This window comes from Barbus barbus, assembly GCF_936440315.1.
Source record: "Barbus barbus genome assembly, chromosome: 2".
Lineage (NCBI taxonomy): Eukaryota > Metazoa > Chordata > Actinopteri > Cypriniformes > Cyprinidae > Barbus > Barbus barbus.
In genome coordinates, this window is record NC_136730.1 from 42,741,771 (window position 1) to 42,813,859 (window position 72,089).

Below are 72,089 nucleotides of genomic sequence, written 5' to 3' on the forward strand. Positions count from 1 at the left end.
TAAATTTTAAAGGTAAAAAAGCAGATTTTGGAAGTTCACATACATTGGTAACTGTACATTTAACAGGATATTGTTATATTGGACCAGCACTTAATGAAGCATTTTCCTTTGTTTATGTATAATTTTGAATAATTTACGATTCATTTTGATAATTTTTTTTTTTTTTTTTTTTTTTTTTCGGCCATTTGTCATTTTTTTTCATTTTGATAATTTGATTTTGGATATGAAGCGCCCCTATAATGGCTTTTTGAAAATGACCTTTCATGCAGTGTGTAAGTAAATTAAATCATCCTGCAAAGTTTGAAATCTGAAAGTGCACCGTGTATAAAGTTATTGTCTCTCAAAAGAAAGACTCGACTCTGAATCATTGAAACAAGTTGTTTTCAAAACGAATCCCAAGCCGTTTCATGTTGACCTCAATATGAAAAATTAGCATATTGCCCGCCCACTTGTTGGTCTTTTTGCATTGGTCTGAATGAAAATGCAAATTGATTCTTCGCCACTAGGTGTCTCTTTTGGAGCCGTAAAATAGCTGTTTCTCCAGTAACGCTGTTCACAAAGCAGCACTGTGCTCACAAATGCTACTTTATCAGGCATTACAGGCATAATGAAATAAAAATGAGACCCAATCACTGCAGATTAGCATCACGCAAAGGAGGGGTTTGGAAAAATTAATCATTTAGCGAATCGTTTGGGAGTCGTTGAGCAAATAAGGTAAAAATAAATGCATATTATAAGACAATGAAAATGTTTTTTTGACCTTGCATGCATGTCCACCTGTTGTTGAGGGCTCCCCAAACCAAAATATGAACCTTTCATTACCCATAATAGGGGAACTTTAATACAAAGACATCCTGTAATATACATATTTTGCCATCCTGTATATCAGAAAACAGAGCAAATCAGTGTGCTAAAGACATACACATCCTATGCTTGTGTACTTAGAGACCAAATTATTTTTAAATCTTAATTACGTTTAGTGGAGTCAAATCTGAAGCAAATTAGCTTTCTAAACACAGCTGAAACAAAAGTGTTCAAATGGGGTTAATTGAATTTTAAGCTTTGTCACAGAAGATTACGAAGTCCATGAAACACCACTTTAATTATGCCATTAGCATGTGGATTAAGGTCACCGATATTTTAAACAAGCAATTACGGTCTCACTGTCTGTGCATTCACAGCGGTTTGCATCTATGGCTTTCTGGCTGCTGTTTTGCCATGCTAAACATTTAGCATAATGTAGAATAAGGCTTTTTTTTGGATGTTACTGATATCGTTCTAAAATCACTATGAAATGACACCTTATTGATTTAAAAAGCGTCCCGTGAAGTGGCTGAAACCTCATGTGCAGGCAGTAATATTTTCTCTCATCCTTGCATGTCAAATCATATTGACCGAAAGCTAAGGACATAACCATGTCAAAGAATTATTCATGTCCAACTGTTCAAGTTATGACAGCCTGGAAATATTCACATTTGTTTTTAAAGATCTTCAGCATGCTGTAGTGTTTCTGGATGGATGGATGCTCTCGGTTTGAAGCAAACTTTGAAGTCATTTGGCCTGTCATATCAAGCAACCCGACTCTCGGCTATTGCATTAATGAGTATTGATGACGCTTGATAATTACCAAATTAAACCAAATTACTGATGATGTGGAAAATAATTGCACATCATTACATTTGCATGTTTTATTCAACAGGAGTGGATCTGGCATGAGCATAAAACGTTACGTTGTCCCAGGGCTGCACGATTAATCAAAATAAAACCAGAATCATCATATGGCTTATTGCGATTATCAAATTGCAAAGGCTATGATTTCATCAAATAAATATGTGCATTGTGTGTTTCAGAGTGAAGCACAGCACTGTGTTCTTTTACACATGAGCAGCTCATAATCTGATGGGGTTTGGGCAAAGCACAGCAAACCTGGATTTTCTCTTTGAAATCACAATCAAATTTGTTCTCCAAATCGTGCTGCCCTACGTTTTCCATCATTGTCCGTCTTTAAATACTTGTAATGCGAAGCACTTATCAACAAAAGGCAATCTTTAAGGGCTCATATAATCATGCATTTTGGAGTCAAAGAGTCCCAAGAAACAAACACAGCAAACCTGGATTATTTTAAATCACAGCCACAATGCAATTCAAATCCCCCCCCCCCCCAAATCATGCCATACTAGACAGCTCTGTTCTGAGACACCATTGTGTGAATCTTTCCTTCCCGTCCCATCGTTCTCCCTCGCCCCGTCCATCCATCGGTCCCCCATCACCCCCCAAGGTAAAGCACTGACAGAAGAACATCCCATCCACCTCTCGGCGTGCTAACCCGCTCTGTCAGCGCTGCTCCCCTCGACCCATGACTTTCTGCTGATGTCCCGGAGACTTGCGTGCCGCAGCAATCTGAAAGGCCTGCGTTTGCCTCAGGGCATGATGGGACCTCCCTCAGATGAGCCTGCACAGCGTCCCTAAAACCCTTTTATTTAAAAAAAAAAAGTTAAAAATTATTTTTATTAATAAAGGCATCTTAAGCTCTCTCGAGGTAATTAGCGCTGTGTTGCGCCGGCGCTGCAGAACAGATGCTGATTGACAATAAAGGCAAGTTGCTCAATCAGCCGCCATTTGTCTGCTGTCATTAATTATCAAGCAAAGTTTACGTTTGGTCCCCAAAGTTGATAGTTTGGGAGAAGAGGAATACGTGCCTTCTGCCGCTCATCACTCTTTAAAGCGGAAGATGGCAGCGTGTGGATGGAGATGGAGGACGGCTGTTGTTGAGCAGCTGGCAGAAAGAGCCAGAAATCTCACACTCAGCTTTTTTTGCTCATTACTTGACTAATTGTTTGGTTTTGCATATCGCTTTATCGGCTTATTTAACACACTTGGTAAAATATTTGATGTAGACTTAAAAGCAGCATTATTTTAAGATTATTTATATAGGCCTACTATTATATATATGATTTGCAAAAACAGATAACTCCGTTTTCAACAATTTTCAAAAATCAAGGTTTTTCGCTGCATTCCAATTAATTTCAATCAAACTGCAGTTGGGTTATTTTGATTAGGTACAAAATTACTAAAAAATACTAGCTAACTACCGGAATAAAACATGAAAGCATAATAAAAAACATGATTTTTGAAGAAAAAAAACAAACAGAGTTATCTGTTTTTGCAAATAAACTCTTCATGTGCTTTTTATTTTCATTTTAGTTTAGGTTTTATTCAAGATTCTGTTATTTATTTATTTATTACAAATATTTCATTTCAGTTTTAGTAATTTTAGTACTATTACTAAAATATTTTGAATTAGATTTTATATTTATTTCTTCAGTTTTATTTTCATTTTAGTTTATTTTTAATGAAGCTTTGTCATTTTCTTTACATTTTTTATTTAGCTTTATTTCAGTTTTATTAATTTTAGTACTACTATAGTGTATTTACTGTATTAGTATATAAATATAAATACTGTATTATAGTATTATTTAATGTTTTAGTCAAGGTTTTCTCATTTTCATTGTTTAAGTTTAATATTTCTATTTAGCTTTATTATTTTATTTTTTATATATAATATCTGCTATCATATACTGCTATATTTTTCAGTATTTTGAATAAGACTTTTTGGCATTTATATTTTCAGTTTTAATTTTAGTTTACATTCTAATCAAGCTTTTGTAATTTTCTTTTTTTAACATTTGTTTTTTTATTTTAGTTAAAAAAAAGTTATTTTAGTGCTTTTATAGTATATACTGTACGTTTGTCATTTTTTACATTTTTTATTTATCTTTAATTTATTTCAGTGTGGGTTTTAGTAATTTTACTACTTCAACTTACCTATTTTACTTATTTCTTATTTCTATTTAATTTCTAATGTCAGTGTAAGTTTTTAACTAATTATTATAATTGTTTTTAGCGTCATATAGCTTTATTTAGCTTAAATGTATTTTTAGTTTTAATAATTTTAGTACTTCATCTTACCCATTTTATGTATTTTTCATTATTCTTTTTCCTATTTTAATTTAAATTTATAAGTTTTTTAATCCAGTTTTTATATTTTAATTTAATTTCAGCTTCATTTACATCAATGAAAATAATTATTAAGATTTATAAGATTTTTTTGTAATTTTTGCGTTAACAACAACACTATTGAATTGACAACACAAATTAATTGCAATGTCTGTGCTAAGCACCCAGTTAACTAAATGAATTATGCAAATAAGGTGGAAGTTCTATACACCAACCTTTAATCTTGAAAGCAGCAAATGTCAATCTCACAGGTTTGCCATCTATAGACACAGCCACTCTTTATTTATTCTATATTAAAACTTTGCCAGCTTTAACTTTAACTTCAAACGTAGTAAACAACTTGAATGTTTTTCCACTCCATATCAAACCCTTATAAAAGCGTTGACATTAATCTGGTCCCTTGCCCACCTTACTGTGGTTTATATCTCATGCATTAGACCGAATAACATCATATTTGCTATCCTCAGTGATATTTAAAAGTTTTCAAAGTTAATATTGAGTAAACATCCGACATGTTCCTCATATACTCATTTCTACAGGTGGCGATTGGCTGAAAGTCTGGGGAGCTGTTGTCCTACATGAGAAAGTAAATCTGATAGACCTCCAGACAATGGAATTGTGTGGCGCTCATAAAGCTCTCTAAAAATAACCAGAGAGAAGAAGATGGAGCATGAGGCTGGGATCGGTGTCGATGACGCCTCAAAATACCAGACTGGTGAGCTCAGGGATCCTGAGTATCAGCTCACTGTCCCTTTGATGTTATTTCATCATTATCAATAACAGCTTCTGAACTCCATCCTAATAAATCTCACAGTGAATTCATCCCATGTTGCTTTACTTCTGCTGCATTATTTGTTTTCAGTGCAGCTGAAACTAGAATATGTATTTTCAAAAGAACTCAGAAATGTTGGGGTCAGTAAGATATATTTTTGAAGAAATTAATTTATTCAATTTCTCTTTTAAAAAATATATAATTAAATAATAATAATAATAATACTTTTAAATAACTGCTGTTCTTTTAGAATTTCTACCGGTTGTTATTGTTAAATGGCTTCAAAATTATTTAAAGATTTTTCAACAATTGGAATTAAAATAAAAAAAAAATTACTAAAATTACAAAAAAATAAAAAATACAGTCATGGCCAAAAATATCGGCACCCTTGGTATATATGATCAAAGAAGGCTGTGACACAAACCTTGGCCACTTGTGGCCAATGTGTATTAGAGAAAAACATTTATTTCATAATGAGATTTCCCCCCATTTTAAATACTAATTACCCCATTATCCAATGAAAGTTTAGATTTTTTGTGATTTTTTTTAAATAAAATGTAACAATGCAGATAAATTTTAACAGGCTTCTTTGATCATATTTACCAAGGGTGCCGATATTTTTGGCCATGACTGTATATAAGAAAAATAGTATAAAATATTAAATATATAGAAATATAAAATATAAAATTACTAAAAATTCTAAATAAATAATAAAAAAATATAATTTATTTTCTAGTCATCAAAGAATACACAAAATCCAACAATGATCATAATAATATTTTTTAATCAGCAAATCATTAGATTGACTTGCTGAAGGATCCTGTTACTCTAGTTTTATATATACTTTGTTAAAATATTCCTGTATTATTACTTATTTTTCATGATTTTTTTTTTCAGAAATTTGCCTTGGGAACTAACTGAAATAAAATAAGCTGAATATTAAAATTACTAAAACTAAAACTGAAATATATATATAAAAAAAATGAAATAAAATGACAAACTTAAATAAGAAAACAGTCATCAAAGAATCCAAGTAATCAATTTTTATTGAACAGCAAATCATTATAATTTATATATAGTTGTATATATAAGGTGCTAAAATACTGCATATTTCTCTTACTGCAATATAAGACATTTGTGCAATTTCAGTTTGAACTGAATTTGAGTTGGTCAGTGACTGCAATTCAGACATTTAACTGTTATTTCAAATACAGTCATATTTTAGGATAGCAGGTAGAAATAGACACTCAAAAACTGCAGACATGGGCATTTTCAGCAATGGCTGTGTGAAATGAAATATGGACGGATTGCTGGAGTAAGTACCTGTATCACACAAAACGACAGAGGTGAAGTGAAGCTCAGCTTCATTGTGTGGAAAAGGGCAGACGCCGAGAGACCTCCTGCCTGCACGATTGTGACGGCAAAATGAAAGAAGTGCCTCTTTTCTCTGAGGCTAAACCCGAGCATTAATGAAAAAGATAAATAAATAAATAAAATCCACAATTGGATCCTCTTCTTTTAAACTTTAATGTCCACTCCTGCCACATCTCTCACAGAAGAGAAGAGGTTATTCACCTCCTCTACCATTTCACAGGCTGAATAATAATGATACAGTATTGCATTTCAGCTGGACAGATGTGCCATCAAACCCTCTCGGCCCCTTTACAGGCACGAATGCGCTTGCAAAAGCCGTCAGAAGAGGTTATGGGAATTAAGAAACAAGCTCCACGAGATTATCATCACTCATTTTCCAGGTTCGTGCGGAGCATCCGCCAAAAATAACCAAGTCTGCAAGTGAGTCATCCAAAACAGTGTGCACAAAACAGCTCGTATGATGTTCACATGCGTGCTTTAACGGCACAATGCAGTACTGGTCAAAAGTTTGGAAATGTTATGATTTTTCAGTGTTTAATGAAGTCTCTTCTGCTCACCAAGGCTGCATTTATTTGATCACAAATGTGGTAGAAACTGTTAAATGTGATCACAATTTTAAAACAGCTGTTTTCTGTTGGAATAGATTTTGAAATGTAATTTATTCCTGTGTTCAAAGCATCATTACTCCAGTCTTCAGCGTCACATGATCCTTCAGAAATCATTCTTATTTGCTGCTCAGTTACTTTTATTATTTTTTTTATGTTAAAACAGTTTTTTGTTTCTTAATATTTAATGAAAAAATCTTTTGTAACATTATACGTGTTTTTACTGTCACTTTTGATCAATTTAATGCATATTTGCTGAATAAAAGCATTCATTTCTATTAAAAACCCCTAAAGCACAAATATTTGAATGGTAGTATATCATGGTTGCTGCATAAATATGAAGCAGCACAACTGTTTTCAACATTAACAATAATAGGAAATGTTTCTTGAGCAGAAAATCAGCATATTCGAATGATTTCTGAAGGATCATGTGAGGCTGAAGACTGGAATATGATGCTGAAAATTCAGCTTTGAATCATGGGAATAAATTACATTTTAAAATATATTACAACAGAAACCAGTTATTTTAAATTGTAATAATATTTCACAATTTTACTGTACTTTTGAGCACATAAATGCAGCCTTGAGCATAATCATACTGTAGCTGAAACACTCATCCGAGCGACTACTTCAAATTGCATACAGTTTAGATGCACAAGAAAATGGAGGGAAAGAATAAATTAGACACAAATCCCTTTATTGGCATGGTGAGGCTGATGAAAACTACACATAGAAAAAAGAAAATTCACAACAAATATTGTACAATACGTACAACTACAAAGGCATTGGTTAGGACTCAGCAGAAGGCAACATGGATAGGAGACAAATAGAAGATAACAGCCAAACACAGTCCCCTTGACCCCCAGTACACACACACTATCAAATCCACACACAAAACCACACACAGCCTCATTTAGATAGATCTGCTTCTTCATGGAAACACCAAAAAATAAAATAAATCGTCCAAGCCAGTGGCAAATCCTTCAGTAGTTTTTACTATGGTAAAAAGTCTGCCACTCCAAAAGATACACCCCATCAGGTGTTGTAACATATTGCTACAGCAATTTACAAAGCAGATTTGCAACAGACACGTTGCAATGATTAAAGCCACACATATCGAACGCGACATGACGTCATACCCAAGCTCTGTGCAGAAAATAATGATGCCTCTTTAAGTGCAGAAACACAATGTGGGTTTCTCATTCAAAAACAGATCAGCACAACAAAACCTGTCCTTAATTGACAAAAAAGGTTACTTTGAGTGTCAGTGACAAGGGCCTGTTGTGTTTGGGCGATTTCAATTATTTACAGTTCCTCTGAGGTACCTTCAAACCACAGCCAAGACAAAAATAGCTCTCGCTTTTTAAAGAGACTCGATCTCACAGATGCAACTTTTGGCTTTTTAACCCTTTAAGTCATTGCTTGTATAACATTCTTACTTCTCTCACACACACACACACACACACAATCTGCATTCACAACCTACTCCTCTTTCCAGCAGTGGTCTTACCATCTGTGTCGAGGCACTGGAATGAACAGAGTCTGGGTAATTTGTCATGTCTAAAACCATACAACAACATGAGCTAAAATACAGCTTTGAAAAATAATTTATTGCTTTTTTATTTATTTTTTTAATTCACATTTTCATTATTACTTTTCATTATTTTGAGTTAGTGTGAGTAATGACAAGATTAGCATCATCATATATATATATATATTATTTTTCTTACATCAAATACATCTTTTTTTTTCTTTTTAAAAAATTCAGGAAAGAAAAATTGTAAACTTTAGTTTGGCATTCACATAATCAAAAGTGTGGAGCAAAGACACAGATTTTCTGTGGTACAACAAAATACCTGCAAAATCATTTTATTGCTTCATGCAATAAAAAAAAGAGATGAAAAATGGGGATGAAAGTGTTTCGGAGCTAGAAAAACGAATGAGTTTGGAGCAGCAAAGTTCATCGTGAGCCTAAAATGTGATCATACAATATGTTTTTGTTCTATTTCTGAAGGCATATATAAAAACAATATCTTAGAACTTTTAAATTTACATCCTTTCCAGTGATTGTTGAATAACAAATAATATAAATAGCAAAATTTGTAAGGCGCATCACGTGAGATGGCTGCCATAAATATTTTGATTACAATACTGAGATAAATACATAAATAAGCATGAGTAATTCTGTGTTAGAAGAGTAATCGTCTCTTTGTGAAAGTGTATTATCAAACAGGAACTATAACAATGATTCGTGTGCACAGAGAAATTAAATAAAAGCTCTCCGTTCCTTCAAGACGTAAAGGATAAAAAAATATCTCGGGGCTTTTTTTTTTTTTTTTTTTTTTTTTTTTTACACAATAGTGAACATAAACTCTATCTTACACGCTGCATGTATATACGGAAAACACTGAGATATTAAACTTCAAAATTGGATGAAAATGGAGAAAAAAAAAAAAAAACTAAAGAAGAAAAATCAAAAAGAAAAACTGCTGCATGCTCCCCCCAAAAAAAGAGCGATAAATCTCCATACATATTTTTACAATCAAATCACGTCATCTAAACGCCATGAAGGTTATACATCATCGTATTTACTACAGATCAACATTCTCGATTAAGAAAATTTCATCTTAAAAAGGCTGCATTTTACAGTGCATAGCTGTAACAAACAAAGAACGCTGATATGCACATCAAATAAAAATATTTGTTTTGTAAATAGGCGACTACATTTCCCCCCCCCCTCGGTAAATGTAGACAATGTTACCTTGAACATCCGAGAGATTTTTCAAACCCTTCTCAACAGTGTAACACCACGTCCAAACACCAGGTTAAAAAAAGAACTGAAAAAAGCCCACAAAAATAAACTCCAAACAATAAAAACAGACCGAACGAGCTGCACTCTTCACCTCTCAAAAGTGCCGAGGGTGATGCGGCGTGTGGAGCGAACACTGATGAAGTTTCGAGTCTCTTCCAGAGCCTCACGCGGCACACGGATCTGTGTAGTCCACTAAAGTAGTGTCCGCTACTTCACTGGCTATTCCACAGGTAAAGTTTATCCACAGCATTGCAGCAGCTAGGTTCATGTAAACTTTGCTTGCAGATATACGTATATGTATCCCTTCACATACGTAGAGCTTTTTCATCCACATATACTTTTTTCCACTTAGACAAAGTGTAAAACGTCTTGTAGTCTTGTATTCAAAAGAACAGAAACAACAGTGAGGTATTGCGAATCCCTCTCTTTGCAGCCAGCTGGTGCAGCTCATTACCTTCTCAGGCTATACTGGGCCTCTCGCAACAAGCTGTCAAAATCCATGGAGTCGTACTTGCTTTTAGTGGAGGCTGGATTAAAGTCGTCAGAATGGGAATCTGGAGGAAGAAAATGGCACATTTGAACATCTGTGGAAATCACAGACACTGGCCTCATTTTTAAAAAGGTGCTACTGTGTGTTACTCGCTTTGTACCACATGCATTAAAAACATGCTTTGGCTAAATCAATTATGAGATAAAAAGTCATAGACTCGTGTCACTCTTAATGTCACAGTTATGCATTCTCTCATAATTTTGGCTTTCATAAATCTTTTTAATCCTTTTTAAATGTATGTCAATTTCAACTTTTTTAATCTTTCAGTATGTCATAATCTTGTCTGATCTCATAATTTACATTTTGTCAGTTTAGACTGTTTAGCTCATAATTTGCTTGTCAATTAAAAATTTTCATAATTTACACTTTTTATGTCAGAAATGAATGAAATTTTAAATTTGATCTCATGATTTTTAATTTTAAACTTTTTAATCTCATTATTTTTTTTATTTCATAATCTTGATTTATCTCATAATCATGAAATTCTCATTCTCAAAAAAATCTAATTTTCTTTTTGCTAATTTTAACTTTTAATGTCAATTATGCATTTTTATCTCGTGTTTCTCTCATAATTTATACTGTCATAATTTCAAATTTTTTAGCTCGTAATTATGATTTTGTATTTCATAATCTTGATTTATCTCATAATTATGACATTTTGTACATTTAGACATTATCTCCTCATTTTCTTGTTTGTAAATTGATGAATTTTTACCATCAGAATCTTGACTTTATCTCATAATTGAAATGTCAGTTTCAACATTTTATTTCATAATTTTGTCTTAGTATTTTTTATATCATGATCTCTAGAAAATGCTTGTCCAAAACACAAAGAGCACATCTCTAAAAACCTCACACATATATTGTAAACCAGATTTTTAAATGATTTTGAAGATTAAAGAAGATTTTGTCACTGCAGGTCAGTATTATATATTAAAGGGCTGTGTATTGGCAAGAATCTGGCGATACGATACGTATCACGATACAGGGGTTGCGATACGATATATTCCGATACTGTAAGCAAGGAGATATATTGGGATATTTCTTATTTTAGGAATAGGATATATATTTTTTAGGAAAGCTGTCATTAAGAACACACCACCATATGCAAACCTTAGCAAAAAATAAATAAATAAAAATAGTTTAACCAGAACACACTGCAGTCCCTATAACATTCAACATTATTGAACCACTTTTTGTGCAGTACGAGTAAAGGGGGAAATATTCAAGTGCTTGCATGATTCTTTAGTTAAATGTATGTATTTTATAAAAAGATAAAAATATATATTTATAGACTCTACTTTAAAGTTTCACAGTTTAAGTTTACAATTGTGACATGCAATGTCATAACATTTGATCTGAACAAAAAATTACATCTGCTTAATATCAATGACAAATAAAGTGCAGGATTCCTAAAGAAAACGAAAGAATTGTAAAACAATCAAATAAATACAGATGTTAAACATTCTCAGAACTTTTCAACTTGGATTTCACAGGTTTTTCAGTTTGTATTTATGGTCCGTGTAGAATCGCCGAGATCGCGACGCGAGCACCGCCCCAACTGCAAAAAACGCCCCCGAATTACGAGAGAAAGCTGCAGCTGCGCGGCGACTCTACCGCCCGCCGCGCCCCACGCCCCGCGCAAAGGCTCTTCAACACGGGACGCGGCAAGCTGCAGAACCGAGGTTGCGCGAACTATATTAACGCTAACATTAGTGGAGTGCCCTGATGCTAGTATTTCCTGTCACTGTTTAAGTTCAGAGATGAAGACTAGCGGTCGGGATATGAACTCAAAACGAAACGACTGCCATGAATCTTGTATGATTTTTTATTTTTTAATATCGATATTCCGTTTTGGAGAATCGATACAGTATCGCCAAACAAAATATCGCGATACTCACGTGTATCCATATTTTCTTACACCCCTAATATATTACACTTTAAAATTCAGAGGTCAACCTTTAAAACCCAACAAATAAGTCTTCTAGGCCTCTGTCTCAACCTCTGCTGTAATATACTTCTCAACTGTCTTGAACCACCTAGTTTAATAATTAAACAGTCAGGAGCAACTTCCCGAAGATCAGAACCCAACGACCATTACACATACAGTTTGATTCGCATCCAGGATAACAAATATGGCTGTCTTATCTCTAGTGGCAGACAGCTTCACAAATGGTGCCCCACATGCACAGCGGGGCAGTCGGAGCGCCTGAGAAATGGGAATGACCGTGGCATGCAGGAGATGCCAGTCGTGATCTAATACTATGGCTAAGGGGAGAACGGTGTCATGCCGCGCACCTTGAAAGATGAAAAATGCCCCTGCGCTCTACTTAGAACTAATGGATGGTGTCACAGAAAACAAGGAGGAAGAGGAAGAGAAAGGCAGAAGATTGAGAGGAAGGTTCTGAGGCCGCATTATTCTAGTCACTTGCTTCTTTTTCCCGCCATACCCTCTTCATCTGAACCTGTCGTTGCGCTTCAGCCTACACTCACCGTAAAAACCCAGCGTCTAGCCAAAGGCCTCAAGAAAATGAAGGTCAAGCCATCCATCTGCCCCGAGGCGGGGCTAGATTCCCAAATACAATGATTCTGCTATATGGCCCTTAACCAAAGCTTCCGCGCTCACCTTTGGAGAGCGTATTATGTCCACAATCTGAATACCTTTGGCCTTAGTTTGAGCCTTTGAAATACATGCTAATGTCCTCATTATTTGAGGGAAAGTGCTCGTTCCTTTCCATTGACCTGCAGCACCATCAACGCCACTGAGACGGATAATCCCAGCATCCCGAGCATTACATGTCCCTGACCTCACATTTTGCAGAACATGTAAAGGTGCTGCCCTCAGGATTCAATTCCTTTGCCTCCTATCTCGTCCCTTCCCCCAAAAAGACACTTTTCCCCTTTGGGTGGAGATGATGATTGCCTATTACTGCCACAATCCTATCGCAGGCATCATGGGTAGAAAAAAAAAAGCCCCATAACATTTTACAGAGGAATTTGTCACTCAAAGACACATCGATCTGATCTAGATTGTCACCTTGGTAATCCTGGACAGAGGGCTTGGTGCATATGAAACGAAAGCATGGGCGTCTAAAAGCCTTTAGGGAAGAGGGTGATGGGATGAGTGTGAAAGATAGAAATGCATCATGATGGGACAGAGACAACCAGTGTTATTTTAGTAGTATTTTGTACTATAATAATATTTATTAATACTTTTAATCACCTTTTTTTTTTTTTTAATAGTCAGTTTTCATTTTTTATTTTTTTAATAGTCAGTTTTCATTTTTTATTTTTTTAATAGTCAGTTTTCATTTTAATTTTAGTAATTTTGTTATGTGTTTTTGTTGCTTATATTAGATTTTTTTCTTCTATTGAGCTTTGCAGGTAATGAAATAGTTTTAGCACTAATTATCAATGGCAACACTGGACACAACACAGCAAAATACATACATTTTTGCAATTTTGTTACATGCTATTGTTGATTTATTTGTTTTTTGATAGATAGAGAGATAGAGAGATGACCTTGCTCTCCAACCCATCCTTACTGTTTTCACAACTCGCATAAACCATCCAGAGCACCAATGCACATACATGGGTAAAGCAGAAGTACTTTATAGAGAATTCCCACAATGCATCATAACATCATAATCCTAGCAGTTTTTCATTCTGTATTAAGGTGTTGGGTTTTATCTGTCGTGTCTCTAATCAGTTGCGTAGAAATGCAGCCGGCCTGTATACTTACCTAAGTCTGTATAATTCGATTTACTGTACTGCTTTTGTCCACCAAGGCAGAGCTCAAAGTGAGGCTCATTCGACCTGCGCAAGGTGTGTCCATTCTCAAGGGCAGCGAGTGCATCACAAGTGTAGCGGTAGGTGATGAAGCCAAAGTTATCCCTGGGTTGACACATAGAAAATGAAGTGTCATTCGAAGAGAGTATAGGAACAATGTGTGATTCTATCAGCTGCCATATATAAATGCAAAATTGGAATCAGTAAGTGCCAGATTTACCAAGCAGGACAAATTAGTGTTATATTGCAGTCCCATAAAAGCACTGATGGGAGTGGAAAGTTTTCTGGGTGATCTACTGATCTACTGACAATCTGCAAATTAACTCTCTGATGCTTCTCATGTGGTGGTCAAAAATTATTATTATTATTTTTTTTTTTTCCAAAGTAATGAATGTACTACGTTTTAGTTTTTTTTTTTTCTTTCTTTCTTTTACATTTTGTATATTTAGATATGCATTTTTGTATATTTAATTATATTTATAGAAATGTATCCATTTATCACCTTCCAACTTAAACTGTCATAAACTGTCATAAAACATGCAAGACATGTTTTATTCTAAAACTGTGTGACAATAAAACCCATAAATCTAAATAATTTATGTTCCAAATTTGAGGTTGATATTTAAAAAAAAAAAAAAAAGATTTCAGTAAAATTTTGTTTGGGTGCAGTAACAAACATTTCCACTAGTTGAAAATTGCTTCCCATTAATTTCCAAATTCTTCATTTTTGACGACAAAGAGTACAAGTGTGACTTTTTTCAGGACCATTTAATCCTTTCTAATCGTGTCTATGATTTTTTTATTTTTTTAATTGCAAGTGCCAAATCCATTACCAAGTTTCGTACCATTCTGATGAAATAAAAAATTCTAAAAAAAACAAAATGTAAAATTTTTCAGTCAAAAACAACCAAACAGCACCAGAGAGTTAAAGAACACAGATGCTGTCAGTCCATTTCCATAATGACCAACGCAATCTACCAAGAGCAGTGCAGATTACTATAAGGTCACAAATAAGAGCTGATAATAATCAGATGCATGTAATCTACTAACAACAGAGGCGCAAAATGGGTAAAAACATGATTTTGGGGGCATTAAATTTCCATTAGAATGAATGCAAACCTTAGCAAATCACCAAAGACACAAAAATTTTGCATCTGAAATTAAAATTGCTACAAATGCATATGCAATAAGTTCAGCCGCAAAAATAACTGCATCCACGCCTTTCTATCACTAATGTTTCAGTGCGCATTTTTAGTAAATCCTGACAGTAGTTTTTTAATGCCAAGAAAGGGTTTGCACTGGCGAAGCTGTTAGTAAATGTGGCCCTAAATATGTGACTTCTCGCTTTCGCACTTGCATGTGCAATGAGAAGCAGTGAAGTCTGCTTTACTAATCACCGTCCAATGGCTACAAGTACATCATTAACTAGATTTAGACGATTCCTTTTATGCTGAAGGAAAATATTGACTCCCTTTAACCATTTGACACACACACTATCCAGAAAAACATACAGACGCAGGCCCACGGTCTTACCCATCATGTCTCAAGTTGACTGTGCACTCCTCAATCTCGCCGAAGACTTCAAAGCGGCGTTTGAGCTCTGTGCGTGTGCTGTCGGTGCGAAGACGTCCCACATACACCACTCGCCTCTCCTCCTGGTCATAAAGGGAAAGAGAGAGAAGGGATTAGTCTAACATAGTGCTTCTGCTGTTCTTTTTTTCCCACTTCCCTCTCTCCTTGACTTCTCTCAACCTCACCCCATGACTGTAATTAACATCCACCACTGTGGGAAAGCCAAGAACAGTTTGGAGGAAATGGCTGGAGGACTCTCATTTATCTTTTTCACTCTGTTTTGTGTGTGTGTGTGTGTGTGTGGACAAGAAGAAGCTAAACTGAAAGAGTCAGACTCTCTCTTAAATGTGGACTATCCATGGGATTGTGCAAACTGGACGAGGGAATCATATTATAGAGCTATGATACAATATAACTTTGGTCTCTGTTGATTTTATAGCAAATTTTTATCAGCTAAAAATGACTAGAGTTGTTTTGAGTTTTATAAATGCTGCAGACATCCACATCTTTTATACAGTATGTGCAGAATTTGTTATACTTGCAGGTTGATGACTTTCATCAATCTTTAACCGTCTACTGTGTTTACAACTACAGCTGGGCGATACAGCTAAAAAAATCATCCCAATATTTTACAGTCTTTTGACATAGCTGCACCACAAAACCAGTCATAAGGATCTTTTTTTTTTTTAAATTGTGATTTATACATTATTACATTATTTATACATCCTGAAAGCTGAATAAATAAACTTTTAATTGATGCATGGTTTGTTAGGATAGGACAATATTTGGCTGAAATAAATCTGAAAATCTGAAATCTGAGGGTGCAAAAAAATCTAAATATTGAGAAAATCACCTTTAAAGTTGTCCAAATGAAGTCCTTGGCAATGCATATTACTAATCAAAAATGAAGTTTGGTTATATTTACGGTAGGAAATTTACAAAATATCTTCATGGAACATCATCTTTACTTAATATCCATGATTTTTGGCATAAAATAAAAGTTGATAATTTAGATTTGTATTGCTACAAATATAGCCAATATATGTATACAAATATACTTAAGATTGGTTTTGTGGTCCAGGGTCACATATTCAATATAAATCTTGATATTTATGTTTTCATTGTGAAATGGTTTAAAGGATACCTTTTCAACCAAACGCCATCATTGCCAAGCAGATTCAATCAATCAATAAAAATAGTTAAAATAATAAAAGGTTGATAATGTTTTCCATATTTTATATATCACATGGTTTTTATTATCTTCAGGTGAACCAAATTCAATCTAACGGTTTTATTTTTAAATATAAATAAATTACTTAAAATATCAAAAAAATAAAAAAATAAAATAAATTATATATATATATATATATATATATATATAGATATATATATATATATATCAATCAATCTCATTTATGAAAAAATGCAGTGAACATTTTTGAGAGGTGACAAATCATGCAATCAGATTTTTGAATCGCTTAAAATGGATAGGATGAACTATAGCACATTACAAAGGATTGCAAAACTGCTTAATATAAAAATAATAATCAATTCTTTTTACCAAATATTAATTGTTCATATGTCTAAATGTAGGGCGCTTACACCAAGCATTAAAACAGAAATTAATTGATATGCAGTCACAGGTGTGCGTTTATCATCAATTTTAGCCACAGGCTAATATCACTTTGTTCCATTATTCAACGAAGCATAAGAGAGAACGCATAGATTGAGAAAACGTAAAGACCCCACCAGGCTGAATTCATAAAATGGAGGTATTTAATTCAGTTTGCTAATCTTGAGACAAAACACAAGCCTCAGGCCTTATTACGTGGCATTATTTATTCATATGCTCATGTACCTGCCATTATGTGTGACAAAATATACTTATGATCCTCAACAATATCCAGAGGTCTCTTGTAAGTCATACATAAAATTATGATACAAATCTATTGGCCCTCAACAGAGTCATAATTCACCCGTGTACATGATGTCACCGTGTCACAACAACAACAAAAAAAAAACTACAAATTAGCCAAAACACCTGGGAGGGCTGTTTCTTTTTTGTATCTCCTCTGAAGCTCCCCTCACGCTTCCATCATGTACAATAGGAGACAAAAGTGTTTGCTGAATTGGTGGTTTTGTTGCTGACAGCTGATAAATGCGGTGAGGTCTTAAAGATGACACCCTGAGACTAGCGCTTCATATGAAGCTCTCACATCCTTTGCCCCCCCAAAACCTCTTCTGACAGCTCAGCCGCCGCTGCTAGTAATTGTCTCGCTGCCGCAGAACACGGAGAAAAGAGAAAAAAAGGGGGAAAAAACGTACGCTGGGCCGAGTCATGCGTGCATTATTTGACGTGTGCATTTATCAGTGAACTGAGTTGGAAAGCCGTCTCATTTCACAGTCTGGTCAGGCACAGTGAGAGAGAACAAAACTGATATTCCATCTCAGAGAACTGCATTTCAAATATGTAAGTGTTCGAAATTAAACTGCTCCTTTTGAGTCCAAGTATTAACATACCTTTGATTTGGGGGGGAGGGGGGTCTTATTTAAACTTTTCCCTTGTCTGGTCGAAAGCATTTAGCCCATGGTGTGATTAATAGAATCCGGCACCGTTTGGAAACGCCACGGAGATGTTAAAAATACACAACTAGGAGATAAAGAGGAAACGCATGTAGCCTGAATGATTCAGAGCGCCGTCTTTGCATGAGTTCACTTTTTGAGCGAGAGAGAGAGAGCACTGGCTGTGCTTCGAGCTTTCTGTAGGCAAACACAGTGATGGAGGCAGAGAAAGCCTGAGAGAAGGATAACGTCTGTGCTAATCTACGATTTCTGCCAGCAGGAGCGAGACCACAACTGAAAAACACCTCCAAGCGTAATAGGGGTTTCTTCTACTATGGGCATGTTTGGCCCGGTGGACTTTTAGAAAATCAACAGCTTTAAAACACACTCTCACTAGTTTGCTTAAATTGTCTACTAATAAATGTTCAACAGTGGAAAGACTTTTAAAAAAAAAAAATCTGTCATTTTATCTGAAACATTTTCAACCCAGTGTAATTTCCTTTTGTGTTTAATATCATTCTGGGATGGAAATAACATTTTCTTTTTTTTTTTTTTTTTTGAAATTGCACAACATATATTTTAATTAGTTATTATTTTACTGCTGTTCAGAATACCATGTTTTAATTTAAAAATAAATAAATCTTATCAATGTTTTTAAATGAACATTGGGTAACACTTTAGATTACGGAACATTCTCTATTAATAGTTGCTAATTAACATGCATTTTAGTAGCATGTTGGCTGTTTATTAGTACTTAATGTCTCATTATGCAAGACAATATTCTAGATCCATTAAAGAGATAGTTCACCCAAAATTAAAATTCTGTCATCATTTACTCACCCTCAAGTTGTTCCAAACCGGTATAAATCTTCTGTTGAACACTTAAGATATTTTGAAGAATGCCGGTAGCCAAACAGTCAATGACTACCAGCAACTTTTTGGTTACCAACATTCATACCAACAATAGAAACTTTTTGGGTGGAACACGTGGATTTGGAACAACTTGATAATAAGTAAATGATGACAAAATGTAAATTTTTGTGTGAACTATCCCTTTAACCTTAACCTGTACCTAAACATAACAACTACCTTACTTGCAATATGCAGCAAATTAGGAGTTTATTGAGGGAAAACTCTTAATAGTGAATATGTGCTGCCTTATCTAAAGTGTTACTGAACATTTTTTTTTAGATTGAAAATCTGAGTTTTATATGGGCTTTATATAACAAACCAGCGGCTTTTATTCATATTTGAAGCCTGTAAGTTTTAATAAAAAACAACCCATGGATATAAATGTGTACATAGTTGAAGAAACATTTAATAACTAAATAAAGTACTTAGGTGGGTGCACTTACAATTGCTTTTTGCCGTTGTCTCTCTCTCTGTTCAGCCCTCTCACATTCCCGTTTCTCATAGTCACGTCGGTACTCTTCCCGCTTCAGACACTCATGCTGGTATTCCTCATAGCTGTCATACCTGCAGTTGAAAAAAAAAAAAATTGTATCAAGTTCTAAACGCACAACTATAAAAAAAAAATTATTATCTTTAGTATCTGAATTGTTTCTCCAAGATGAGAGCAGATGGAGATACTTGTTTAGGTCTCCTGCTTCTCAGATACTTTTTCTGAGAAAAAAAGTCCCCAGTAATATCAAGTGTCTCCTATAGAGTTTCAAAAAATATCTCAAAAATGTCAATTCTGCAAATAAAAAGGATTCAGTGGGAAGTCTTGTCAAATCTTTCAAGAACTAAATCTCAGCTACGAGTTCCAAAAAAATTGTTTTTAGGTCTTCGGTTTTTATTTTTTCCAAAAAGGAACTGTAGAAGAAACATAATTGAGAACTCCATTATGTCTTCTGAGCTGTGAAAGAGCAACCACTGAGCATTAAAACTTTTCTCTCTGAGTACATAGATGTATTGTTTGCTGTTTTGCTCAAGTGGCCTTGGGAATCAGCTCGCTCAGAGCAGACTGCTTTCCATTCTTCTTAGCGTGGAAGACAAACAAACACATTAATAAGATGTCTCATTACATCGCAAAAGGTTACAGCTCCCAATGGCGGGACTCTTAAGGGAATATGGCAGAAATTTGGCAGCTGTGTCTGTCAGCACAACTTCACATGCCATTACTTTTTGCTTAGTTTGAACTTCACATCCAAAAAGTGCAACTTTTTCTACAGCCATTTGCAACAGAGGCAACATGGTGTAAAAGCACAATATGAGTGGACTAAAGCACCATCAGGGAAAAGGTGTAGCTGGGAGGTAGCGAGTCCCTAATGCAAGCTACTCTTGCCAATGAAAGCTTTATTGTAAAAGTTTGAAAAGTTAAGATCTTGAAATGATGTATCATCATAACTCATCATATCAATTAGACGGAGTCAGCAAATGACTTGCTTCCTTTGCATAAGGACAGCCTCTGAAAGTATTGCAGACACAGTACATTATCTTGCAGCACTTATTTAAGTCTGTCTCATGAACAGGTCTTTATCAGCATATATGAATTTTTCTAGCGCAAATGTCACATAATACATGCACAGTATATTAAAGAGTAACAAATGGAAAAGTATTTGCTATGCACAGCACTTACCTGGGTCTCCGCCCAAAAATAGAATGAGCCTGGGACTGAGGGCTTCTATAAATCCTGGGAATAAAAGTGCTATCATCCAAATTGTGAGGAGACCTGCATACAAGCAGAAAGATAACACAATTCTTAGAAAAATGCAAAACCAAGCCTGAACACTTGAACATTGTCTTTACTTCTAAAGGACCACAGGCAATTGAAATGTATGTATAACTTTAAACAACAGGCATAAGCTAAAAAAGATAAATGAAGGCTAAAACTAGATTAAAAAAGGGGGAAAACAATGCTGATGTGACTAAAATCAGACGTATAGTTATATATTTTTACAATGACAATGTCACTTGATATCAAGTTGGGGTATAAAATTGGAGAAATCTTCTGTATTTCGGTTTTAGGGTCTGCTTCATCAGTACAATTGCTATGTATCTCAAAAGGAGGCACTGTAAATATTGTCTTTCTGGCATGCTGTCTGGATGTAACCCACTTTAAAATGTTCAGGACTTCACTCGCTGGGCGTTTCTTTCATCTCGCGGGGATGGAGCGGGCAACGCTGTCGAGCAAAACAACAGCTGCTACTAAAAACAACAGAGCCCCATCAAAGAGCGCTGGAGAGAAATTAATCTAAAATTCAAGCTAAAAGAATGAAGGTCCGTTGAGGAAACAATGCGAGACTTCCATAAGTCTCTCAAGTTTCTCAAGTGACACAAACTTGTTTGCCCAATAAATGACTCTGCAGGACTCTATTTGTCATCTGCGCTGTTTGCGAATCATAAGAGATGAAAAACTTCTAAATTAAACTCCAAAATGCCTCTGAAGGTGTTTCTGCAATTTATAAAAAGTACCGCTATAATGGCAAGCGAATGTCTGAACTCAGGTTTGGAATGGCTCATTTGGTGTAACAGCAAGTGTGTAGATGAGCAATTTACCACCTAAGATACTGTTTATCTTCCAAGCTCATTTTATCTTGTGTCTCTCAAAACCAACGCTTACTGTCTATTGTATGTAATTTTTCTCTGCTTGTGCAAAATCAGCCGTAACGACTTCAGTGGCCATGCTGTGAGACCCAGACTTGCGCTTCATCGCAATGACAGCCACAGAAAGATGTTTACCTTCTTTAAAGCCCCTCCTGCTGAGAGGATTCATGTCCAAAAAGATTGCTAGGTAAACGTGTTTCTGAGACAGGCAGAAGGCTCACGCCGGAACTTACCAAGAGGGAGAATGGCTGTCGGGAGACTCGGGATGGGAGTACGGAGACCTGGAGAGGGATCTGCATCTGTGGTGAGATGAGGAACGGGAGCGGGAGCGTGGCCAGCGGAGGTGCTGAGTGGAAGGAGGAGAGACGGAGCTCCATGAGAATGAACTGCTGGAAGGGGAGCTGGAGGGTGACCCTTCGAGGAGTAGCTTGAGTGGAGAACCTTCCCCCAAGTAGAGCAGGCGCTCCCGGCCTACCTCCAGGTCCTCAAAGTCAGGCAGACCCGGGTGTATGTAGTCATTGAGAAGACCGGGGTACTCATCCCCAGAGTCACTGTCCTCGAGAGGCCGGATGCTCCTCTGCTCTCCCACTACCCCACTATAGAAGGCTTGTTGAGGCTTTCCAAAGTGCTTGTTGAGCTCTTCGCGGATCTCCTGGTCCCTAAGTAGTTTTCTGCCAGCAGAACTGCCGTCCACTGACATTTTGGAGCCCAAAGTGGAGTCACGGTCCTGTCCGTGAGCATCCGTGTCCGGACAAGCCTCCTGAGCTTTGGAGGAAAGGCCCTGAAGCTGCCTGGCCAGGGAGGAAGACGAAGGGGAGGCGGAAGACAAAGATGATGTAGAAGTAGAGGAGGTCGGCATGTTTGAGTCTTTACATTCCACATGCCGGCCCTCCATTGGCCCAGTTACCGCTGCAGCTATGGTGGTGCTGTCTTGTTTTGTGCTTGTAGACTGGCAATAGTCGTGATCGCCAAAGACACGGGGCATGGGCCGCTTGCCCCGACGCTCCTCCAAGCCCCCTAGGGGCATTGTGGAGGAGGCCTTGCTCAACTGGGCATAGAGCTCAGTTTGCTCTGGGCCCTTCCGAATAGAGCCACTGGTTGGCTGAGGGCAAGAGCCCCCATTGCTCAGCCTGGGCCTTTTGCTTGTCAGGGCCGAGGGAGAGCATGAAGACAGCTTGTTTTTGAGTGATACTTTGAAAGGGTTCTCTTGACTGGCTTTGTGAGGAGGCGTGGTAGGTGGTGTCAGACCTGGAGGGAAGAAGAGACAACAGATTTACCAAACGAGATCCCTCTCGTTCCTCGTCTGTCTCTAAGTGATTGAACAAGCACGCTCTTGAGCCTGATTAAAACATTGCCTTTCATTTAGACCTAATCCTTATCCGCATTTTATTGCAACCCTGACGGATTTATGTGACCTCAGATTGCACCATGATACAGACAGAGCTACTCAATTAAACTTCCTCCAGTCCTAATTCATTAGAAAGTAAACAGTCAGATCTTATAATAATACTGGTGCTTTAGACAGATGCATGAATGGCGTTCTCTTGGGACTGCTATGAAAGCACGGTGATGCGGGAGCTGTTATCATTCTCTTCATCTTTGCCACCTTTTCTCCTCATGAACCCCCAGCTATCTTGATAGATTTATGTGCCAACAGATGGCATTTATATGGGAAGTCTTGAGATGTGCTGCTTTATGGCATGGTTAATGCACTTGCACAAACAACCGGAGGTAGTTCCTCTTTATTTTCCTCTACTTCTCCCTCTTGCTTTCTATTTTGACATCTCTCAGATTTCTGTTTTCCTGATCCAATCACACATTACGACAACAACCTGTCAGTAAATTATTTTTCTTTTCAAACTACAGTCATTTTTGGAATATTTTTCAGGACCACTTCCTTTTACGATCATATACTGAAACTGATATTTCAGTAGTCTGAAAGAACATTCCCCTTACTGTTTCTCTCTTTTTCTTTCTTAATCTGTCTACGTCAATCACGAAATTAAATGGATACAGTACTGCAGCAGGCACAAGCCTGATTCGGCATACAAAACAACAGTGGCCATGACTAAATTTATCATTATGCCAATGCAATGAGCTATGAAAAGAAAGCATGCACTGCCAAAGGAACTTCTGCTGCACCAATCAAACACCATCTGGACATACAATGCACGCAGGGTCATAAACCAAGGACCATTATCGCCTTTACATTACATTACATAAATTTCATTACATAAATATGTGCTGTTCAGTCAAAGGCAGCCACGATGAATGCACACGGATACAAACACTAATCATATACTGGTGGGTTCTCTTGTCTGTTTCTGGAACGGTGTGAATTACGCAGGGACCTCTGAACGAATTATTACTTAAAGCTTACAGAACTGATCCCCATGGTAATCTTAAAACGCCATGCAAGGAGCGTAACACAGAATGACCTGGGTGTCATATGATACCATAATTAAAGGAACCCCTGCTCAAGTTAATCTATTAGAGGGATGGGGATTAGGGAATGGTATTAAATATGGCACTTTCATAGCGCTGGCTATTCCGCAGGTGTCAAGGTGTTTTGCTCTGCAGTGAAACGCCTGGGCATTTTCTAATTGAACAGTACCGTAAAAATGGCTTCTCGTACTGCTGTCATGATGGCACAAACCCCAATGGAAATTTATTTTATGACTTCAGAGTCCTATCTGGCTTTACAGTGACTTGTAATCATTTAATCTGGTATGATCGTAAGTAAAGACATATGAGTAAGAAGGGTTTAAGGTAGTATATAGGACAGCAGACACATTATAGGAGAATGTAAACTAATGCTCCTTAAAGAGCTTCAGCAAAGCACTTCCCCTCAGCATTGAATCCCAAATCTGAAAAGAGGGTCTCAGCTAAAAAAAAAAAAATTGTGTAGCTTTCCTGAGTTTTGCATTAAACAGTGCTGGATTTTGCTTCAGGTTAGTAGGCACAAACTCATGCATTAAATACAAAGATAAATTAACTGCAAAGAGCCTGTAAAGGTGACTTCACATGACTCCTAAATCTTTAATATAGGGAATCAAGAACTCGAATAGCTTGTAGAAGTCATAAAATTCCTCAAAACGCGCAGCTTCACTAAACTGCTATGACATAATCCACATTTGAGCAAAAACACCAAACACAGAGTTACATTGTACCTTCGGGCTAGGTCAAATCTGTATACTGAGGGCTATTACCTTGTAGTAAGTGAATACCAAATGGCCCATTCACCAAGACACATTGTGAGAGGGAAAGGGCAGCCATTTTGTTTTTATTGACCTGGAATGATTCATCTCTGCACAGGGGATACAGAAATAATTACCTGCATGATTTATGCTGAGAGAAAGAAAGTGAGAAAGGGAAGAACTGCTGAAGAGCTGTGTTTCAGCCCCAGCTGACATACACTTCGTCAGGGTTTAATTACTTTGGGTCAACACCAATGTGTTATTCCCCTTTAAATTACATAAAAATGCTTTGGCTCAATTTCACAAATAGGCCCTTCTCATAAATAGCAGAATTAACATAGGAAATTACCTTAATGTCTCTAATCAAATTGCCAGACAGTCTGAAAAACAAGGATCCAGATAATATCGGCAAAACCAAATTGCACGGCAAAGCCCATTAAAACGATAATAATGCCACAACAATTTATCTCTGATGTATTGAAGCAGCGAGCTGCCCAGTCAAAAAGCATTAGAGTCTAAATGAGCAAGAGAGAATATTAACTCTTCAAAGGGGAAGAGTGAAACTTTCCAATAAATCAGCCAAAGAATTAAAAAAATAATCAATGAAGGACTCTGTAAAATTCTGACCATGTTCCATCAGTTCACCTTGAACCTTTCACTTTAATTAATCTATCAAAGTAGGCTTGTAGAAGACTTTTACCTTTGCCAAAGAAATGTTATCTTTACTAGTGAATGATAAAAAGACACCTAGTAAGACATTTCAGATTAACAGCCAGACAAATGGCTTTTGCACCATTCATCTGTCTGTTTTAAGTACAATTTTCATTTTCATTTCTTGGTTATGAGCGGAAACTCTGTGTTTGTTTACCTGGGGTTCCACAGATCTCCACACTCAATGTGCGTTCAATGGTTTTGTTCTCAAACGGAGATCCCTTGTGGTCACTGTAACACAAAATAGAAAAAGAAATATATGAGAACAGAGATGTGCTGAAAGTGTTTGTGTGAGCTTACAAATGGAAATGAAATTAACAAAATGCCTCATCGTTGTTGTTGTTGTTTTTTTTTTTCAGTTCAGATTTTGTCTGCTCTACAAAAGTTGTGTAAAAACTCTCTCACTTACTTTGGAGACTCTGGGGTCAAAGGAAGTGGCAAGATGGTTGGTTTGGCTGCAGAACACAAAGGAGCATGGGTAATTAATTGACTAGTTCACATTGTACCCAAGATATTTCAGGTCCATATCTACAACTAATATCTTAGACTTAATCAGTGACAGCAATGATGTTGCAAATCCAACCCTGCGCTGAAAGGCCAGATGACTCTCCAGCCAGACAGAAATTTTGTGAAAAACCAATAGTTGGACTAACTTGACCCCATAGTTTTTGTCTTTATCTGACTGCATACTTTGTGAGGCAGGATGGAGTGATGGCATGTGTTCAGTTTCCCAGCCCATCATACAAGATCCAACACATTCCAACAGTAAGAATGAGTAGAAAACGTAAAAAAAACAAAAAAAAAAAAACAAAATACCCCCCAAAAAACAGACCATGACATGAAAAAGAACGGCACAAATGTTTCATACTGGTACTAAAATTAACTCTAACAAGATGTTTTGCATGCAATTGAAACCAAAGCAGAGGAAGAAAGAAGAGTCAAGGAAGCGTGTGCAGTTGCCTGAGGCTGCGACCATCTCCAACTGCAGCTAGGGAGTATCTCTCAGTTAGACAGCTATACTACGGCAGCCTGAGAAATAAGCTTTTCAGCACAGACCGGAGTTTGAAATTGGGCGACGTGATAGTTGAAAGTGTTGCAGGCGTTCCCCATCTTTCATTTATAATTAATCTACAGACAAAGGTTTGTGCCAATTCAGAGGTTTACGCTTTGGAGCCGCATCAGTTTTTGCTTCCAAGTAAATGTTAGGTTTGGGTTAGCGCTGTGGTTAGTGTGGTCAAACTGGGAAGCGGTTAAAGGAGGAGAGGCAAAGGAGAGAGGGCAGGGATGCAGCAATGATTACCTAACATTGGTGGGACTTGGTCATCGAGGTGCCTGCGGAGTGCCTGTTTTTGTGAGTCGGAGGGCGTGAGCTCTGGAACTAAAGAGTCTGGGAACAATGGGCTTGGCAGGCCCTGTGAGAATGACATGAGGCTGCCTATGACATCATCAAAAACATCCTCCCCGGCTTGGCCCACCAGATCATGCAAGCTGTCTCCTGTCACCTGTTCTGGCATGCTCAACCAGCTCTCTAGGTCTAATTTAAGCTCTGCCGAACACTCAAGATTGCTCTGGTCGGCCACAAATGCCTGCTTGTGTAAGCTAGGTACCTCTCTAGGGCGCTCACGACTAGCTCGCTCTAAGTGTCTGTGGCTCTCTTGGACTCTAGAAGCTGTGTCTGGTAGAACTCGCCCTTTATTCTGGGGCACCTGCAGGTGAGCCCGGTAACGGGCTGGCCTGGGCCTGGAGGTGAGCAGCTGACTGAGCATGGGGTGCTCTAGCTCTTGCCTCCTTTTCCTAACGGTCACCGTGATGTGCCTATTAGCACGGCCAGCCTCAGCCAAGCCGCCCGCCTCAAGGCAATGACCACAGCTGCCTGCATGACCCGTCTCTCTAGGCGGGAGAGAGTAAGAGTGCATGTACCTAATAAAGCGGGCAGCGGCCAAGCTGCCTGGGTCAACACCTGGCTGCAGGCCTGGCGGCCTCCCCTCTTCGTCGGAGCAGGCATGGCCACAGCTGCCTCCATGGGACAGCGCAACAGGGGCGGAGTGCCCCTCTTGAGTACACCGCCGCCACTTCCCCGCCCCCTCACCAGCCACACTACACGTGCCGGCTGCCTGGCTCTCACCTCGCTGGGCCTGCACTGCCAGCTGCTGTTGCTGCTGCTGCTGTTGCTGTGATGATGGGGAGGCAGAGGACGTCTTCTTTTTGGAGGCGGTGGAAGAGGAGCAGGACGACAGGGAGGAGAAAGAGGAAGTGGACGAGGATGATGGAGAGGAAGAAGATGAGCAGGAGGACGTGCAAGCCCCTCCTCTGTCCTTGCCGCAACCTGTCCAGGTGCTCTTGGCTTCCCTGGCTTTGGTCTGGAAGGCCTCGTCGCTAGAGGTGAGGTACTTGAGCAGCTCAGTGCAAGGGCGTCTCACGAACCGGTTGGGACAGGACCCTCGTGGTTTGCTGTTCCAGGGGTTTTCCGTCTAAAGAACAGAAATCAGAGAGAGAGAGAGAAAGAGAGAGAGAGAGAGAGAGGGGGCAGAATGAGCATGGGATGTAACGGGGGGTTAGCGCAGAGGTGGTTTAGTCTCCCAAAAGGCAACGTGAGTGTACTTTGCCCATCATCTTAATTACGAGGTCTTGGGATGGCTCCAGGAAGATCTGCACGCAGGCAGCAGGAGGAGACAGCGGTGTCCTCTGGGACCCTGCCATGTGCAGAGCTCCAGAAACAGAGGAGTCAAAGTCATTATGGAAAATTAACTCCTCAAAGAGAGCTTGCGCATGTGAGTGAGTGTGTTTGTGTGGAGCGGAAAGAATTATGTGTGATGTTCACCTCAAATAACTACTCATTTTTCTTCTAGTTTACAACATGACTGGGCCTGTGGTAATAAATCATTGTTTTTGTGACAACGAGACCAACTATGTTAATTCTATCAAGACATCTCAGCGTTTTCTTTTTCATGGAAATGAGATGGTGCCATTCAGAAGTCCTGAATGTCATTAAGTGTAAAGTAACTTCAGATGAGACACCTCCATCACACACACAACTCAATCAAGCTTTAGCTCCCTGGAGGGAGCAGACTATTTGTATAATTTCACAGAAAGGAAAAATTACATGGAACTAGCAGATGAGCTCACACACCAGGCCTTTGATGCAAGAAGTGCAGCGAGCAGCTACCTTGGCAACAGCAGGTGTTGGTCTGATCCGTTGGTTGCTGGCTGCATGGTTCTGTGCCTTGCCACCTGGGTATTGATTATAGCTGAGCTGGGAGTTAGCAGGCGCCAAGAGGAGCTTCTTCAGCTACAAACAGAGCAGAGATACAGATCACAGGGATTACAGCTATAAATGTAAAACAAAATGCAAAGATATTGCGATACTTTTGCATTTACATTGCATTTATGCATTTGGCAGATGCCTTATTCAAAGCGACTTACTTTGTATCTAAGGTATACAGTTTATCAGTTTATGCATTTCCTGGGAATCAAACCCATGACCTTGGCAATGTTTACACATTCTGTTGTTTCTGTATATGGTCTTTTTGCATGTTTTGTTTTCAAAGAACTCTCTCTCTCTAATGTTGACAAACTCATTTATTTATGACAGCAGAATCATGTGCGTGTTTTGAAAAACATTTATGCAGTATATGACTCAACGTGTGAGCTGCAACATTAAACTTTAATTATTTAATTTTGAAGGCTATGAATCAGATGTATCAGATGCTGTGGCAGCATGTCAAGCAGAGCAGGTGCAATGATTTTTCTGGGGTCCTCAGATTGTAACTAATGATGAACTGAAAGTGCAGATTAAAACAGCCACTTGATTAAATTCAATTCTTTTGGCATATTTTTCATTGCTTCGGCTTGACAGTGTTGTGCATTTCACTTTTTGCAGTAATGAACAATGCAATTAACACCTCAGGAACACTGATTTACTTTGATTTGCTGTTTCAACAGACCGTGGCTATGTTCCCTGTGCAGACATCAATAGAAGACTGCTGTCTGGCGAGTCTGTACCCATTTTTGGTGACAGGCCTGCAGCATCTCCTTATCTGGTGCTAGTGAAGACCAGACAGAGGGAGCACAGTGAAACACAGTGGGACTGAGAAAGAGCGAGGGAAGGAAACGGAATGAGAGGGCCATGCTTCATGTCGAAATAGGATTGGGCACAGGGGAAGCACAGGCGGGGAGGGTCTCTTACCAAGGAAGGCTCCTCTGGCTCTGGGGTGTGTGGTGAGCCGTCTGGGGTGGAAGGACAGCTCTGATCACTGGCATTGGTCACGTCCCCATCTGCCAGGGCCTCGAACGAAGGCAACCCGTCTTCGTCCACAGGGATACTGTCCAGGGTTTCTGTGAGCACTGCCAGCAAGTTGGCCTCATTTTCCTCATCTATCTTCTTGAGGGGGCAAAAAGAAAAGGGAAAAGAGAAAGAACAGTGGAAGAAAATAGGACATTTTAGTTTGGAGTACTGGCAGATTTTGTCTGTTTTCAGGCTGGGTGGAGCGGTGCTCCATAATCGCTAATAGAGGATGGACATTTTTTTTTGCTGCATCCAATTTATTTATTTTTTTTTACTACAAAATCTCTTTCAACTACAAATTGCCTAAGCCACATGAGTCAGCACTGTCAGTCATACATTAAACATGCAGCTTACTGGACCAAAATAATATCTCCCCTAAGAAACCCATTAACTGAGCTGACACACAACAAAAACCGAGGGAAGTAGCGAGAAAGAGGTAAGAAACAATAAGAGGGAAGTTAAGTTCCTCCAATCCCTAACTCAGACATCTCAAATGGCTCACCAACCAAATTCAAGCTGGCAATCCAGAGATAAGGAGCCTTATTGTGACTTGAAATAGATGCAATTTCTTTAGCATATGAAGTGTGATTACAGAATCAAATTCTAAATGCTAAACTCTTTAATGTTCCTGTCTCTGTATCTTCCGCAGATGGTAACGCAGGAGGGGCAGTATCCATGGAGCGGTGGCTGTGGAAAAGTTGCAGGCACTGGAAGTTCCAGCACCAAAACCCACGGGACTTAGCAATTGCAGAAGATAAACACCAAAATTGCTGGGGGACGTGGCGTATGCAGGCCAACAAGAACAAATCCTTTTATGCACACCATAGGATTAGTATCGCTTGCTGATAGCATTCGGGCACGATGGTGGTGGCTGCAGGGAGACTGTCCTCTTTAGATAGAAGTGTTACGTTGCTTAGCCTTCGGTCCCATGTGCAATGATCACCCCGTTTGATCCCTTTTCTATTAATAGTTTCCTACGATTACACACCAGTGAGTTCATATGCTCACGGGAGCTGCTTTTGAGACATCAAAACAAGGCCATTTTACTTATCTCGATCCATTTAAGAGATTTCGGTACTGATAGTGCTAACGTTTGATTAGCCACTGACAGGGAGGAAAATGAGTTCATAATGCCCTCCTTGAGACCACTGTTGGGAGTAACGCGTTACAAAAGTAATGCATTACAGTAACGTATTTATTTTTGATGTAACGCAGTAGTGTAAGGCATTACTAATCAATTTTCAGTAATATTTTACTCGGTACATGTTCAGTAACGCTTGCGTTACAACACACTTTTAGCCCCCAATTATTATTTTTTTATTTAATTTTTTTATGTCCCTAGGCCTGGCTTCGGGCCAATATTCACGTCATAGTTCATAGGTCCTCGGGCCTGTTTTAGGCTTCTCCTTATCTTTATATTTTAGACATTCATCAATTATTGATGAAACAAAATTGCCGCGCTGGAGGAAAAAACATGAGTCCAGGCTGTTGCGACTGTCAAGAGCGACTCGACGGTGTTTAGTGTCCCGCAGCAGCAGAGAGCCGTCAGCACAGCTGAAGAGTTCTGCGTTCAAATACACACAATAAAGCAAAAGCCCCAGCAAAAGTAATTACCATGAATGTGTCCGGGGGAAATAGTAATAGAAATCTCCTCGTTAGACGCGCCTTTAGAGAGAAGTGCATATTCACGGATAAAGATTATATTAAATAGTTTTTGTTTTCATTTTTATTTCGTTAAGTAGTAATTTAAAGCTTTAAATAGATATATTTATCATGTATGTGAGGCCTGTATTCGCTGTCTTTCGGTTCATTTTTGTGAAGCGCTCCTGCTCAAGATAAAAGCACGACGTTTTGTTGATATTGTGAGAGCACACAAATAAAAGTAGACCCTTTACAGTTATGTATGATGCATTACTCTTACCTTTATGAGCAAAAATTACGGCGCAAGTTGTTTCCATTGAAAAAAAATAAAATTGAAATTGATTGCGCTGGCGCCTCCTTGTCCTGCACTTTAACTTCCACTCGTCACACAAACTGGATGCAGCACACATTTATCTAGGTTTAATGTTTAAACATTGTTATATGCTTGAACTGTTTTAGTATATCTATAGATTTTATTTTAGGCAAGTCATGATGATTTGAGAAGGCTAAATTGATCAAACATGGCTATGATCAGCCTGCCGGTCTGCCGCTGGCCGCTTGGTCGTTACTTTAAGAAAGAAAAAACTTATTTAATGAACAAAAACTGCTCCAAGCATTTTTTTTCTAAAAACGAAATATAAACACTTTGCCATTAGGGCAGGGCTCTAGTACATTTTGTCATTTTAGAATGTTAAGTTCTACTTCTGTAGATATTTTGGTGAAAGTAACTCAAAAGTAATACAGGAGTCAAGTAACGCATTACAATTCTGATACAGTAAAATTGTAAGGTAAGGAATTACTTTTAAATAACAGTAACAAGTAATCTGTAATGTATTACAGATTGGAAGTAACTTGCACAACATTGCTTGGGACATATTTCCTAAATCTGAGCTTGAATTGATAACAGATAAAAGATTTGCAGGGGTACCCGAGTTGTGACGTAAAGTGACTAGAAAGAAATCACTGGCTGTGACTTAGTCTGCTGTTTAATGGTTGGCTAATAATGTCCTTTCAATGAGCTCTGCCTTTTCGGTCTCCCCGCAATTTGTCTTCTGCGACTTCATAAAAACCAAGGCAGCTACTAAAACGGAGGGCAATAACAATAAGCATTTCCTTCAAGCCAATTATAATCCTGGTTATTTAGATTGACTTCCCATAGATGCTCATCATTTGATTTACAGAGGAAAGCTTTTATACATTTGGGGATTTTCCTTTTGGAAACCGCTTTCACAGTATCAGCCTGCACCCACATAAGGACTAGCAGTTAGTAAAACTAAAGTGTGAACTCTTGGTCAGACTTTATCTAGCATGACAGAAGGTACTCCAGGGTTTATACAGTAATCAAAAGTTCTGCCAAAAACCCCACTCCTCTTACAACATCGGTTATCTCTCTGTATTCTATGAAGCCAATAACCTTTGTCCTCCATTCAGACACATAATTCAAAGTGTAACCAACACCAGCAAAGTACATCCAACCCTGTGCCAGAGTGGCCGGATTTTCCAGCCAACCTCTGGAGCCCTATACGCAGACATCGATTGCCTCTAAAGAGAAACGGTCTGAGAAAGAAGGGAAGAAAAATAGATAGGACCTTTCCTATTCCGCTTAATGGACCCCACCGAATTAAACAGATCTTAACAATCGTGGGCTAATTGTGGGATCACAATATATTAACCTGCTCTAATTCTAAAGGGTGCCATTCATGGCTGTTTTACCACAAATGCTTCAATTAGCCATAAAACACACTGGCAAGCGCTCGGCAGTCACACTCCATCTAGCTCCCCTCCCTCCCCCGGTATTTCAGAGGCACGCCAGCGCTCACCAGTCATTCATTATCAGGTATGCTCTTTTGTTATCAGACAGGCCGTCTTTGAAATTGTCCTTGCTTTAACTCTTTTATTGAGTTCCACCTAAGCCATTGTATTCCTGAGATATAACTTATGCCACTGATAACAGGTAGCATGGTCCTTTTCTTTTACTCCAACTTCACAGCTGGAAAAAAATTGGTCTGATATCATTTGAGGATCTGAGCGAATACCCCAGTGGTAACAAAAGAATGTAAAAAATAAAATAAAATGTGAGGTTCGTATTTTGATCGCATCTGCGGCCTTGCATCTCCACCGTGATGGAGGGGGGAAACTCTGCAGGTAATAAAACCTAGAAAGTCAATTACTCAGAGTGCGTTTTACAACCAAAGGCTTGCACCATCACAAGGAGGACATTAAATGACCTAGAATGTGTCGAAAAAGGTTAATGTGAAGATTGGTGTATTTTTCTTTCTCTTTTTGTTCTCTCTGAAACCAAAATAGAGTTTGTAGCATTCACAGCATCATTCAATATTTGTCTGTAATTTTACCTTTTCTAGCTGTGACCCCAAAAAAGTTTGTAAACTGTTCAGAATTGAACTGAGAATGTCTTTTAAATTTCAATTCAACTTCTGAATTTGAAATCAATTGGGATAGCAGTATTGGAATTATACGGAATTGGAATTATTACAATTGGAATAAAGACAAACTGTCAATTTTAACTTTAAAAAGCAAGTTGGTTGCATGTTAGCTGGACAAAGCTTAGTCTCTGATAGGTTTGAAAAATATTTAAAAAACTTGAAGGTTTATAAGCCTTACGGAAAAAGAGAACAATAGGTGTCTTTATTTCTTTTTTTAGGTGGCTTCTCGTTATTGTCTCATTAGTATCTAATTCCATAGCTAACAAATCCAAGTGATATCCTGCACTATGCAATCTGTGCCTGGTCATAGAATTGTGGGTAGGAAGAGAGAGAATACATGTCAACATCCAGAACGCCAATAAAAACAATACAATACCTCTAACATGTAAGTCGCACATGATATTGTCTCTCACATTATCAAATGCATTCCAATGTAAGCCTAGCTCAATAAGCCTAACTAGATCGTGTCATAGTATATGTACATGGCACAGCCGTCATATGTCATGCTCAAAAATAGGATTCTGCCAGTCGAATCACCAGCACTATTTCAAACCTCATTTCCCCCGCAAATGATCCTGCACGCTGGGCACCGAGGCATGCCTGCTCCAGAGGCAATGATCACAGAGAGACGGAGTATGGCAAAGATTAACTTTTCATAACCCAAACCAACATTACCACCCCACTGGTCAGAAGCTCGAACAGATAGCAATCAAACTCATCAGCAAGTTATTTTAGCATGCTAACAATCAGAATAATGCATAGTGAAGAGGGAAATTAAAATATATTGCTAAATTAATGTGTGCTTGCAAGTGCCCACAAACAGAGCTGCAAACAAACAATTTCTACCTAGAAATACTGCTCTCTTGCACAAAATGAAAGAGTCGAAAGTAAAAAATAAAAGGCTAGCAACAAACTGACATGATCTAAATGGACGCACTGATGATAAAGAGAGGAAAAGGAGTCTGCATGCTGTTTTTAAGCTGTGGTGCAACAGATGGCCCACAGCTCTGTTTCTAATGCAATTAGAATAAACTTAGTTTTCGGTGCTCAGACATATTGATGCACTGCTTATTTTAGAAACTCGCCCAATAATGCTGACACTAGGGTGCTCGGATTCCTAAAGAGCTGGAGTCTAAATATTTTAATGCAGCGGAGAAAAGAAAAACACACATCGTAATTCCTCTCTGAAACGTGGATGCAAACAGAACTTTGCTTAAGCCTGAGGTGGCAAATCTGCAGAGGTAGGCAATATTTTGTGACAATAAACATATACAGGATGGTGATCATGCTATGATGCGCTAGAAAATATAAGTAAGCAGGGAGGGTAGGATGAAAGGAAACCGAGTCCTGTTTCGTTCCAATGCAGCAGGAAATGTGGAAACAAGAAAATGTGGATATATAAAGCCGGTATTTAAGTGTGTAAAGTCACCCTTTTCTCTTGTTAAAAGTGCTTTGTTATCCTCCGGATCCCCTCTGACCTTTCGGCGGCTGGCAGGCTTATGAGCAGCACACCGGCGGGGCGGCCCGTCATTTGTCACCCTGATATCAGCAGCGGGGCACATCATCACCAGCACTGCACCAAACACGCAGAGGAGCGACAACAAAGGAGAAAGACGAAACTACAGTACTCTTTCTATAATAAAGCATGTGATAACTGCACAAGGGTCTATTGGTGTCATACATTTGTATAAAAGCAGAGGGCAAAAAAAGTGCTTACAGACCGCATGACTACATGCATGTGTGTTTTATCACAAACCCCTGTTCTCGTACAAGTATCCATGAGGAACGAGTGAGGTTACAGACTCCAATACAAAAAAAAAATATGGTAATTGAAACCACCAAATGTGTGTGGAAATGCAGTCAATTTGATTCAGCTGCAAAAGGTCATGCTATTCAATTTACACTCAATGCTGAGTACAGTAGCCAGCAAAACACCTGAAAGCAAATGATCTTATCAGACCGCACTGCAATGCTCTCACCCCAATGGATAAAAGCTATTTGCTGATTACTAACTAAATGCATTACATTTTACCTTGACTTCCATCTCCTGTAGGTGAGGGAAGATCTACCAGACCTTGACTTTGTGAGATGATTATTCCCATTATGTTTCACATACATACATATATATATATATATATATATAGATCCAGAACCTAGAAAAAATACTAGAGGTATTTATACATCATTTCTAAGCTTCTTTGTTGGTTCTGTTGGTTATAAATCCAATTATATCACTGAAGCATGTTTTGCAAGAAAACACTAATTTAGTCTTGCTACTTCCAGCTTTCAAGCAAATTTCAGGTTTCATTTAAAGTGTTACTTGTGAAATTCAATAGCAATTTCAGAGTCTCTACACACACACACACACACATTCAGTATAAGCTTAATTAATCAGTAAAAGTATAAGGTGTGATGACCCAATAATCTAAAAAAAAGAAAGAAATCTGGATCAAGTTTAATCCATTAGTCAGGCATCACAGCTGCCAAAGGGGCTTGTCTGGATAATTGTGTGTATATATATTGCCATAATTATGTAATCAAAAAGAAAAAAAATATATTGCTGGTGTTGTAAAGTAATTGCAAATTACTGTAATGCATATACGCCAATAATTGATAAGGGTTTATGCTCACACTTTTGGAGGCACTGTGTTTATGCATGCATGTAGGCCTAAACCTTTACAAGGTCTGGCTTGGCCTGGGCTAAAAATTAAAACACCAACTAAAACTAAATTTGCTTTTGCAACGCACCTCTTCATTTAAAGGCAGAAACTAAGTGATACAAAAGCGCATTTTTACAGCACAAAAATGCTAAAAAGCACTACATCTGTTTTACCACTGAAACAAAAAGAGTGACAAGGATATCACATTCAACATACTGTATGTTCACACACTTTTTTATTCATGATAAATCTCATGGAAATGTTGTGGGATGAACTACAGATGGAAGGAGGAATGAGACTATCTGCAACTGGAAAACTGATCCTCAATCAAAACTTTGGGAATACATGTTACATTGTTTCATTTTACCTGGCAGACAGAAATATTAAAAGTGCTCATGCCAGTCTAAGCATGTATCAAATTTATCTCCTGCAATGCAACCGATCGGCTCATTCCCCATTGCAAAAATTTTGCATTTTGTTTGTTAATTTACCCCCTCCGTAAAATCGTGCAGCGTGACGCCACTAAGCTACATCCGAAACACTCTGTACCCTGCAGTGCATAAGCCCTAAAAGAACCAGCGTTCCTGGAATTCAGAGATCCAAACTCCCCCTCCCTGCCATGCTGAAGTATTAAATAATCCAGGAATCGCCTGTACCGGGACTCACTTTCTCTCCCGGCCTAGGGTTGAGCCAGACGCCTGGAGCTTATTGGCTTAGCGTTTCCGGCCAGGTTGGAAAGAGACAGGCCCTGAAAGGCTCTTAGAAGAGATTAACGTCCCAGACTAAAAATAGCCCACAATGGTTATCCCGCACTTACAACTGGTGACACGTTACAAAACGTGAATATTACTGTACTGACTGCGTGCATGTGTGGGTTTGGATGCTTGAACACATCCATGCAGTCAATAATGCGAAGCTTGTGTTCAAAGCATGAACATATAGGCATGATGTATGCAATCAATAAATCCTCGAGTAGTACTGGTTGTACTGTCCATGTAGGATATTTATTACGACCTAGATTAAATTTGGCACCAGATCAGTGCGACTTCCAGCACAAGCCGTCTGAGCCAGATTCATAAAACATGATTTAAGGGGATGTCCACTATGTCCAAGGAAAACCCCATGTGTAACTTGCCCTCAGACATGGAAAAATGGTCTCATGTGTTACACCACCTGTGGTGCTTCAGTTCTGGGTAGCGGCTGTCAGCTGACACTGAACTGGCAGAACACAGTGTGTCCCAGAGCAAAGGAAGCTAAACCTTGTTACAGCCATTTGAACAGTACCAGCATGCCACACAAACACACACACACAAATGTGAGACATGTGTTAAGATCAAAGCTTAAGGTAATTCATACAGGTGGCTTGAAGGAATTAGATAAGATTTGTAAGCAGATATAAAGTCTTGGTAAAGAATTATCTACAACAAAGAGAAGACAGCCAGAATTATTGTGGCTGCAGTGCAGCATCAGATAATACTTTTTGGTACTTCATGTACCAAGATATTTACATGGTACTTCAGAGAATATCATGGCATCGAGAAATGCATGTGACCACATTGTGTTTGTAGTGTAAATGCTGATTTGTCCTCATATGCTGCAGACAACAGTAAAACGCCGCCTACTCAGCTGTCAATCAAGCATTGCACTAAAACAAGGTTCATTTCATACTCGACTAAAATAAATGAGCAAGTCTGTGGCGAGATATATTCAGAGAGGAAATGCGTGCTGAATTTTCTGTGTTTTTTGCACATTATCAACATACATTTGCAACATATATGAGATGCAGTAAGTGATGTATGCAGTCGTTAGTCCTGTGATTACAAATTTTCACAGGAAACACATTTTAGCTAGTGAGGCAGAGAAATTTCGGGAACCAAAAATATTTGGACAAAACTGCCAACAATTTTATGTTACGCTTTGCGGAAATAGTTTTAAGGGGAAATCATTAACTTAGCTAGATTTGAATACTTTGACTGTCAGCATCTATTTCGTGGATAACACAGATAAGCTACAAGATGTAGACATGTTAGATGTAGACTTCACCACGACCAAAATTAAGCTAGAGTAAAACCGTTAAACTGAGGTCCTGACTCTCTGTGGTCATTAAAAATCTCAGGATGTCCTTCGAAAAAGAGTAGGGGAGTAACCCCGACATCCTGGCCAAATTCCTGGGCTCTGACCATCATGGCCTCCTAATCATCCCCATACACTGATTGGCTTCATCACTCTGTCTCCTCTTCACCAATAAGCTGGTGTGTGGTGGGCGTTCTGGCGCAATATGGCTGCCGTCGCATCATCCAGGTGGATGCTGCACATTGGTGGTGGTTGAGGAGATTCCCCCCTTCTATGTAAAGCGCTTTGAGTAGCCAGAAAAGCGCTATATAAATGTAACTAATTATTATAATAAAATATGGCAATAATATATTGTTTGTTGCTGAAAAATTTCACTACAGCTGGTTTATCACCTGTAAACAAGACACCATTAACAATATACTGAGTTAAATTACTCAATTGACCCTTGCAAAGACCCTCCAACCCCTACCCCCCTTAGTTACTGTTGCTACATCCGACAAGCCATGGTGCACTCACATCATGCATCATGCTCTCATGCAGTGAAAAATACATCGCGGAGCAAAGAGGATACTGACAGACAAGACAGAGCAGGTTACTTTTTGTATGAAAAAGAGTGTCAGCATTAAATTTTTGTTAAAAAAATTCAAACAATAAATAGCGTTTTGTGGCTCTTTAAAGTGCTGTAGCGCCTCAGTTTAAGTGGCACATGAACCGATCGTCTTTTCATATTTACTTAAAGCACAAAATAAACATGAATGAACATCAGAAGGTATCTTGTTTCAACCGCGGAAAGACGTCAATACACGCCATTTTTCAGGTTCAACTCCTCCGACGTTAATCTACTCTCCAGTCTGGTTTGTTTGTCGGACAAAATGGCAGACTGAAATTCAGTTCTACGTTATGATTGGTCAGATCGCCTGTTAATCAAGTTCCCAGCAAAGGGTTAATTACCCAAATTTAATTACCTAAATGTTATTTTCAGTTTGGGTTTTCACCTAAATTAAAATTAAGTTTTCATTTAGCCCAAACACTGAAACTGAAAATGAATAATCAATTAAGCAAATTTATGTATTTTTTTCTAGTTGAATAATGAGCTACAAACAATGAATGGCCTTCCAGAGGTAAATGCAAAACTGACAGAATGATTGACATAAAATTATGCATGAAGTAGATGCTGAAATAGCAACAATGTGCCATTGGAGAAGCATTTACTAAAGTTCACTGTTTCGGTCAATAATTCCGTTCCTCCAAAACTAGTAAAATATTTTGGGTTGCTGAAATTTAATGCATGCAATACTAATATTAACAAACAAGGTATTTTCTATCAATAAATACCAATAACAGGCACACAGTGTAATTAAAAAAAGAAAGAAAAAAACTCTTTCCTTCTTTTTTTTCTCTTGCACACACAGACTTTGAATTCCCTTGGTAATAAAGTCCCCCTATTTTCTCTCCCCTGCAGGGGTGTGTGGGGTGTTAAATTGGTTCTGTGATGAGCATCAGGTGGCTGAGACTCAAGATCAGCTGAGGCTACAGGCCCCCGAAGAAAGATCTCACATGCAACTACAACTTTAGACAGCAAGGGATAGGAAAGCAAGCATGAAAGAATAAAAAAATGGATTTGTGGACAGAGAAAGATGACAGAAGCATAGAAATTAATACAGGACAGGAAACCAGAGCCTGAGAAAGAAGCCGAATGTAAGAGTACGCAAGCAAGCCGAGCAACAAGCTTTATGTTAACTTGTGCTTCTCCAAACATGCCCTGCGGGGACTATTTTCCAGCTGCAAGTGATGTTACCCTCCCTCTTCTTTCCCTCCTCTTCACACTCCCTTGCTTTTTTCCCCACCCTTCATTGCAAAGTGAATATATTTGCTTATGCCCGCTGGATTTCTGACTCTCTGTACGGTTGTTTGACAAGCTTCAGCGCTAAAACTTCAAAAGGCTCCTTATTGATGACAGGACTCTGTCACATTTCCAGACTATTGCAACTAAGAGTTCACCCTGGTACGGCTGCGAAATTGCTCAACTCTTTTTGATGCGCTATATATGAGAAACATACTTCAAATGTGTGACGAAACAACCCTAACCAATTACCTGCACTGACCAATGGTGGCACCAATGCCACTACTCGAAATACCACCTATTTACTACCTAGGTGTCCAGTCCTGTTCCTGGAGGCCCACCATCCTGCAGCGCTCTGCTCCAACCCTAATTAAACACACCGTAACTAGCTAATCAGGGTCGTTAGGATTACTGTAACCCTCCAGGCAGGTGTGTTGGAGGAGGTTGGAGCTAAACTCTGCAGGAAGGAGGCCCTCTGGGAGCAGGATGGGGCAGTGACATACAGCTAAATATACCTGCAGCTCATGCAACATGAGAGATACAACCAAGGAAATTCACTTAAGCATTCAGATTCACTCTGAAGCAACAGAATAGCTAATTAATTTAGTTGTCAGGTGACTAAACATCATACAAAAATGTATGTACAAAAAAAGTACAAAAAAAAGCTGACATTAAATACAAATATTAATAATGATAACATCTGCAGCTAAAGCAAAATGAGAGAGATTACCATGAAAATTCATTAAACCACTCAGGTTCACTCTGAAGCAACAGAATAACTCAATTTAGCTGTCAGGTGAGTAAACATAACACAACAAAAATTATTAAGAAAAACAGGCAACACTTTACTTAGAGCCCTTCTGTATAATGCATTATAAAAGTAGTTTTAATGCATTAATTATGCCTTGTAATGCACCTTATAATGCATTGTACAATCTCATAATTGTATAATTGTAACTGCATACATTATAACACTTATTAATTTATTTTTACACTATGCATTTTATATTTACAGCAAGATATAATGTATTACAATGCACATTATAAATAATTATAATGCATTATACCCTTTAATAACCCTTTGTAATGCATTATACATAAAAGCTTTAAATAAAGTGTAACCGAAAAACATTAATGGATGCTATTATTCTTAACTAATTCTAAAACTATTACATCATTTTTGGTAACTGAAATAGAGCTGAAATAAAAGTAAAATATCAATACTGAAAGAAACAGCGGTTTTTGGTAACTGAAAATAAAATTAATTAAAATAATGATTGTACCTTCAGATAATAGCAAAATGAGAGATATAACAAAGGAAATGCACTAAACCATTTAGTATTTAGGTGACTAAACTCCATGAAAACCATTAAAAAATATGATAAGAAGCTGGTCATTATATTATTTTATATTAATCATAAATACTGGTTTGTAACAAAAAGTCTAATTTAATGTTTAATGCACTTTGTTTTTCTTCTAGTTATTCACCTATAGTGGGTAATGAATCAGCCAAAAAAATAAAATAAATACTAAAACTAGACATGTTGCCTTGACAGCTAATTGAAATAAATAGATCTATGTTCTAAAATTACTAAAACGGAAATAAAAATAATTTTAAAGTTAAAAATAATTTAAAAAATGACAAAAGTACATGACTATATTACAAAAATAAACTAAAAATATCCAAATAAAAGCTCAAAATATTAAATATAATTCAAAATATTAATGAATACTATAATAGTGATAAATAACACTTGCCAAAAAATGACAGCAGCGGCTATAGTGATGCTTTTGACACCTGACAACATTCAAACCGTCTGCGCTTCAAGAGGCACGGCCAGGAGATAAGTCAAAGTGTCGAGCATGTGTGTGTGTGTGTGGGTGTGCAAATACGTGTGCGTGCTAGTGTTCACTTGAGGAAATCACATTATACAGCACAAAATGATAATATGCTTGGCCCAGCTGAACTTGTGCAGCTAAACTGATGGTGTGTTTTCAAATGTCAGCATAAATTTGCAAATTAAAAATGCGAAGCCATCAGCAGTCACCGTTAACACCATGTGCGTGTGTCTCGGCGTAGATGTGCTTGTGAGTGTTTTTCTGTCTTCTGAGATACGTAGCCCTACAGTAGATTTGATCTGGGTTTCCGTTTGTAGATTTACAAGTTACTAGCAAGCGAGCAAGAAGCAAATAGGGCCTGTTTACATGGATGTGTTTATGTGTAAGTGTGAATGCGTGTACTTGGGTGTGCGTCTGAAATATTTCAGCAATTAATCTCACTTTCACACGTAGACATCCGAGCCTCGAAACACACACACCTACAAATACACACTTTGGCTCATATCCAAGAGCTAGGTCAGAGTCTGGTCAAAGTTTTGACCGGTCATCGGTAACTGCACTCACCTTACAAAGCACAGCCAGTGCTTTCACTCCACGAACAAGTTGTAATTCCAAACACTCGCTGGCAGCATAGTTTCGTGTTTGGATATAAACATCACACTGCCCGGCCGAACAGCCTTGGATGACCTAATACAGTACAGTCTTTTACAGGGAGTTATTTTGACTAGGTGTCAAGTGCCCTTAAAATAAAAGGCTGCGGCAATCACTTGGAGTCCAGGAGTGTTCCATTCCACACATCGTCCATGCAATGGAGAGAACAGCGAGAACTCCAGCCTGGATTCAGAGCTAAATGCCATCCAAAAAGACACTCAAGTCACCTGTTTACATGTTTATCAAATGAGAGAGCGATCAGGACTACATCTAGGACTAGACCTCTGCTTAAAACATGCCCTATAACATGTTTTAGTTACAGAATTGCTGGAGTTTTGGGCAGAATTAGTGAACAAATTACTAAGAATTGATCAGTTCTTCTGCAAACAACTACATATTTTTTACAGACTGTCTTTATATACCAACACCATTTTACTAGCTAATCAAGCCAACTTAATGCCTAAATGCAAATTCTTGATTTTCTCTTCAATTTTGCTACTTTTGCTCATTCACTATTCTGCACTGACACAAAGCTGCAATGCTTTAGACCACAGTATACTTTGAAGTGTGTTGTATAAATTAATAGAAATAATAAAAAAAAAAAAATCTATTTAGTATCAGTAATGGAAACAGCATAGGCTCATTGGAAATAATGCGTGAAACTCCAAAAATGCATCTATCGGTTTCCTTCAGAAATAAACACTAGTGGCAGTAAAACACCATATTTTTTTCTTTTTTACACAAATGATGATTACGTGGCAGATTATTGGTTAAAAAAATACTTATTTTCATGCAATTCCTTGCACAATATTATGTTATGACCTCAAAACACTTTCAAAATAGTGCATGATATGTAAACTAATGCATTTTGAATTTTGCATTTCTGACATAGTAAACTTGCTTGGTTGCTCACCTGGTACAACCTTGCACTGCATTGCACCCTGAAACACAAGCTTGCTTCTATGAGTCAAAGACGAGTGTCACAAAACAAGCAACTATAACAAGCCTATATGTTTTGAAACTACAGAGCTTTGATCACAAAATTAAGCATTTAAATATCATCTTACCAAGACAAATTATTAGGAGACATAGAGTGTCAAGTGATATTTATATGCATTTTATGTGAGTAGTCTGCTATACTGTTATAAAGATCTCACTGATTCACAAGCTATTCAGCACTTTTCCGCCATATAAATGTAGACATCTTCACTAAATTGTATATTTTTGCTCAGTTTGGGGCTCTGAATTAACTGAATAAAATTTAGTTTTTTTTCCCTCCTCCAGTGCAAACTCCGTATTCTCTCTTTCTTTAACATAATGATCCGCTACCATCACTGTACCACCATAGTAATTTGTGCAAGCACAATAGCTACATATTTGTCACAGCAGCCTGCTACTAAAGCATCTCCCAGGGATTGTCTTTTTAATAGTCTGTACATATCCTATAAACTGCTATCTAATTTGGTTTTGCTTTTGAATTTCATGAAAAAAAATACAAAACTTGTGCACTGCTTAACATTTATCACTATGCATGAGAAGTAAATGTTCCATTTTGGGAATACAAGCAGCTCAATATAAATGTAGCAGCCCTACACTTTCAACCAGTGCCTAAACGAGCAAATCTATTTGACTCAAAACATGGTTTTACATGTCTGAGTGCTTCGAACCTCCCCACGGCCCTGTTCCCAAGAGAGGGGCTGCCGGTGACAGGCTGACCGCGCTGTCAGGCCATCTCCCTGGGGCAGAGCGAGCTGCCTGTCGGCCCCCACCTCCAGAGATCCATTTTAGCCCCTGAGATGGGCTTGATAACTAGGGCTGAACTGCCACTGAAAGGCATAAGCCGTCACGTCACACGAAATCTCTAGGCTGCGTCTCCCTGCCCACCGCTATCACTCACTCTCATCTGCCTGCCGGCTTGCCCCACACGGCCCTGCAATAATGGAACATCATGTACAAAATGTCAGGAAGGCGTAAGACATGAAATAATGAATCATAATCGTGAAAAAAGCTTCATGTCACATGTGTGAATGTCGCGTGTCTGTTGTGCATATCCGAATATATGTAAGCCTTTTGATGATGCTTTTGTAGCTGTAATTTTAATTTTTTTGCATGTTAATCCTGTTATATATGTGATATGTACATTTCTAAGGCCTCTAAATTATCAGCATGATCAAAAACCCTTTTGTACGCAATCTGTTACATGCCTTCTGTAGTCTGATTGATAGTTCATACAGTTTTTAGCAACTTTTTTAAAGTATAATTCTAAAAAGTCTTTCTTCAGGTTGTGGCTCACGTGACTTTTTGCGGTGCAATCTTTAATGATTTTTATTGAGTAAACATAGTGATCATTTTCATAATGTCATTGATATTTTAATATCACTAACACTTACTGGAATGAAGCAACTTTGATTTACTTGATTATCCATACATAAATCTAGAAAAATCATGTTCAAATGTGATTATCAGGCTTTTGAAGAACGTTTATTTGTTCACTCGTTTACATCTCTCAGTCATCATTTTATTGCATTGCATTATATGTTTTGGAACTACAGACTTTTGAATATAAAATTAAGCATTAAATATCTCACTAAGCCATATTATTAAAATATACAGAGTGACAAATTATATTTATATGCATTTCAGGCAAGTAGTCTGTTTCACTGTTATAAAGACCTCTTTGATTTAGCTTAAAGATTAACAAGCTATCAGAATTTAATTTTGCTTTTTGACCATATAAATGTCAGAATATAAACCAAATTGCATATTTTTGCTCAGTTTGTGTATCTGAATAAAATGGAGGTGTTTTTCCTCCTTGAGTATGAGTTTCATATTCTCACTATATCATACGAGCAATAAAAGCAATGTATCAAACATGATACTCAATTTATTTTTTTATATTTTGTCTAATGGTTCAATAAACTATGAAATTAAAAATATCTAAGGCAAAACTGTTAAAAAGGCTATTGAAATAGCCAGACCCTAAACAGCACAGGCGGGTTGAGTCTCTATGTCCGTGTGTGGCCTGCTTATTGTGTGACATCACAGGACTCGCCAGGCCACCCATTAACTATACTGCAGTCAGACAGCTTAAGAAAACATTGCCAGGGGTTTGAATGAGTGCAAAGGGAGGAAGAAAAAGTCCTGCCAACTAGCTTTACACAAGAGCTGGCCATTCATTAACCTGTCTTCAGTCTGCTCTTGGGCACTGCACTGACCCACATAGGCCAGTATTGGAAATGCATATACAATACACACATTCATCACTATTGACACATCATGTCCCATTTCACTGAACTAGGATCAGCTGCTGAAATTTTAAATCGGGGTCTACAAAAACAGTCTAAAATATTCTGTATCTATAGGAATACGCTTTTATCACATGAGCACTTATGCATGTAAATAATTGCCATGTTAATTAACATGCACCCACACACAGTATTATTTTTGCCATTCGTAATTGCGGGCCCTATAAAATCATTCTCCCACCACATGGTCTAGGTAAGTGTTTCACACAGTCCTTCAAGAATTCCCTATCACACCATGACACAAACCCCCAAATCGTGCAACATACCCTGCACTATATTTGCCAGCACTCAAAGCAATGCGGCATTATCATGTCTCTTCTCTATCTGCCCAGATAAGACGTAATGAACTAGCCAGGGCCAGGGCTGCTTTGTTTCAGCCGCCTCATTTCTGTTCCTCTGGACTTTGCTTTCTCTGTCAGTGACAAAGAAGCACGAGTGCAACAGTTTAAAGTTTTACCTCTTCCCTTTTTCAACATGACAACGCCGGGCAGGAACAAGCCGGTTAAAAGTGGACCCACTAGATCATGGTGAGGATGCAGACTAGTTGTATAATAAACTAGAACAGCACTGGTGAGTTCAATGAATCAGATTTTGACTGAGTTGTCCACTGGGAAACAGTACCATTACCACCAGTGTGTAGAAGTAAAAATGCCATTCATTTTCTCCATAGTGGAATTGATTTTTAAAGATGATTAAAAGCCATTATTGTAAGACCTACTGTGAATTACGAGGCTTCTGATCAATGACATATGCTTTTGTTCAAGCCTCAGTCAGCATTATTTCAACTGATAGTGTTTAACAGCAAAATTCCTAGTTAAAGATACCCATGTTTCTGCAGAGAAATCTCCACCAATCAGAAAACTGCAACAAGAAAAATGTGCCAGCGAATGATGTAGTCAGTTTACTTATGCTCTCAAACTACTTCAATTTTTGTATGCAAAATATGTATCATTTTCAATAAATCTAAAATATTCTTCAATAGTTTTGTATTTCTTAATCATTTTTTATTTTTATTGTCATTCACAATGATTCATGGGATTGTCGTTTTTTTTCTTCCCTCATTGAAGCCATAAACTGCACAGTCTTGTCTGATTTCCAAGGACAAAGTTTGTAATGTTGCGATTCACTTCAGAGCTGGTAAGTTTGGTTTAAAGCTGATAACTCTTAAATTAATACTTTTTTAAAAATCCCTATGGAAAAAATGAAGGGGAAAATACTTCTGAAACCAAGTGAGCAGACACTGTTGCTCTTTATTATTACTGACCATTACTCGGGAACATCGGGAAGAAAGTGCATACAAACAGCCATAAATTCCAGCCCAAGATTGTAGAAAAAGGTACAAACACTGACCTTAAGTATTGGACAAAGGTTGGGTTCTTATCATAATACCTCACCCCAATTATCACACAGCATGGATAAATGCTCATTACAAAAGAGTACAGATCTGTTATTAACTAATAAACTGCACTGACTGACTATCCCAGCTTGTGAAGAATTCCACAGTCGCGCAATAAACTGCATGAGGCTGGAATCATATCTAATTTTACAATATACAAGCATGCACAATCAGATAAGAAAACATTGCATGACCCTCTTTACCTCAAACAGGTTCGATGCTTCATTGCCATACTGACTGGAAATTATTTCTGATTGGTCGCTGTACCACTTGAGTCCTCCCAGAAAACTATCTGCATCGAGGTCACTGACATCCAGCTCAGAGAGGTCAAGCTCAGGCAGGTCAGGGCAAAGGGGCTGGTCTTCACCAACCAAGGCAGCACACTGAAAGAGAGAGGAGATGGTTGAGCACATATTTGCCAAGATGTCTGATATCTTCATTCAGTGTTTGTGAAGAAATGAGCCCTCAGTTTCTCAAAAAGCCATGAATGGCATCATAACTATTCAATTTAGTTATGATGGCATGCAATGTGAGGGTCTGTTTGATAGTAGAAATGATCAAATGGAATTCACCATGTTTTACCATCTATGTGATCTCAAACAGAAACAGTATCAACTGTTAACAGATGTCAAACAATTTAATGTTGGTCAGGCTTCACAACACCTCGTATATGGACAGCAGTCTCTATGTAAACATGTTACTTGAATAAGCTTGCAAACTCATTTATTTAATGCAAACAAAAGGCCTGCACACTAATAATGACAAAGAAAATCAAATGTGAGATAAAAAAAAAGCCACTGCTTTATTTAAAAAGGCAAAATAAGGCAAACATCTCAAATCTATTTATTTTCCACTGCTTTTATTGATTTTTTTTTAAACCAAAGTCAATTTTTTCCCCATTGCTTTTCTTTTTTTTTAAATCTAATCATAAGTAAAACTTGGCAAATGATGCTTTGTCAGGTTTTACAACACTATGCATCATAATATTTAAGACAATGCTTAGTTTCTTAAAGCAACATAGGCATGCTTTCATTATCTCTAATAAATCTGACATAATATACAAATGAAACCTTTGGCACTATGGCATTTGGGGCAGTTTGGTATTCAAGATGGGATCATTTTTAAAAAGGGATATGAAGTTACTATTTAAAGGATAAACTGAACTATGAGAAATACTGAAAGCAAAACATTACACAGCATGCACCAATATATCTCAAATCTCTACACATGTCCATTTGCACAGTGTGTGACTGATGTAACCAATAACTCTTCCTCTATTTGATTCATAGGGAGTATAACTTTGCTACATAACTGAGACCTGTGCGACTAGCATGCAAAAGCTTGTCCTTTCACTATATTTAGTACTAATTTAGGAAGAACCAAAATACTAACAACCAAATAATACTAACAACCAAATGAAGTGAACTTAAATCTAACACAATTGCATATTCTTCAGCTGTGCACATAGCATTTGCTGCATTTAGGAAACCACAACAACATAACCAACCAGAAAACAAACAATTCTGTGATTGGCTGAAGGAGGGGAGGGGCGGGTCGTCGTGGGGAGGAGCGTCACAGCCACGCCCTCTGGTTGGTCAGATACTATACTTCATATCACGGAGTATGTTGTGAGTAATATAGAGGTGAAGTAGAAGCAAAACCAACAGCAGCTCGCGGAGAGACTGTGCGCACAGGTGTACAGAGTTTTGACAAACGGCGGAGGGTGCTGTAGAGTGATGCATTTTGTGAAAAAGCGATACACCAGTAAAATGTTTATTTTGTACAAATATTGTATGAAATGTGTTACCGTCAGCGCGCGTTATTACTCTGCTCTTTTCTCAGAAAAGTCATCAAAATATAAACGCGAGACTTGCTCGATGGCAGCACGGTACAGTTTGTACCGAAGAATCTCGCGTCAAACTTGATCACCGGTGTCTGATTTAGTTTAGATCTATTTATGACACAAATCCTGTCCTTCCGCTGTCACAGATTTATAGACGCCGGCAAAGCGGTCCAATGCTGAGCAAATGATCAAATCACATGCATCAAATGCTTCTGCCTCGGCATCTTTTTGAAAGCCTTCTCCCTTTTCCTCTCAAAATACGGACACGTTTAATCACGAGCACATGCAGAGAGAGAGAGAGAGAGAGAGAGAGAGAGAGACACCTGGAAATTATATGATTAGAATTGGAACCGAGCAGCAATTTGCTGATTGTGTTTAGATGGATTTATGCTCCGACTGAGACGCTCAACTGACCTTTGAAAATTAATATAACAATAACGCAACGTGCATACCTCGCAACACAGACAGGTGCCTATACTGCGCAGCAATATATTTCTATATAGTGAGTAAAAGTTTCAGATAAGCATGCTGGAAACACTGCTTTATGAATATCTGAAATGGTTAAAACTGCAAAAACCACGATGCGACTAGATAGATAGATAGACTGCACTGATAGTTATATAGATATAATAGAAGTGCGACATTATTGTCCATATCTTACATATCGCCGAGTGAACGTCAAACACGTTTAAACTAACCTAAAATGTCCCGAATTGCAATGATTCGCGCTATAAACGATAAACGCCATGCACAGCTATGCAATCGTTATTAATGTATTGCATTGGAGCAACGCTTAATCTTGAGGTCTTGATAAATATAAAGTAAACGAGGTTCAGCAGCTTTTCTTTGCTTTACAGCACGTATTGTCCAATAATAAATCCAGCAAGCGCTCCGCATGCATGCAGCTAGCCTTCTCTGAGACTGTCTCTGTGTTCTAATAGGAAAGTTTCAATGCACAATACCTGACGCGAGAACATATTAGTAATTCCAGCACATCGGCAGTGGCACTAGGCTCTTACTGAAGCAGATACCTGTCTCATCATCACCTGCGTTACAGCGAGCGAGCGCACTCCATCCACGGGCATGTCAACGCAATTTCCCACGACAAGACATCCTAAGTAGACTGTCACTGTTCAACTCCGACACAGCTTGAGAAAAGCCGCACGCTATCACCAGATAAATCACTGCACATACAATTTCTGCAAACAAATTAGACTTTATCACAACCCGGTGTATTCCCGTGCATTCAGAGCTCCCGTGTCTTCCGCGCATCTTACAGGATCGGTCGAATGAACAAAACGGGAACTACGAGCGAAGCCTGTCTTGGACGTTCCCTGCGATCCGTCTCCTCAAAAAAAGAAAGAAAGCAAAAAAAAATGTGTGCTTCACCCCTGGAAAAATAAGTTGCACATCAGTTCTCACCTCTAGTTCTCTCCACACCAAATCCTGATTACACCTGTCCCACGCCATCCAGCCCCTGAATGACGGTACGAAAAAATAAAAAAGAAATCACGGGCAAAAGAGAAAATCCACTCGTTCCCTCGCGCCCCTCACTGACAATGAACCGAGGGCACCTGTCTTACAACTGCTTTCCATCACATGACAAAGCTATTAAAAGTAGGCAGGGGAGTGACTCCCCTTCGCTGTTACTCGCCAATGACGTGCTGTAAGGAAGGAGGAGTTTGGCACGCGCATAGTAAATCTTCCCCAACTATAAAACTCTTGCTCATCTCAACATGCCTCTAGTAGTGGCTAGGGTTGAGAACCAAGAACCCGTGCTGTTTTTATAAATATTACCGGAACCGAATGGGTCTTTTGACTTCTGGTTGCATGCTTCCACCGAAAGAGACGGGAGTCTGTGTTAAAATGACCTAGGCTGCGTTTCCTAAAAGCATCGTGAGCATAAGTTGATCGTAGATAAATTGGTGGGAAAGGGTCTACGATGTATTTAGGCATACAGCGCGCAGCATACACTGACCAGCGCAGCTCGATTCCCGAAAACACCGGCTGTTTTAGTGTCAAAACATTGTGAATCAATCGGAGAGGCTACTGACAACGGGAATGATTTATTTCATTATGTCAGACTCCAAATAAAACGTGTAACTAAAACGTGTAAGTCTCATGTAGTTGAAACCTGTCAAATAAGTATAGCATGTCATTTAAAAAAAAAAAAAGATTAATAATGAAGTGCTCAATGAATTTAGTCCCCGCCTTGTTTGTTTAGTGTTTTATTTAGGAATTGAATCTGGATTGTTACTATTCGGAATGAACTGACACAATGTAACCTAGTTAGCTCATCTGTAGTTAGAAAACCCAAATAAAAGGGAAAACAGCAAAACAAACATAAATGCTGTCTGTTTAGATAGCCTATAGCAGGGGTCAGTGCAGTCAGAGGGATCATTTACGACTCTGACGGGACCTTTTACCCATCAGTGCATCCATCAGATATGCTATTATATTATAATTTTTTCGTGCGAACAGCTTCTCATTCGCCATATCAAATGTAATTATATTGGTGCGCTTAATGAAAAGCTTTTAATCCTAATTACTTTCGTTCACCGATGTAAACAGTTGCCCTAGGCCTCTTTATTAAGCAAATCTGCGGCGGTATCGTTCATCTCCGAGCAATGCGGACGGAAATAATGTAAATAAAAACAGGATAAATGGGATGGTTATATGAGAACACGGTCGATAAGTTGTGAGGACTGTGGTGGTTCACAGAATGCTTTGAATCTATATAGCCAGAGGCGTTTTTTTTACTCCAATGCTCCCAGTCAGGAGCGTGCATGCCAGGGGGTTGCTGTGAGCTCAAATACTATGTTTCATGGTGTGTATATGTACGCCGGCTGACTGAGTGGGGACCGGCTTCTTCATCTCAAGCTCATTGGATGTCGTGTCACATTTAGCACCCCCACCGCTCTCCCTTGCGCACAATTTATACTCTCAAGCAATGCTTCCATACATCGAGACATCACAAACGAAGCAACATCATCAGCTTGGCTGCTCTGGAGAGTCATAAGGGCTGAAAGATAGTGTGTGATTTTCTTCCTTCCTCAAACGCTGGGGAGAAGCAGGTGAGGAGGTGTACAGTGTCAACAGTTCATGTATATGCAACATAGATATAGAGAAAAGCAAAACATGAGGTTTGTAGACAGTCAAAACAAAACGCAGCTCGACCAGTGATGACCGCCCACTTTCGCGAGCAGCAAGCCCACTCTTTATCAGCTGCTTCTTCAGTTTTCATGACCAAAACATTGAGGAAAAGAGTTACAGTGGTGGCCAAAATTGTTAGAACACCTGACAGATCTGAAAATATTGTCCTTTTTTTGCCTCCAAAACATTATTTCATTTCATAATGTCGTAGCGTACTGTTTTTATCCACTTTTAACTTTAATATTTGGTATGTCCACTTTTTGCAGCAATTACACATCTCTCTGGCATAGTATCAATATATTTCCTGAGAACTTCAACACTAATGTTATCCCATGCCATCTGCAACTTAAGCCAAAGGCTTTCCTTTTCATGTACAAGATCTGTCCAGTTTATTTTCCAACTCGCCCCAAATTTGCTAGATGAGGTTGAGGTCTGGACTTTGAGGGGCCAGTCCATCTTTTTCAATTCTCCTGCAGATTCCTTCTGCTACAGGTAGTTCCCTATCAGTCGGTCACTCCGAGTCACGTCGGTGACCGACGAATTGGGATCTCGCTTAGAGAGACCAATCCCCTACGAGAGTATCTAAACAAGCCAATGGATATTGGCATGCGATTATTGCATCCAGCTGCCGCTAATCACAGCGTGAGTATAATTAGGCAGCGGGTGCAGCGCATATTCAGCTTTTCGCTTCGGAGCCGAGCGTTCTTCGTTCTGCTCCTGACCAAATCTTCAAAGTGTCTGCAAGTCAGTGTGTTGGTGTGACGGCGCGTCAGCGGTGGTGGTCTCCCTTTGTCGAGTGGGTTGCACACATCGGATTGCACTACCCTCTGATCGTGCTGCAAGCGGCCATCTCCCCTGTGCGCTTCAGCACACTAAAAGAGTGCTTTTCTCTGAAAGAGCATTCACGGGTGGAACGTCTTTTTAAAGACGCGTCTTTTTCAAGATGCCTTTCCACCCGTGCGTTTCTGGATGCGGTCGTTACCTGGCGCCGGGTGATGGTCACGATCGTTGCCTCTCGTGTCTGGGCTTTGATCACGCTGAGGCAGCTTTCGTGGATGAGTCATGCTCTCACTGCGGGAGTATGAACATCGCGGAGTTGCGGACCAGGCTCCGTTTCCTGCAAAGGGGCGGAGTGCCCGTGCCCCTGCCTAGATCTAGGGCTCCCCCTGGCGGCAGCCGAGGGACCACTACCTCTGACAGTGGCCGGACTGGTCTTACGGTGACAGTGAGGAATTCCCCTCAGGGGGGGGTCCTTCCTGCCACCGGCACTTCGCAGCCTGTGGAGCTGCCAAGGGAGCATGCTGGACCCTCTCATGGAGTACCAGCTGTATCCTTTGGTGCTCCCCTCAGTGACCAGATGTCAATCGCTGCATCGGAGGGTGAGTCTGCCCTCTCTGGAGATGATGATTCGGCACCGTTGCCACCCTCTGGGTGGTCAGCGGTTCCGGATTCGGATCCAGAGATGGTGGCTATGCTTGCCCGGGCCGCCGAAAGGGTCGGGCTCGAGTGGAATCCTCCACCGCGTCCCGAACCCTCTAGGTTGGACGATTGGTTTCTCGGGGTGGCTCGCGCTGGTTCTCAGGGCCCCACCCCGGTGCCTTTCTTCCCGGAGGTGCATGATGAGCTCACTAGATCATGGAAGGCACCTTTTACTGCCCGAAACCGGTCTGGTGGTTCGTCCTCCCTCACCACCCTTGATGGTGGGGTAGCGCGGGGGTATGCGGGCATCCCGCCGGTGGAGCGGTCAGTTGCGATGCAACTGTGTCCAACTACTGCTACCACTTGGCGTGGGGTTCCGTTGCTCCCCTCCCAGGCCTGTAGGCACTCGTCGGCCCTGACCGGCAGTGCGTATACGGCTTGTGGCGAAGCTGCTTCCGCCTTACACGCTATGGCGTTGTTGCAGGTCCATCAGGCTAAGGCACTGAGAGACCTGCACGAGGGTGGTCACGACCCAGAAGTTCTCAGAGAACTTCGTACCGCCACGGACCTCGCGCTACGGGCGACGAAGGTTACGGCGCGGTCTCTGGGCCGTGCGATGTCCACTATGGTGGTCCAGGAGCGCCATCTCTGGCTGTGTCTGGCGGACATGAGGGAGGCAGAAAAGAGACAGTTCTTGAACGCCCCTCTGTCCCAGGCCGGCCTTTTCGGCGACACAGTGGAGAACTTTGCCCAGCAGTTCTCCGCTGCACAGAGACAGACTGAGGCCATCAGGCACATCCTGCCCCGGCGTGCAGCTGCTGCCTCCACCCGGCCGCCGGTGGCAGCGCCTCAGCCTGCTCGTCGCCGAGGGCGGCCGCCTGCCGCCGCCCCCGCTCCCGCGCTGCAAACGCAGCAGCCTCCAGCAAAGCAGCGCCGTGGAGCCGGCCGCAGGGCAGCCGCCCCGCCCGTCCAGGCCCCCGCCAAACCTGGTGGTAAGCGTAAGAGCAAGCGGCCCTGAGACGGGCGACCCGGAGATGGGGGGGGATGCTCTTCGGGAGATGGTGAACGCACCACTCCCTCCCCCGGAGGAGGGCCGGGCGGAGAATCTTTTGTTTCTTTTTTCCCCGCCACTGACCTCTCGGTCAGTGGCACCCAAAAACTCGACAAAAGAGCAGTTTCCTCTATCTCTGGGTCCCCCGAGGGGACGGGAAGTTGTGGACGAGTCAGTCTTGATCCACACTATCCCGCCTCTCTCGCCAGTGAGCAGCTGTGGGCGGTTCGGGAGTGCGGTCAACCGTACTACCCACGCACCCTCTGCCAAAACGCAGGTTGGTGTTCCACACACGCTGACCCTGCTTCGGACCGGCAAAGAGACGCCCGAGCACGGTCCCTGCGTTTCTCCTCGCTGCCCCGCCGCGGGTACGTCAGTGGTCCCGCTGGTGCCACTTGTACGGTTTCTGGGGGCCTGGTTAGGGCTTCCCAGTCTGTCTCGTTGGCTCCGCCAGACCATCAGACTCGGCTATGCGATTCAGTTCGCCCGGCGTCCTCCCAAGTTCAGGGGCGTCCACTTCACGTCAGTGAAAGCGTTAGATGCTCCTGTCTTGCGCGCGGAGATCGCAGTCCTACTGGCGAAGGATGCGATAGAGCCGGTCCCTCCAGCCGATATGAGGTCGGGGTTTTACAGCCCCTACTTCATTGTACCCAAGAAAGGCGGTGGGTTGAGACCGATCTTGGATCTGCGTCTCTTGAACCGGGCTCTTCACAAGCTTCCGTTCAAGATGCTCACGCAGAAACGCATCTTCGGGTGCGTCCGTCCCCGAGATTGGTTTGCAGCGATCGACCTGAAGGACGCGTACTTCCATGTGTCGATCCTTCCGCGCCACAGGCCATTCCTGCGGTTTGCGTTCGAAGGACGGGCATATCAGTACAAGGTCCTGCCCTTCGGGCTGTCCCTGTCGCCCCGTGTCTTCACGAAAGTTGCGGAGGCAGCCCTAGTTCCCATGAGAGAACAGGGCGTTCGTATTCTCAACTACCTGGACGACTGGCTCATACTGGCTCAGTCTCAGGACCAGTTGTGCGAACACAGGGATTTGGTGCTCTCACACCTCAGCCAGTTGGGCCTTCGGGTCAACTGGGAAAAGAGCAAACTCTCCCCGACGCAGAGGATCTCTTTTCTCGGTATGGAGTTGGATTCGGTCAGTCAGACAGCACGCCTCACGCAGGAACGTGCTCAGTCGGTGTTGAACTGCTTGAATGCGTTCAAGAGCAGGACAGCGGCCCCACTGAAACAATTTCAGAGGCTCCTGGGGCATATGGCAGCTGCAGCGGCAGTCACGCCGCTGGGGCTGCTTCATATGAGGCCGCTTCAACACTGGCTCCATGGCCGAGTCCCGAGGTGGGCGTGGCAACGCGGCACTCACCGGGTCCAAGTCACACCGGCCTGTCGCCAAACCCTCACCCCGTGGTCAGACCTTTCGTTTCTGCGGGCAGGAGTGCCCCTGGAACAGGTCTCCAGGCATGCTGTGGTTTTCACGGATGCCTCCACCACCGGCTGGGGTGCCACGTTCGACGGGCTTGCAGTGTCGGGGGTTTGGACGGGCCCCCAACTGCACTGGCACATCAATTGCCTAGAGTTGCTAGCGGTACGTCTGGCCTTGATCCGTCTCAGAAGGCGCTTACGAGGCAAACACGTACTGGTCCGCACGGACAACACTGCGACCGTTGCGTACATCAACCGACAAGGTGGTCTGCGCTCCCGTCGCATGTCGCAACTCGCCCGCCACCTCCTCCTCTGGAGTCAGAAGCATCTGAGGTCGCTTCGTGCCATTCATATTCCGGGCTTGCTCAACCGGGCAGCCGACGAGCTGTCACGAGCTGCGCTCCCCGGAGAGTGGAGACTCCATCCCCAGACGGTCCAGCTGATTTGGAGACGTTTCGGACCCGCTCAGGTAGACCTGTTTGCTTCTCTAGAAACCTCTCATTGCCAGATGTTTTACTCCCTGACCGAGGGAACACTCGGCACGGATGCACTGGCACACAGCTGGCCGCGGGGCCTTCGCAAGTATGCATTTCCCCCAGTGAGCCTTCTCGCACAAACAATATGCAAGATCAGGGAGGACGAGGAGCAGGTCCTGCTCGTGGCGCCGTACTGGCCCACTCGGACTTGGTTCTCAGAACTAATGCTCCTCGTGACAGCCCCTCCTTGGCAGATTCCTCTGAGGAAGGATCTACTGACTCAGAGACGGGGCACCTTATGGCACCCGCGTCCAGACCTCTGGAAGCTACATGTCTGGTCCCTGGACGGGACGCGGAGGTTCTAGGTGACCTACCCCAAGGGGTAGTTGACACCATCACTTCGGCTAGAGCGCCGTCCACGAGACAGGCCTACGCCTTGAAATGGAACCTGTTCGTCGAGTGGTGTTCTTCTCACCGAGAAGACCCCCGAAACTGCCCGATCAGAGTCGTGCTTTCCTTTTTGCAGCAGGGGTTGGAGCGAAGGCTGTCTCCCTCCACCCTTAAAGTCTATGTGGCTGCGATTGCTGCCAACCATGACCCCGTGGAAGGGAAGTCGGTGGGTAAGCATGACTTGGTCATCAGGTTCCTTAGGGGGGCGAGAAGGTTAAATCCTCCACGGCCCCCCTCTATACCCTCTTGGGACCTGTCTCTGGTGCTCAAAGCACTACAGCAGGCCCCATTTGAGCCTTTGCAGTCAGTTGAGCTGCAGTTTCTTTCAATGAAGACTCTGCTCCTGCTTGCATTGGCCTCCATCAAGAGGGTAGGGGACCTGCACGCATTTTCGGTCGACGATTCGTGCCTAGAGTTCGGGCCGGCTGACTCCCAGGTAATCCTGAGGCCCCGGCCTGGCTACGTGCCCAAGGTTCCCACTACTCCCTTCAGGGACCAGGTGGTGAGCCTGCAGGCGCTGCCCTCGGAGGAGGCAGACCCAGCCCTTGCTTTGCTTTGTCCCATCCGAGCGCTAAGATGCTACGTTGACAGGACACAAAGCTTCAGGACCTCAGACCAGCTCTTTGTCTGTCACGGAGGCCGGCAGAAGGGGAAGGCCGTCTCCAAGCAGAGGATGGCCCACTGGATAGTGGACGCCATCACCCTGGCTTATCAGGTACAGGGTGTGCCCTGCCCGTTCAGGTTGAGAGCTCACTCTACTAGAGCTGTTGCATCCTCCTGGGCGTTGGCTCGTGGCGCCTCGCTGGCAGATATTTGTAGAGCTGCGGGCTGGGCGACCCCTAACACGTTCGCTAGGTTCTATAGCCTTCGTGTGGAACCGGTTTCCTCCTGTGTTCTCACCTCAAACGGGTAGAAGCACTGAGAGGTTCCGTTTTCGGGTCGGCTTGCTAAAACTGCTCCAGAGAGTCCGTACTGTAGACCCTGTCGAGTTCCTCCGTCCCCTCGGCAGTCAGATGTGGCGGAGCATCTGACGCCAGGCCCTCACTCGCTGAATCCATGAGAACCGGTAGAGGGCTGGGTTCCATATGAAAGGCCTTTTGGACCCCATATGTGTATAGTCCACGGTATAGCCTGAGAGCCCGTGTTTCCCCGGCAGGTCTTCTGCCAATCTCCATGAGGTACAATTTCCTCTAATTCTCCATATGCGCCTAAGGTTGATCATATGCGTAATTGCTCCGAACCTCCTACGGGAAGGGCGAGCTTCCGTAGCGTCCGGTTCCAACTAGAACGGGTACGTTTTCCCAGTGTTATCCAGTCTTACTGAGTGGGTAGTGCCATGGCAGCAGTAGCTGGTCTTCTGCGGTAGCCCTGACCTGCGCCAAAAAATAGGGGCTCAGGAGGCTTCCACAGGACACTGGAAGGGGCAGTACCCGTGGCCTTTTGGTAGGGATCCCAATTCGTCGGTCACCGACGTGACTCGGAGTGACCGACTGATAGGGAACGTCTCGGTTACGTATGTAACCCTCGTTCCCTGAAGAAGGGAACGGAGACGTCACGTCCCGTCGCCACGGCTGCTGTACCACCGCTGAGCGGCCGGGTCACCGGCTCGGCTCCTCAGCGAAAACCTGAATATGCGCTGCACCCGCTGCCTAATTATACTCACGCTGTGATTAGCGGCAGCTGGATGCAATAATCGCATGCCAATATCCATTGGCTTGTTTAGATACTCTCGTAGGGGATTGGTCTCTCTAAGCGAGATCCCAATTCGTCGGTCACCGACGTGACGTCTCCGTTCCCTTCTTCAGGGAACGAGGGTTACATACGTAACCGAGACGTTCTGGCAATAGTTTGTTTTATGGTATTGTAATGGACAATTCAACAAAAACAACTGAAGCCTCTTAAATATGCTAAGTGTTCTAACAATTTTGGCCACCACTGCATGTCGTTGGTGAGGTATGAACAAATAATGGTTTGCAATACTGATTTGTAATGAACGGAACCCTAACGCAAAAATTAGTCTGTATTTGATATTTTTGTGTGTGTGCGTATTTCAGGAAGCTGATTCCATGTCAGTGTAATGAAGGCATGTGCTCTGTCCACAGACGACCACTCTTATCTCAGATGGTTCTTACATGGAAGCGTAAACACAATATTAATGCAACACACAGATGACACATTGATGCCATATTGTAATCAAGGCTGGAGCTGGAGGGATGAAAATAGTTGGTTGCTCATTGTATGGTAGTAAAGGCATGTGACTCCCTCTCTGTCCCTTTGCTTTCTGCTTCCTCTCTCTCTCTCTCTCTCTCTTACTCACACAGACAAGCTGCAAGCCTTATCTGATTGTTCTCTTTATGGCAATTAAGAAATTGCGAGCTAAAAATACGGCTCTGTTGTGATTTCCTCTTAAATGGATTTTGATTTGTTTTAGTTTTTCTTCCTCGTGCTGGCAGCTGAACGTTTCCGAGAGGAGAAGATATTCAATTCCAGATAGAACTAGTGTACAACCTGTCACGAATCTGTAGGTCATGGTGGCATGAAATATGTAAATGAACAGCATGCTTTGAACGTAAATGAACAGCCAAACTGTCAATGAACAAATTTCAAACAGACACATTCAGCTAAACCGAATGTATTCTGGAATCTTTTATACAAAAATGTGCATTTGTAGTGCACTTTAAATTTTAAAAGTATGTGTTTTTTAAAAAAACTTACAGATCAATGACATAAAAGGCCATTTAAGTGTACGGTACTTCAAAAGAGAAAAATAGATTTTGCACTTTCACTTGGCTCTTAAAAAGTGCACTTTGTAATAACGTCAAATTAAACGTTTTACTTCAGAACACACTTTAAATCACTGTTTTATTATTATTTTGACATACTGTATTGGAATGTACATTGCAGCTATGTTGGATACGGCTTAGACACACCAGCTCTGTAAAACATTTATTAACGTGGACTCGAAGGCAGATTTGGGGCAAAGCCCTGGGAGCTTACCTTGCAGTTTGAAGGCATCTGTGCTTATATTTGCAAAGCTATTTTGTGGATATATACTTCCCCAGTGTTTCAAATTCGATTTAAGCATGGCGAAAAAAAACAAATGCATGCATCCAACTATTTTCTTCATATATAAGATTATTTTGTTTTATGATGATACTTTTGAATTATAATATACCATAGTGTTCATATATGCTGTTAGACACTGGTAGGCAAGTATATCTCGAAGCAACAAATGAACAAATGACAAGTTCACTCAAGCTTTTTATAGTTCTTATCATTAGATCTCCTCTGAAAAATAAGAAAAGCAGATGAAAGCAACCTGAGAGATAATACGAGGGCCTCTGAAATACACTTAACACTTAAGATGCATCACCTCACCGCACAACGTACCACGGATACAATACAACCCAAAATAATAGCAGCAAATGGAAGACAGTTCCTCTGAAAGGAAGTCATCTTGAGAGAGGAATCAAAGAAAGCTATTCAGCCTAGTCTATCAGAACAAAAGGCTTTCTATTGACGAATTCAACCATTTCACAGGAGGTTTGGAGTGTGGCCGATTGGTACCTTGGAGGGCCCGGTGTGTATTATTGCAGTAAATGGTATTGCGAGGCTGGGGCATGCTAGCCAGGACTCGGCTATGAAATTGGAAATAACAATGGCGGGACACAACGGCATATCCACACCAAGGACATAACTCAAGAGAGAAGTATGGGCTCAGTGGGAAAGTCCTGTGATATTTTTTCAAAGAGAAAGCTTGACACACCGAAGCCTCCCGTGGACAAAAATACCACGGTCAAGCAGGAAAAAAACTGGCTCTGGTTACTTGTCAGAGCAGCATATGTGGAAAAGCTCCCCATCCGAGGCTGTTATTACGGCATGTTAGAATCACTATGCAGTCATGAAAGATGCATGGAAAAAAACATGAGTCTGGCAAGAAGACGAGCACTAGCAGGGATGTATTTACAAACTCCGAATGGCATGTGTTCGCATGCGGGCAAGATATTTTAATGACTTTCTCGTGACAGAATGCGAAGGACTGTTCTCGAATGAGTGGAATTAAACTGATTGAAGCCACAACATCAAAACGGTCATACTTGTTATCGGCATTAAAACAGTGTTGAAACGCATTAGCGGGCGTTCTTATGTAGTCCTGGTATGATTAGAACTCCAACTCCCTTTGTTAGAGAAGATGAGTTTGCCTCTCTTTGCTCTCTCAGCAGCGTCGCCATGCTTGGGAAGAATTAGGTCACTATTTGAGTGGTGCACCTGCAAGAAACTCCATGTTAAAATCATACCATGAAATGGTAAAAAATGGGGGAGGGGAGGCGTACAGGTAGAACATTTTAGAAATGTTATCGAAATGCAGCGCGCTGCTCGTGACCGGTCTAATTGCTCTTAGAACACGTAAGGAGAGAGGGAAAATTACATGAGATTTGTTGGCTTGCATACAGGCGAAAGCCCTTATGGCATCATAAAAAAGAGTGTATCATCATCTTTTTTTTTTCCCTTACAGAGGGAATTTCTCCTATATGCCACCCCTTCCCCCAATTTACTGTAGCGTACCTGGGCTGCGAGTGGAGACATGCAGATTTAGTGCTTCTTAATATGCATAGATAGATCATGAAGACAGAAAATGACATGAATTCATAGATGGCCACGAGAGAGAGAGATGGATGGGAAGATGTCTGGGAACGGGTGGCATCACAGCCAAACAGTGGATTGAGGGAGTTAAGGAAGATTCTGAACAAAAAATGTTGATGCCGCCTTTGTATTGGAATTAACTTGCACGGTTGCTGATTCTCAAACTGTTCTGCGTGCTGGGCTGGAAAAACTAGTTCTGCACCAGTGTCATGAACAATTTGGTCCACTTGTTGAGTCTGACTGATTAGAGATCCTGCAAACCTACTTTCTAAAAAAAAAAAAAAAGGACAATTTAGCATAATTTTAAAAATAGTGCTTATTGTGAAAAAAAATGTATGTATATATATATATATATATATATATATATATATATATATATATATATATATATATATATTTAGGGGAAACAATGTCATTTTTTGCACATTTAATGGAATGTTAATCACAATTAAATAAAAATGTATTATAGTTTATATTAAATGCAATTAACTGAACCTTAGAGTGTTTTCTGGCCGACTTAAGTCGAAATCATCTTTATAAGTAAAGTCCTAATTCTGTTGTCTTTGAAACATGATTAAAGTATTGCTGCATTTATGGTAACTTAAAATATAATTATGTATGTCATGTATTCAAGGAAGATATATCATTAGTGAGTTTAATTAGTTGTGCAATTGTTGAGCTTTCAAGGAATGGTGTTAAAAACCATTCTAGGTTGTAGAATGCATGTATGAATTACTACATGAGCCTGTGGTTAATGTTAAATCTTTCCCCAAGTGGTTAAACACAAGAACCATTTTCATGGTGAGATGGAGTTTCTTTGACTTCAGTGTCGTTCTACACAGCAGTTCCCATGTCTTGGTTAACGAATATCTCTTTGGCAAGCCACTAATGTTGTGACACATGAAGTCTATGGAGGATAGTTTGGTACATTAAAGTAGTGGAGGAAAGAGTGGCGGCCCAGTTGGCCTCAAAAGCAGCCATGCGGTAAAGTGCCAGCTCTACAATTTCTGAGTAATTAAGGTAGAGATGGTTGGGTGATTCAATGGTAGTGGTTTTCAGTGAATTTTTTGAGCTGACAAAACGAAGGGAGCTTAAATGAATGGATAAACCCAGGAAATGTTCTTAATATAGCACTTCTGTGATCCAATAACTGACATTTGATACCCAAATGTGTAATCTGCCTCAAAGTAGCCAGGCGTCTTTAGGATTTAGATTGGCTATATACTGATTCTGGTCAGAAAATGATCACAGCTCTAAAATGAAAGCCTAAACATAATGCGTTATTTTAGTAGTTACTAATGATTATGTAACTCACATTACATTAATGTGTTATCTCAACATTGATTTTTAAGACTAAAGAGCCTTTTGTGTAATGGAAAGTTTCCATGGATGCTCAAGGATCTTCATGGAACCACCGATGCCAACAAAAAAACCTTCTTTAAAAGTGTAGAAAAAAAGGTTCTTCTAAGAACGTTTCACTGAAAGGTTCTTTTTGGAATCCAAAATGCTGTTTCTATGGCATCACTTTTAGAACATTGATTTTTAAGAGTGTACTGAAATAGAGAAATGTGAAAAAGCTATAGTATGTGTAGACCCACCCTATGCCATCTTTGACCAAAACCAGCTGGCTAAAGAGAGGATAAATACTGAAATGTAAGAACCGGTAAGGACTGATTTAGAGTGAAATGTTATACTTTGAATAGTGAATGACGTTAATGGCCTATTTTGATAAAGAGCTCAAAAAGAATACATCTATGATCCATATTTAGGCTTTTCAGATAAGCTGTATGCCAGAGAACTGTGAATATTGTTTACCCAGCCCATAACACAATATCAAACTCTGTTAGTAATCATTCAGATGCAGTCATTGGCTTGGTAAGTGCTATATTCAGAAACAGCCCCTGCTTGATCTCCAGTTCTCGCCGTCCTCTTTGTGGAGGTCCATCACTTCATCCCTCTCTCCAGAGACTGCTGCGACCACCGGGAGGCTTGTCAGTACGGTAAACAGGATTTATCAGCCAGATGACGCATGTAATTAGAGAGTAATTGGCACATCATCTGGACACGAGGAAAGATGATATACGTTCAGCAGAGATATGCAAAAACAGTTACAATGACTAGCGAACACAGAAAACAATGGTAGCGCTTTAAGAGAAGGTCAGATTTGTCAACATCAATGCAATTTGTTGACGTCAATTCATTAGCTAACATTACCAATGAGCAGTATGTTATATATAACACAGAAAGCTTATTAGAAAGTGTTACGTTTAAAGTGCAAAAATGGTCCAGATGGAGATGTTTTCAGGACAATTAAGTAACTGCTAAAAATCTCTCGAAACACTTCAGCAACCATATAGTATCGTAGCAGCGTGTTTTGCATGGGCGAGCACTTATATTTTCTTCCAAAAATGTGAAATCTAGTTTGTTTTGCTTGATGCAGTTCAAAGCTGATGGGTGTAGAACTAATCGGTAAGCTCTCACTCTTTTGAAATGCAATAAGTAGTTCATCGTATAACTCATTCACTCGCTCATTACTCATTCACTCGCTCGCTCCCCGGCTCTGTCCCATTCCTTTAAGTCATACATTTATTCATTTATTTACATACTAAGCTATTTATTTACTCCCCCCTTCACACTTGTGCACCCATTTACATACAAACCCACTTACATAACATTTTTATTCATTTATCTCTTCATCTATTTCCATTCTAATTCACTTACGCTCCTGGTCACTTACTTATGCTCTAATTTGCGTACTAAATGACACTTTTCCTTGCAGAAACTCATTGGGTATTCTTAATTGCCAGCTTAGTTATTTACCCACTTATTTAGCCATGTCCCCTCGTGCCTCGTGGCTCATACAGCTCTTAAAACAGTAGTTCATTACAGCAAACCTCAGATGGCCTCCAGTTGAGGGCAAGAGGTGCAACAGTGAATTAGCATATAAGAGTAGAGCCACAAGCAGTTCAATCAGACAGTGAACATGCATGGTGTTAATCAGGAAAAACCAACCATAGGGCACCAGCTACACAGCCCTGGACATTTATAGTCACATTTTATTGTACATGAAATACACTGAAGAAGAAAAAAATGGTGAAGAAGCAATTTGCTCTCAGAAATTGCTGGTACGTTTCACAAGCAATTACAAAGTTTCAAAATATAAATAATTTTTTAAACATATTTCAGTAATCTTTGTTTTGCTGACAACTTTGAAAAATCATGCTTACTGCTTATGTGACAGCTTTGTGTTATTTATTCAATTTAATTTAAAGCATCTCGGTCAAACAAGTGTTAAAACCAATATCACATTTTGCTCACATATTGCTCAGTGTACACATTTTCATTGCTTTTTTCACAAGGTTTTAAATATCATTTTTAATATACATATATATTTTAACATTTTGAGGTTATTAAAAATCATGAATACCATTCACAAACATTCTTAAATATTTATATATATATATCGTTTCCTGTTAATCTCACATTTTCTTTTCTATCTCTCTCTGCATGTCCCTTCAAGTTGGTTATGTTGATTTTGCAAACAGACACTATTTTTCAAATATTAATAAGCAGTGCAGTAGTTTTGTCAAAATATTTTATGCAATTATGCATTCATGAGTATGTCTCCTCAAAAATTTCTAGGTGCATTCAAATCATTGTACGAAGAGCATTGTTTAACACACACACATATATATAGGGTAACACTTTATTTTGATAGTCCACTTTATAGCATTACTAGGACTATGTTTTAGGTCTGAACTACCAGATCCTGTGATGTTTTGACTCGAGGGAGTCAAAAGGTGAGCCCTGGATCAAACAGATCTGAGAAATACTCAGACAGTCTGAGGGAAGAAAGTAAAACGTGTTCCTACTTCACTGAAGCCAAAGCAGCAAAGCCTGGACAACAGAACTCTGAAGGCTCAGGGCTGATTTTTCGGGAAGGGGGTCATCGTTGTGAGGTGCTGATAACCTATGATATACCGACTGGGTAATTTGCACTGGTTTCCCCATCACAGCAGAGGTCCGGGGACGTGCTGGGGCGCAGGCCACATAGCCGTGAGGCTGCGGAAAATGGCTGGCAGAGATAGGCCGGTTGTTTTTTCATTACATCAGTCAAGAGAAGGATGGAAAGCAGGGAGTTTGGGGATTAAGAGCGAAAGAATACTTGGTTTCAGGGCCGCTTTCTTAACCTTGCAGTTTGTGCGGCACAGTCTGAGACGGCAGAAGACGACGGAGACGAGGGGGAAGGGAAAAGACGGAATAATTCTTTAGTCAGAGCCCATCAGTGGTTGAGTTTATGCGCGTGAGGGGGAAAGAGATAGCGGTGCGTGAGTCAGTGCGAGAGAGACCTAGAAAAAAAGTGTGTATGCATATGTGCTGGTGAGGGACAAACTAGGTCAGGGCTTCTTGATATTTATTGGAAGCATTGCGACGCAAAACATCCCATTTCACTTGTCCTTTCTATTTCTGCATATTTATTTTGCATTAGAATGTTAAACTGGAACGATAAACAAATTCCACCCGATTCCAGGCGAGGAACCCTAATTTAAAGGTGAAGTGAAAAGAAGCGTGTGAATCCACCCGAGGGACATTATATCTTTTTGTCTGTGCGTATGGAAACAGTGTCGTCATTCCTTGACAGCGTGGAAAAATAAATACCTTACGCGAGGGCATTTTTCCTGGCTATTTTTAGCAGTTAGACGTGTCATATCTTTGGGAGAATCTGTCATGCCATGTTCCTCTTCAATGGCATCATAAACTCTCATGATCCCCTCATCTCACCCCCGCCTGAGTCCAAAGTTTTCCCTTTCACCGACTGTCTGTGAATAACTTGATATCATCGGGTCTGTAAAAGGTCTTGCAAGTTCAGTGGATCTCTTGTGATAAGTACGGAGCCCCTTAGAGCTCATGGTGGTGGAAAGATTTCGGGGTGGGTGAAAAAAATTTGGGGTGGGAGGAAAAAATATTTTTCAAATCTTTATGAGAGAACGCAAAGTTTTGTGAGGGAACGCAAACATCTTTGCGAGAGAACGCAAAAGATTTGAAAAATATTTTTTCCTCCCACCCCAAATTTTTTTCACCCACCCCGAAATCTTTTCACCACCATGAGCTCTTAGGGTCTCCATAGATAAGGAAGTACACTTTAGTATACTTTAAAAAAGAGTATTTATTATGTAAATCATATACTGTAAAGCAGTATCCTTAAGAGCAAACTGAATGTAAGGTTTTCAGACACGCGATATCAATTGTAATTAAATGAACCTGTACTATAATTTAAAATTATATTAAATGCAATTCGATTTTTTTTTACTAACTTAAGTAGGACTTAAGTGTATCTTTATATGTCATTTCATAATTATGTCAATTGTCTTTGAAGGATTATATGGATAAAGTGTACTTGCAAATGTACTGACAAGCATTTATGGTAAACTACTTTAATATTTAAATGTGTGTGATTACACGTTATATTGTAAATTAGTACATTTAAAATATATTAACAATGTGATATCAAATAACACTACAATGACACTTTAAAGCAAGGATATTAAACAATGATGACTTAAAATGTACTTTAAAGTAAAAGTTTTTTTTTTTTTAATTGACATTATTACAAAGTGCACTTTTTAAAAATGCACTTAAGTGACCTTTTATTTTAAGTTTATCGTCAAGTACAGTTAAAAATGATAAATTATTCTAAATATTACAGTGCACTTTTTAAAAATGCACTTAAGTGACCTTTTATTTTAAGTTTATCATCAAGTACAGTTAAAAATAGTAAATTATTAAGAATATTACAAACTGCACTTTTTAAAAGTTCGCTTCAGTGTGCTAAAGAGAGTACAATTTCATGATGATGTTTCTTAAGACACAGTTAAGTGGGTTTTTATTTCATTTATATTATATTTACTGCAAGTACATATAGAAATAATATATAGTTTAAGATTTGAAGTACACTATACAAGTACACATTCAATACAATTAAGCACACTTCTGTTTCACAAGGGATGTATGCTCTCTATCTGTACTGGAAAAGCTGCTTTTGAACTCCTCTTCAAAAATAGCCTCAGGAATTTTTCTTTTATTTTTTTCACAGTTCACAGTGGTTTTCTGTTCATCAAATAGCAGCTACTACCATTTCCAGGCAAAGAAAGTGGAAAATCCCATTTTCCAGCTTCATGTATGATAGTGATGGAGATGTGTTGGTTAGAAGAAAAGGCTGTCAATAATATGTCATAAGCAAGTCCAGACGGAAGCTGCAGATTTGTTTCGGAATGTAGAATAATACATGGAATTGATTTAAATATGTAAAACTGGGCTGGGCTTATTTCACTCATATTAGTATCTAAAGGCATAATCAAAAGAGTCAATAATTTCAACTGAATTGTATGTGGGCTGTTGAAAACTACATTCCAATAACAAACTTATATACCATGTTCCTCCCACAAAAGGCCCCCTATGTATTGCGTTCAAAAGTGGTGTGCTGCAAAAATTATGATGGCACATTTTTAATAAGCCCACATGTGGAAGGCACTACTGCGTTTGTTTATTAATTCCCGCTGACTCCTATATGAACACTGTTAGGTTAATGACACAGGTATTTTACATAATTGGATTTTTATTACACCCCATAAGCATATAGATATTAGTTAGCAACAAAAAAATCAAGCTCCCCATCCACCATCACAGGACATCATCAATGAGTCCTTAAATAATTCATAATACAATATATTTATGGGATTTTTTTCTTCCGAGCTACACAGGATAGTGTTATAATTCAGTGGATGTAGCTCTCACACGTACACTCCTTTTGAAGTCGAAGGATCAAATAACCTCATTTCTCGTGAAAAGTTCAAGCAGAAAATGTACACTTTTAAAGTGCTTTAACTGGTCACAATTAAATAAATAAAGATAAAGTGAGAGAGAGTTGATAGGAAGTCATTCCTATTCAAGAAATTATATCAAATAATAGTGGAAAGATTTGAATGCCTGTCATGTTGAAGGCTGAATCTAAAGTTAATCTCCTATTCAGGATACAGTCATTTTGAAATGAATAGTAAATGCAAAGCCAGCAAAAATATCTCTAGACTATACAGTGGTTCTGATTCAGAGGATGGTGACAAGACAAAAAAAGGTGAATATAAGAGCAATATGCAGATTTCAGCCATCATGGGTCCACTTTCTTTACTAAACTCTTTTATGCTAATGCTGCCTAATTCATTTGGACGTCAGCAGGGTCCATACATATTCTGAGGGTCTTTTTGACTTCTACTGATGACCGTTAGCTGATTTTCCAGTATATATTAACTATATTAACTTTATATGTAGTAGCTATGGCAGTCTGTTTCTGCCACAGGATAATAATAAAAAAAAAAAAAAAATTGCAGCTTTTATATATCGCAATTCTGAGTTTATATCTCAATTCAGAATTTTTTTTTCAGAATATAAGTCGAAATTGCGAGCCTCACTATTTGATTTTTCTTTTAACTGTGAGGTATAAACTCAGAACTGTGAGATATAAACTTGCAATTCTTAGAAGAAATGTCAGAATTCTGAGAATTATGAATTTAGATCTCGCAATTTTTTTTTGTCAGAATTTTAAGTCTCACAATGCTGTTTCTTGTTTCTGCCACAGAATAAAAAATATATATAAAAATAAAAAACATAATTGCAACTTTTTTCTCGCAATTCTGACTTTGCTTATTATATCTTGCAATTCTGACTTTATACCTCTTAATTCTGACAGTTTTTCCTCAAAACAGAATAAAAAAAAATCTGAATTGAATTTATAATTGCGAGATATATGCTGCAATGCTGTTTTATGGAAAAAAAAAAAAAAAAAAAAAAAAGGTAATTGCAGTTTACATCTCACAATCCAAACTTTTCTTATTTTATCTTGCAGTTCTGACTTTGTCTCCCAATTCTGACTTTTTTCCCTCAGAATTGTGAGAAAAATTCAGAATTGCGATATATAAACTCAGAAATGTGAGACAAAAAGTCACAGAATTAAAAGTTGCAATTACTTTATTGATTTTTTATCCCATCACTGAAACAAGCTACCATAAATATTCTATGACAGACTAGAGTTCAAATTATAATAAAGTGCTTTATATGTGCTTTAGTATGTTAGTTAACATATCAAAATAAGTGTACTTCTTTAAAGTATGACCCGATTATTAAAACATGATGACTTAAAATGTACTTTAAAGTTAAACTTTTTATTTTAAGTTGCAAAGAACACTTTTTAAAGTAATAAGAAACATATTCATGGATTTTTACACTCTTTAAGTATACATTTAAGTGGCCTTTTATTAAATTAATATTATATTATCTGCATGTACACATTTATAATATATATATATATATATATATATATATATATATATATATATATATATATATATATATATATATATATATACACACACATATACATATACTTTTAAGATTTGAAATACACTACAAGTGCACATTCAGTACAATTGTACTGAAAAAAGTGCACTTTTCCCCTATAAAGTATGTCTGTACATTGTATCTATATTTGAAAAGCTGCTTTTGAAAACTTCATGGAGGAAATTTATTTTCTGTTCATCCAACAGCAGCCATTTCCAGCCAAAGAAAGTGGAATATCACGAGCACTCAGTCTGTACCAGTTCGACTACAAATCACATGCCATGAATGTCCATGAAGGACATCGTGTCATCCATATTATAATGATTATGTGAAGTGTTGTTCTTAGGAAAATGAAGGAATAGCAAACGTGTGCAGTGACATATTGCAAATCGAGATGGACAGATTATTTCCATTGAAACGTTGCGGTGCATATGAAGAGGCATTGCATGGCCAGCGGAGCTTTACTGGGCATGCCAGTATACTTGGCATCACGTGGGAGCCAGCTGGCATCTCATTCTGTGCCAGTCTCTGAAAACCTGTGGAGAACAGAACCTTAACCTATATGAGAGTAACCTGGCAGCTTCAAACCCCATTATAAAAATACCAGTGCCTTGAGTGACTGTTCTATTTAGTGATCTTTGCCTTGTACAGTGTCTATAAACCCAGGCAATGAAAACAGCCACATTAAGCCCTTCTGGGTTGGACACGGTGTTGTGCGTATAAAGCGATTGGCAATTAAAAGGAGCGGGTAATGTAAGATAGCGACAGAATAGATTGTCAGTTTAATATTTTGGATGGCTGAAAGGTCATTTAGCCTGTTATTAGATATCACCAGCATAAAGTTCAGTTCTTGCGCCTTCAGAAACTACACTTTTCCATCTTCCATTTCTGTGCGAAGCATTGATAATACAATTGGACTGGGCTCAAAACTGAATTCTCTGTTCCATATCTGAGCTTATTCAAACAGCCAGGACAAGGAAATAATCGACAAACCAAACATCACTGCCATGCGTCATGCTTGCCTTCCAAGCTATCAGTCGGATAATCGTGTAGAAAAGGCAAGAAGTTTAGCAAAGATAACTTCAGCATTAACTATTTATTTTTGTATTCCCTTACGAAAAACAAATGTGTTGAATGTGCTGTTGTAGTGTACTTCAGATCTTTAAAGTATACAAAAAAAACTGTACTGGCAAATTATATAATATTAATGAATTACATTTTAGGGATGCACCAGTGTATCGGCCAATAATCGGTATCAGGCGATAAAAGCAATTATTTTCACTATCGGTCATTGTCCAATGTTCAAAAACAGCCAATTATATCCCACTCATAGTGAGTGTGAAGAAATCTCATGGTGAATTTAGGGCTGTTTAAGTTAAAGTAACAATAACAGTTTGACTAAAAATCAACCGTAGTTCAAGACAGGGTTGCCAGATCCATAGTTTTTCCTCTAGACTAAAGATCATTTGTAGCGCGCCTCCCATCCAATAATCGCAAAGAGCTTTGTACTTTATTACTTCTGATAAGAAACAAAGTATCATCTTCAAATCCTGTCCATTCCATCACAAATTTTAAACAATAAATGGC

The 72,089-nt window shown here is 39.7% G+C and overlaps 1 protein-coding gene across 2 annotated transcripts; it reads right to left on the minus strand.

Annotated features, from left to right (window-relative positions):
- Positions 1-8,528: 8,528 nt before the first annotated feature.
- LOC306887237 (peroxisome proliferator-activated receptor gamma coactivator 1-alpha-like) lies at positions 8,529-51,111 on the minus strand. 2 transcript variants are annotated; one of them, XM_079444834.1, is made up of 13 exons: positions 50,913-51,077; positions 47,851-48,030; positions 29,697-29,891; positions 28,677-28,799; positions 27,636-27,981; positions 25,920-25,965; positions 25,668-25,741; positions 21,836-22,850; positions 20,635-20,727; positions 19,409-19,529; positions 15,453-15,574; positions 13,873-14,024; positions 8,529-10,134 (listed from the first exon to the last, which is right to left on the minus strand). In XM_079444834.1, exons 1-13 carry the CDS (start codon positions 50,958-50,960, stop codon positions 10,031-10,033), a joined length of 2,619 nt encoding a protein of 872 aa, XP_079300960.1. In that variant the 5' UTR covers positions 50,961-51,077; the 3' UTR covers positions 8,529-10,030. The 2 variants fall into 2 exon arrangements, with proteins under 2 accessions (XP_079300960.1, XP_079300959.1); XM_079444833.1 differs by having other exon boundaries at positions 9,120-10,134; positions 26,811-27,981; positions 50,913-51,111.
- Positions 51,112-72,089: the final 20,978 nt, after the last annotated feature.

What these genes read in the sequence shown, in the direction of transcription:
- LOC306887237 (XM_079444833.1), bottom strand. Translation starts at nt 50,960, where the DNA reads ATGGCGTGGGACAGGTGTAATCAGGATTTGGTGTGGAGAGAACTAGAG. An exon ending in CCAAGTCCCACCAATGTTAG is followed by an intron (nt 25,966 to 26,810) that starts GTAATCATTGCT and finishes TGTGTTCTGCAG; the next exon opens with CCAAACCAACCATCTTGCCA. An exon ending in GACAGCCATTCTCCCTCTTG is followed by an intron (nt 20,728 to 21,835) that starts GTAAGTTCCGGC and finishes GCTTGTATGCAG; the next exon opens with GTCTCCTCACAATTTGGATG.